General features: G+C 34.9%; 3 protein-coding genes across 3 annotated transcripts; all 3 read left to right on the forward strand.

Annotated features, from left to right (window-relative positions):
- The first annotated feature begins 23,772 nt into the window (after positions 1 to 23,772).
- Positions 23,773 to 36,179, forward strand: LOC131598370 (uncharacterized). The gene is made up of 5 exons (XM_058870982.1): positions 23,773 to 24,696; positions 24,768 to 24,882; positions 25,144 to 25,360; positions 34,526 to 34,854; positions 34,888 to 36,179. Exons 1-5 carry the CDS (start codon positions 23,773 to 23,775, stop codon positions 36,177 to 36,179), a joined length of 2,877 nt encoding a protein of 958 aa, XP_058726965.1.
- A 3,018-nt stretch (positions 36,180 to 39,197) lies between these two features.
- On the forward strand, positions 39,198 to 42,951 carry LOC131598371 (beta-glucosidase 24-like). Its single transcript, XM_058870983.1, has 3 exons — positions 39,198 to 39,370; positions 41,298 to 41,626; positions 41,660 to 42,951. Exons 1-3 carry the CDS (start codon positions 39,198 to 39,200, stop codon positions 42,949 to 42,951), a joined length of 1,794 nt encoding a protein of 597 aa, XP_058726966.1.
- A 7,184-nt stretch (positions 42,952 to 50,135) lies between these two features.
- Positions 50,136 to 50,576, forward strand: LOC131598372 (uncharacterized). The gene has a single exon (XM_058870984.1). The coding sequence runs from the start codon at positions 50,136 to 50,138 to the stop codon at positions 50,574 to 50,576; it is 441 nt and encodes a 146-aa protein (XP_058726967.1).
- Positions 50,577 to 72,089: the final 21,513 nt, after the last annotated feature.

Raw genomic sequence — 72,089 nt, forward strand, 5'->3', positions numbered from 1 at the left:
TTTAGTCGGGTCGAGGAGAGAATTAAATAAAAGTTATTTGGATTATTAATAAACAAATTAATTAAAATAAAAATTATTTCTCGTCTACTTGCGACTAATAGGTATAGTCGGTTCGAGGAGAAAATTAAATAAAGGATTAATTAATTTATTATTAACAAATAAATTAAATTAATCAAAATTATTCCTCGCCTAATGCGACTAATAGGTATAGTCGGTTCGGGGAGAAAATTAGTTTGAATCAATAAAAAATAAACAATTAAATAATTAAGGCTTTACAAAATTAACTAATTAAATTGTATTTTTTAATTGCAGGGGGGTACATTTTTGTATTTGGCAAGTAATTTGGAGGGTGTAATTAGAAAAGGGGGGAGCCCATTAAGAGTTTTGATCCGTTAGATCAAGTGTAACGAGGGTGTATGGTTACGGTGTGCATTTAGAAGCGTGTAAGGCTGAGATCCGCTCGAATCCCCATCAACGGCATGCATGCGTTAATGGCCGAAGGAGCATGCGAGGGAACGCGCACTGGATCATGTCCAGTTGCGCCGACAGATGGCCATAGCTTGGCCACGTGTCGAGCATCCAACGGCCAGGGAAGAATTAACCACCAAGATCCAATTTTCACTACTCATTTTTCTGGATCCTTTCTCTCTCTTCGTCTCCCACTCTCTCTCAACTCCCTCTTCTTTCTTTCCACCCTTAACCAAAACCCAGAGATTCACCACCCAACCGCCGTTGAAAACCCCCACAACCACCGTAAGCCCCCAGTTTTCCGATGAATGTTCATCGGAACATTCATCCCCAATCCAGATTTCCAGAAAAATACCGGAACCCAGATGAAGATCCTCTTGATCTTCATCTTCAACCTACCCCCAAACCCTAACCCTATGAATCCTAAACCTAACGATCATGAACCCTAACCCCAACAATGAACCCTAACCCCCAGTAAAAACCCAGATTCAAGATTTCCAGAAACAAAACAACATTCGAACACAAAATCGAGCACGCGTACTGATATTATAAGCTAAGCGTTCGTTTGGAATTACCTTATATCTTCTATTTCAGGAACGTGTGAGCTCCAAGTCGCTAATCCTCTTCCCTTTTCTCTTTTCTCAGGTACGATGAAGGTGAGGGTTTTTTCGTATTCGCGGCGGCCTTCAAGTTCTTCCCCCCAGCAATGTCCTCCCCCTTTTATCTAATTCCTCTTAGGTTATATAGTTAGGTTTTAGATCCGTTTTAGGCAAGATTAGATTGTTAGATTTAATTAGTGAAGATTGTATTTGATTCAGAGATTTGATTTTTTAATTGATTCTGTAAATTACGTTCTTTTTGATTCAATAAAAATACATTCAGATTTCATTTTATGTTTGTTAAGATTTGATTATCTGGATTCAATGCTGGGATTTGATTTAGTTTGAAGCTAGGGTTTGTGTCCATTTGCAGCGGCGCTAGGAAGCTGGAGACGAGGATGAACAGGACTCGGGTCAGATTGACCCGGTCCATACCCTGATCCATCAAGCCCAGAATCCAACCCATTGACCCAATAGCATTTGTTCGGTCCAACACCCATTACCTCAAGCTCACTATGCCAATAACCCCCTAGCCCAATGCGCCCCTTCTTGATCCTCATTTCAATTAGTTTAATTAAGAAAACAATTAATCAAATACCAACTAATTAACTGCTAATTAAATAATATAATAGGTAATAGTTTGATTAATAATAATCCTAATACTAATGATGTTCAAAATGAGCCTAATAATAATAAATAATCTAATTATAATTCATGGTAATAAAGTATAATGAAAATAAGAATGAGATAAATAGTAAAAACTAAATTAATTAAAAAATGATAAAAATAGTATATAGGAAATCTTAGAATGAGATAGATGGGCCCAAAATATTTGGGCTAATATATTTGCACATCCTTTTTTTTAGAGAGTTTTATAAGAGATCGAGTTTAATAATAGATATATTAAACCCTATGGCTCTTAATTTTTAACCCTCTTAATAAATTAAAAGACGTGAATTAAAACGGGTAAATTTTGGGGTATGACAGCTGCCCCTATTTAATTACCTTGGATTGAATGGCGTGAGAATACGCAGGTCTCACGCTTTTCGAATCGAAGAGTTATTAAATAATGGAAGACCCCTAAATTTACCTTGTACTAGAGTGGGGGAGAAAAGAAACGTCCTGCTAAAGCCTGAGTCTTACATAGCGAGGATTCGTAGTAGAGATCCATTGTTACAGCTTTAACAAGCTTACTTGTACCAATAGGATCGTTTGCTAGGGTGTTAGCAAACTCACCTGCACCATTTGGATTGCTCACCCTAGTTCGGGTAAGTTCACCTACGTAGAAGTTTATTTTGTAAATGCGTATGCATCATGCGTATGCATTATGCGCATGCATATGCCCTAGTTGTTTGTATGATATATGTGTATGAATGTTTATACGTGAAAATGTTGCGTGTATGCAAATGAGTATGTATGTCAGATAACTCCCACGCCTTATCTCCTTATCACCCATTGACTTTGTTTAACCTTTTTGAGATGCTTGTGAATCCTGGTCCGGATTGTATTTGAGGGGAGATGACATAATGTCTTACAGAAGACTACCTGGAGAGGTTCCTGAAAAGGGTAGATCACTGACCTAAAGAAGACTATGATTACTGATTTAAATGAGATTAGGCTTTAAACAAAGCTCGGGAAGAACTGTCTTAGAGAATACTGACTGAGAAGTTCCTTGAAAGAGCAAGATATGTCTTAGAAAAGATTGGATAAATATTTGAAGAATATTACTTAGAGAAGTTGAGATATGTCTTAAACAAGACTACCTAAAAAGGCTATGATATGTCTTGGACAAGACTAAACTGGAAAGGCTCTTAAAAAGATATGAACGTCTTAAACAAGATCACCTAGAAAGGCTTCTAAAAAGATATGGAACGTCTTAAACAAGATCACCTAGAAAGGTTTCTAAAAAGATATGGAACGTCTTAAACAAGATTACCTAAAGAGGCTTCTATAAAGATATGAAACGTCTTAAACAAGATTGACCTGGAAAGGCTTCTAAAAAGATATGGAACGTCTTAAACAAGATTACCTAGAAAGGCTTCTAAAAATATGTGAAACGTCTTAAACAAGATTTTCCTATAAAGGCTTCTAAAAAGATATGAAACATCTTAAACAAGACTGACCTGGAAAAGCTTCTAAAAAGATATGAAGCGTCTTAAACAAGATTTTCCTATAAAGGCTTCTAAAAAGATATGAAACATCTTAAACAAGATTGACCTGGAAAGGCCCTTAGACGGGAGATGATATGTCTTAAACAAGACTAACCTAGAGAGGTTCCTAGAAAGGATACGAAGTATTACAAGGTTAACCCAAATATGTCTTAAACAAGACTGACATAGGAAGAACCCTAGAGAGGATAAGAAAGGTTGATAAGCGTCTTGGAGAATACTACCTTGGAAAGTAAGAAAATCTTTGATTGTTTCTGAATTGCCTTTGAAGAAAGGCTCGGAATAAAGCATCGAAATTGTTAAGATTAAATCGTTGAAACGACCGTATTTGCACCGTATTTGGATGATGATATCCTTTTGACTCCGGAGTGACCTGAAAAGCTGAATGTTGAATTTATGCAATGTTATGATGCATGTGTTATGTAATGAGATTCTCAAAATAAATGAGAATTACGTATGTACGACGATCCCACTGTGGGTCGTAAATAATACAGGCGTAAGAAGGCCAATTACGCAGCAATGCTCCTTGTGCGATACAAGCGTGATTTCTTCAATATCAAAAATTTTGAGAGACGCATCATTTGACTTGAAGGAAATATCTTTAGAGGGAACTCGTGTCATGCCACAAACCTGATATGCACTGCCCTAGTATTCGAATTCTTGAAAGATATGCCCCAGTAAATAGGATCCTCGATTGTATGCCCCTATAATCCTCGCTATTTTGCCCCTATTTAGGAGAACCCCTATATGTGGTTCCCCCGGTTCAGGGATCTTTATTAGCAATGACCGCCTTTGATTAACTCAATCTCCCTGATGCTAGGTATTGATTCGGATGTGAAGCAGATGCTTTTCAGAATTAGTCATGCGTCTTGGTCGTGTCTGATGGACAAAAGTTCGCTGAATACTCAGAATGAGAGGATGTCTTATGTGAGATTACCTGAAGAGGTTCCTGGAAAGTATATGAGATTGTCTTGAACAAGATTGTGCTTTAAACAAAGCTCGGGGAGGCACGTTTGCAAAGAGGGTCAAAGAATCCCATAGAGGATAAAGACTATTTTAAGGAATGTGGTGTTTTAAACAAAACTCAGGAAAAGACATTTTGAAGAAGATTACCCTAGAAAGGATAGGAGACCGTCCTAAAGAAGAATGTACCTTAAACAAAGTTTGACACGGTTTATAGGAGAAATTTGAACATGTCTGAAAAGATTGACGGGTGTCTTTGAGAAGATTACCTAGAAAGGTTCCTGGAAAGGACACAGGATTTTTTTTAGAGAATATTGCCTGAAAAGGAATATCTTAAAGAAGACTGAAAAAGTTAAGAGATGTCTTACAGAAGACTACCTAGAAAAGGTTTTTAGAAAGGAATATGTCTTAGAGAAGACTATCTGAAAAGATTTCTGAAAATGACGAGAGACACCTGGAAAGGTTTGTGGGATGTGTCTTAAAGAAGACTATTTGAAAAGGGGCTCCTAGAAAGGATAATAGATATTTGAACATGTCTTAAAGAAGACCACATGGACAAATTGAGAGATGTTCTATAGAAGTTCCTGGAAAGGACGTGGGAGTGGTATTGACACCATTTGATACTGAGTGACCTTTTGCAATGTGCCCCCCTAGTAATGGACTTGCCCCATGGGCTATTCAGAGTCCTTGAGAGATTCCATGGATCTTGATTAGATTGCCCCAGATAAATAGGATAACAACGGGCTATGCCCTGTGTATACAACAGCCATCCGAGTCAGGCGTAAGAGATATTTCTTCTTTGATGTGCTTTTAAAGCTATTACGCCTGTTGGTAGGATTTTTTTTTATCCATTAGCCATGCCCCATGCAACTTCTCCCCGATGTTAAAACATTTGAATCTATATAGACCAGTGTGCTTTACGGTGAAATTCATAAGATGCGAATGCATATGTCTGTCTTGAAAGCTTAAAAACATTTTTTTGAGTAAAACAAAGTTTTTTTTTGTAAGAAAGTGATATCAACTCAAGAGTTATAGTAGACCTTAAGGAGTCGGGATACCTTTTGGTAACGGTACGCTTTTGAACTAACCATGTTTTTGTTAGGACTTTTAAGGGTTGTAACGTGGCCTGGTTCATGGTTTTAAGAAACAAAGGATAATGGCTCAAAGTTTTTTTGTACCCACCCCTTTCCTCGTGACGTTCTCCGGTCCTACGCTCAGTCAACTATGCATTTAGGCTCCAAAAGATGTTGAGTGTCTTTTGTTGTTTCTATTCGTATGTTTTTAAGGCACTTTTTAACCCCTTTTTCTATGTTTTTAGAAGAATAGCTTATGTAAATAAGTGATTTTTGTCATATGTAAATATTTGGTATTTTGATCTATTTTCTAGTGTTTCAGTTATTGGTGATAGCAAATGTTCAGAAAAATCGGGAAAAAAGTCGAAGAATCGAGGATTTTGGCAACTCTGAAGGTGTCAGTATTCCTCTTGTTTTCGCCCGGCGAATAGCTTGGAAGCGAAGCTCCGCCCGGAGAGGGGTAGGCGAGCCAGGGGCGAAGCAGCTCAATTTTTGGCCATCTTTCTGCTCTGGAGCGCCCGGCGGAGCATCTGTCTCGCCGGGCGGAAGAAGATATTTATTTTGGGGTTCTTTTGTGTACTTTTGAGGTCACGTGGCCTGTTTAGTGGGTTTCGCCCGGCGAAGCTGTTCTTCCGCCGGGCGAATCTGGGCTGATGTGCCATGCTATATAGTGCTTGTTAGATATTTTGAGAACCATTCCATCTTTAATTTCTCTCTCTTGAACCAAAATATACCATTTGGAGTGAGAAAACCCTAAAACTTCCATTGTTAGTAGAATTCAAGTTTTTACCCATCAATCTTGGAGACTTCCATCTTGATGTTCATAAAGCTTGATAGTTTGCTTGTTACTCAAGTTACCATGGAAATGGGTGGCTAAACCTTCTTGGTGTCAAGATTAGAGGTAGATGATTTGCTTTTAGTTTGTATTTCTTTTGATCTTTTGTATGTGAACAAGTGATGATATATATATGGTGAAAAACCTTGTGTTTATTTAGTTATGAGATTTGTATTCTATTTGAGAAAATGTTTTCAAGTCTTGACCTAGGTTTTTTATCTATCAACAAGTAAAGTTTAGAAATAGCTTTGTGAGTTGATATTTACCTATATTAAGCTTTGAGTGTTGTCATTTTGATAGTTAGGTTGAGAGATCATTTAAGGATCAAAATGGCAAATTTCACAATATGGTTTAGACATGAAACATATTGAGAGGATTGTGATTATATGTATCATTCATGAGTTCACGTATTTGATCAAGAAAATACGATAGAAGCAAATCATCAAAAACAAATCTAATCTTGACATTCTTTTACCATCTTTTAAAACCACATACCAAGTTTAGCATTTCTTGCTTGAGATTAAACAAATTATGTTACCAGAATCAAAACCAAACCCCATGATAACTTTAACTCACGACAAAATAAACTATAGAACGGCAGTGATATCGCAATAATCCCTGTGGAAACGATAAACGAAAAGTACCACAATACTAATTCAACAAAATGGCGCCGTTGCCGGGGATTGTTGTTTAGATATTGCAAGCATTGCAATAGTTTGTTTTGTATTGAGTCTTATAATTAATATCTTGTTTCTAAATTTATTTTCCTTGTGTTTGTTAATTTGCTTGGTTAGTTTTTCAGATTACAGTTTATGCGAGGACGTGTACCTGCAGATCAACTCCTTTTTGATCCTGAGATTGAGAGGACTGCTCGTAGAGAGAATAGCAAAACTCGTAGGAGGAGACAACTAGCTAGGGAAAGAAGACAACAACAAGAGGCATCTTCTTCTTCAACTCCGGTTGAAAACTTAGTTGAGGAAGAAATGGCAGGAGAGATCCCTAATGTTCCAGCTCGAGGGCCTTGTGTTAATAGCCCTCGAATCAATGCACAATTTGCTCGTGATCAGGCCAATGGAAGAAACTCCGAGATGAAGACGGGGTTACTTCAATTATTATACCAAAATCCGTTCACAGGGGCAGATCACGAGGATCCATTTACTCATCTAACAAAGTTCTACGAGATCGCCGGAACAATTGGTGCTCCGGAAGACCAAGAAGAACAGGTGTTCAGGAGACTCTTTCCTCATTCCTTAATTGGAAAAGCTAAGGAATGGTACCTTGATCAACCTAATAATGTCATGACAAATTGGAACGACTTAGAAGAGAAGTTCTTGGATCGGTTCTTTCCTCACAATAGGTTCATGGAAGCGAAAACTTCTATTGCGGTGTTCTCTCAAGGTTCGAATGAATCTCTCAATGAAGCATGGGAGAGGTTCAAGTCCATGGTTAGAAAATGCAAAGGTCATGGGTTTGATGAATTGTCTCAAATCCATATCTTTAGAAATGGACTCCAACCTCAACCAAAAACTCTTTTAGATGCTACCGCGGGTGGTTCGTTGATGTCAAAAACTGCTGCAGAAGCGATTGCTATCATTGATAGAATGGCTTTGAATGATCATCAAGGGCAACACAACCGTAGTGCATTGCAAAGAAAACCGGGAGTTCTTGAATTGAATACTAGTGATGCAATACTTGCTCAAAACAAGTTATTGACACAACAAGTAGAATTGCTCACTCAACAAATGTCAAAACTCCCTCAACAAATCAAAGAGATAAATGGGAGCCCTTCTAAAAATCAACATGTGTTGTGTTGTGAATTGTGTAGGGGTGACCATCAAACAGGTTTTTGTCCTCCACCGGGTGAAGAGGTGAATTATGTGTCTAATCCTAATCAAGGATATGGTGGGAGACAACAACAACAACCTTACAACAATAACCAAGGTTACCAACAAAGAGGTAATCAAGGTTATCAACAAGGATGGAGGCCGGAAGCGGGCCCATCGAATCGTCAAAATCCTTATCAAGGCGGTTACAATCAACAACCTCAACAAACAAAGCTTTCAATCGAGGACACTCTTAGCCAATTCATGCAATTGCAAATTGCAAGCCAAAAGAGTACGGATGCCGCAATAAAGAACCTTGAAACTCAAGTCGGGCAATTGTCAAAGCAACTTGCCGATCAAAACAAAGGTCCTTTTCCGGCTACTACACAAGAAAATCCTCGTGAGCATTGTAAGTCAATTCTAACTCGTAGCGGTAGAAATATTGATATGGGAGTAGGAGAGATAGTTGAGGAGGAAATTGTTGAGAGTGAAAAAGATAGGGTGATTGAAGTAGAAAAAAATGTTGAGGGTGATTTAGTTGAAAATGAGAAAGAGAAAGAATTAGTGGAAAAAGAAACTCTTGAGAAAGTTGTAGAAAAAGAGAGAAAAAAATTGAGTGTGAGTGAAAAGGGAAAGAAGAAGGTGGATGATTCTATACAAGTGAAGAAATTACCTTACCCTCCCGGTCCATCAAAGAAAGAAGATGCAAAGCACTATGCTCGGTTCTTGGACATTTTTAGCAAGTTGCAAATCAATGTTCCTTTTTCCGAGGCATTAGAGCAAATGCCGATGTATGCGAAATTCATCAAAGACATCATCACTAAGAAGAGAAGATTCTTGGATCAGGAGGTAGTAACGGTGAGCTCTTGTTGTAATGCGTTAATTCAACGCACTACTCCGATAAAATCAAATGATCCTGGGCGGGTAACCTTACCGGTGTCTATTGGAAATGTTCACATAGGCAAAGGTTTGGTAGATACCGGTTCTAGCATTAATTTGATCCCATTGTCTATGGTGAGAAGATTAGGAATCAACGATTTGAAGCCGACAAGAATGACGTTATCATTAGCGGATAAATCCACAGCTCATCCTCATGGAGTTGCGGAAGACTTGCTTGTCAAGGTTGACAAATTTTGGTATCCTGTTGATTTTATTGTCATAGACATGGAAGAAGATCCTGAGATTCCATTGATCTTAGGAAGGCCTTTTATGAAGACGGCCCGAATGATGATAGATATTGATGATGGCTTAATGAAATTAAGGTACCAAGATGAAGAATTATGTCTTGATCTCTTTGAAGCCATCAAGCATCCTAGTGATGACGATGATTGTTTTAGAATCGATGCCACAGAAAAAGCGATTATGAAAGTCGAGAATGAAATGCACTTGACTAATCCTCTTGAGAAAACTTTAATGGAAGCTCTTGAAGTGCTTACAAAAGATCAAGAGAAGGAAATTGAAGATTGCTTGAGAAATCTTGAGGCATGTGATGAGATGAATCCTTTTGAAGTTCAAATTGATGAGTTGAAAGATGAGCTTGAAGTTGAAGAACCAAAGGTGGAATTGAAAGTGTTACCTTCTCACTTGAAGTATGTGTTCCTTGAGAAGAATGCAAACAAGCCGGTTATCATTAGCAACGCCCTTTCTAAGGTTGAAGAAGAAAAATTGCTTGTGGTCCTAGAAAGAAACCAAGAAGCAATGGGATGGACACTTTCCGATCTCAAAGGCATTAGTCCCTCCTTTTGTATGCATAAGATTTTGATGGAGGACGACTTTAAACCGGTGGCTCAACCACAAAGACGTTTGAATCCGGTGATGAAAGAAGTAGTGCGAAAGGAAGTAGTGAAAATGTTAGAAGCCGGGATGATTTATCCGATCTCGGATAGTGCTTGGGTGAGTCCCGTCCATGTGGTGCCTAAGAAGGGTGGAATGACTGTGATTCGAAATGAGAAGAATGAGCTAATTCCTACTCGAACTGTGACTGGATGGAGGATGTGTATCGATTATCGTAAGCTTAACAAAGCTACGAGGAAAGATCATTTTCCCTTACCTTTTATGGATCAAATGCTCGAGAGATTATCCGGTCAACAATTTTATTGTTTCTTAGACGGGTATTCGGGATACAATCAAATTGTAGTCAATCCCGAGGATCATGAGAAGACCGCTTTCACATGCCCTTTCGGTATTTTTGCTTATCGGCGAATGCCTTTCGGGTTGTGTAATGCACCGGCAACATTTCAACGGTGTATGCAAGCTATCTTTTCTGACTTAATTGAGAAGTGCATCGAAGTTTTTATGGATGACTTCTCGGTTTTTGGGGCTTCATTTGATTTATGTTTGAAAAATCTTGATACCGTGCTAAGTCGTTGTGTGGAGTCAAATTTGGTCCTCAATTGGGAGAAGTGCAACTTCATGGTTACTGAAGGAATTGTGCTAGGCCACAAGGTTTCTTCAAGAGGCCTTGAGGTGGATAAATCAAAAATTGAAGTTATAGAGAAGTTGCCTCCTCCATTGAATGTGAAGGGTATCCGTAGTTTTCTAGGACATGCCGGGTTTTATCGAAGATTTATCAAAGATTTTTCCAAAGTGGCAAAGCCGTTGAGTAATCTACTCAACAAAGGTACTGAATTTCTTTTCGATGAATCCTGTTTAAATGCTTTCCTAGAGCTTAAAGAAAAGTTGGTAACCGCACCCATAATCGTCGCTCCTAATTGGTCGCTTGATTTTGAACTCATGTGTGATGCGAGTGATTATGCGGTGGGTGCCGTATTAGGACAAAGAAAGAACAAAATTTTTCATGCTATTCACTATGCAAGCAAAGTTTTAAATGAAGCGCAAGTCAATTACGCAACTACCGAAAAAGAGTTGCTTGCTGTTGTGTTTGCATTAGAGAAATTTCGTTCTTACTTGATTGGTTCCAAAATTGTGTGTTATACTGACCATGCAGCTATCAAATACTTGCTCACTAAGCCGGACTCAAAACAAAGGCTGATTAGGTGGATTCTCTTGCTTCAAGAGTTTGATCTTGAAGTAAGAGACAAAAAAGGGTCTGAAAATGTGGTAGCTGACCATTTATCTCGGTTGGTGAATACCGAGGTAACACAATTTGAAAGTGAGATCAAAGAGGAATTTCCTGATGAGAAACTGTTTATGGTCCAAGAGGTTAGACCCTGGTTTGCTGACATGGCTAACCATAAAGCTACCGGGTGGATACCGGAAGATCTTACTTGTAACCAAAAACGGAAGTTTTTATCCGATGCTAACTTTTACGTTTGGGATGAGCCTTATCTTTTCAAATTAAGTAGTGACAATCTCTTAAGGAGGTGTGTAACTAGTGAGGAATCTCAAAGTATTTTGTGGCATTGTCACAATTCACCATATGGTGGTCACTACAATGGATTACGTACGGCAACTAAAGCCCTTCAGGCAGGTTTTTGGTGGCCTACGTTGTTTAAAGATGCCTATCGTTATGTTTCGAGTTGTGACAGTTGTCAGCGGAGTGGTGGAATTGGTCGTCGAGATGAAATGCCTCTACAAAGCTTCCTAGAGGTGGAAGTGTTTGATTGTTGGGGAATTGATTTCGTCGGTCCATTTCCATCCTCATTTGCCAATGAATACATTCTGGTCGCTGTGGACTATGTGTCTAAATGGGTGGAAGCGATTGCTTCACCAAAAGCTGACGGTAAGACCGTAATCAAATTTTTGAAAAGGAATATTTTTTCGCGTTTCGGTACGCCAAGGGTGTTGGTGAGTGATGGTGGATCGCATTTTTGCAATGCTCCACTTGAAAAAGTGTTGAAGCAATATGGAGTTAGGCACAAGGTTGCTACTCCATACCATCCGCAAACCAACGGCCAAGCTGAGGTTTCAAACCGTGAGATTAAAAGGATCCTTGAAAAAACTGTGTCAAGTTCGCGAAAGGATTGGTCTCAAAAGCTTGACGACGCATTGTGGGCGTATCGTACCGCTTATAAGGCTCCAATTGGTTTAACTCCATTTCAAATGGTTTATGGTAAAACTTGCCATTTACCCGTTGAGATGGAGCACAAAGCTTTTTGGGCGTTAAAGCTTTTAAATTTTGATCCTAACTTGGCCGGTGAAAAAAGGAAAGTTCAAATCCATGAGTTGGATGAATTGAGACTTAATGCCTACAATTCCAACAAAATTTATAAGGAAAAGGTAAAATTTTATCATGATAGCAAACTTCGGCAAAAAGATTTCCAAGTTGGTCAAATGGTGCTTCTCTTCAATTCCCGTTTGAGACTTTTTCCGGGAAAATTGAAGTCAAAATGGTCTGGACCGTTTTTGGTCAAGGAGGTGAAGCATTTTGGAGCGATTGTGGTAGAAGACCCGAAATCCAAAGAAACGTGGACTGTTAACGGGCAAAGATTGAAAGTGTACCGTGGGTGCGAGTTTAATAGAGAAACAAAGGTGCTTGCTCTTAGTGATCCTTGATCACTTATAGCCGTCGAGCTGACCGACGTTAAACAAAGCGCTAGTCGGGAGGCACCCCGGCATTGTAAGTATTTACTGTGTTTTAGTTGTTTTATTAGCTTTAAAATCTTATTTGAATGTTGTGTAACCAAAGGCCTAGACCTGTAATCTTTTAAAAAAAAAAAATTTTGGTTCTGGTGTGGAGCGCCCGGCGGAGCAATTTGTCTCGCCGGGCGAAGGAGTATTTTCTGTGGCAGATTGTCACGTGCTTGGGCTGCAGAAAGGGGGCTAAATGAGTGAGGCCCACTCTTGACCTCATTCTTGCTGAAATTTCGTTCCCCCTCTTTCCTTGTGTTGCCCTAGCCGTTACTTTCTCCTTGCCTTGCTCTCATTCCTCTTCTCTTGCCCTTCTCTTCCTCAATTGAAAAGCTAAGGTAATTTCTTGTCTCTTTGTTCTCTTTTCTCTTTTGTGTTCTTGACCTAGACTAGAAAAATGAAATTAGTTAGGGTTTTGAAAACCTTTAGTTGAAATAGGATGAAATAGAGTTGTCTGATGTGCATAGGAGTTCCATAGAGTGTAGTAAGATTGGTGTTGGGAGAAGATGCTTGTTCTGCTGGTGTTGTTGCCCTGTTTCGCTCGATTCGCCCGGCGGAGCATTCTGGCTCGCCGGGCGAGTCACTCCAGACCTGCAATTTATCTTTAGTTCCAACAGTCGATGGTGTGTTTTGTGCTAACGATCTTTGGTGGCTTGTTTTGTGTGGTTCCTTCTTTTTGTGCAGATGTTTAGCAGGCAAAGGAAGCGATCCAAGTCTCAAAAGGATGCAACTGCGGCTGGTAGTTCAAATCCTCCGCCAAGAGCTTTTGATGCATTGCGTTTTCGTAGTGCAATCCACCAGGACCGTATGCCAATGCTGGAAAAGAAAAAGATTTTGGCGGAGAGGAAGTTTTTGATTGACACTGAGGGAAGCTACAAGGAGATTGCAAGCATTTTCAATGCAAAGAAGTGGGGAAGGTTGCTCACCCCGGTTGATTGCATAAACTATGAAATTGTCCGTGAGTTTTATGCTAATGCACTTCAACCAGAGGATGAGATGTGTTCTTACAAGTCTTTTGTTCGTGGTAAGGAGATCGATTTTTCGCGGAATGCAATCAGTGAGCTCCTTGGCAATCCTTGGAATCCATTTGATCCAAATATCCAGACTGATGAGTTTTCTGTTGCACGACGAACTCATCAGAACCAGGAAGTAATTTCTCGTGTGATCCTTAAACCGGGAAAGCAGGTGGAGTTGAACAATGTTCAGGAGCCGATTCGTTACAACAGGATTGATATGACTCCTTTGGCGCAGGCGGTGCTTCTTCTGATTGTGTTTAACATAAGGCCTAGGTTTCATAAGTCTTCGGCACCTCTTGATGTGGCTTTGCTTGTTTATCACATCTTGGAAAACAAGACGGTCGACGTTGCTAAAATAATTGCTAATGAGATGAAAATCTTCATCGAGAACACTCGTCGTCCTGGGGTACATTCTAGCGCACCTATCATTTTTCCTTGTTTGATTACTTCTTTGTGTCAAAAGCAGGGTGTTCGTTTTCCAAGTGTGGTGAACGAAAGGAAAAGAGATGTGGTTGATGATATCTACATCAACCGCTACTGTAATGCTAAGTTGGCTGCTAAGAAAAAGCAGAAGGAAGCTGGTGAGTCCTCTGCTGCAGGTGAGCATGGTGAGACTCTGGATTATGAAGATTGGGATCCGAGGTTGAGAGCATCTTTTAATTATACTTGGGATGCGCTTGAGGCTGGAAGGAGGTCCAGTGAATTCCTTATGGACTCCATGAGGCAGTTGTATCTGCATCAGTCTGCACCTTCTGGTGAGATCCCTCCTTTTCCTTCTCGCGAGGATTATTCTGCTTATGCAAATTGGCCTGAGGGCAGGCCTTTCTTTTCTGAGGGGGTGGATGATGCTGATGCAGAGGGTGATGAAATTGGTGATGACATCCTTGATTAGGAGTTTGCTAGTTATTTTGTCTTTGTCTTAGTTTTTTTTTATATGTTTTAAGTATTTGATAACTTTTGGTTGTTGGCGCTTGGCCATGTTTTGTTGGATAATGTTAGTTAATTTTAGTTGGATTTCTTTTTATATATTTTAGTTGTTTAAATTTTTAGCTTTGTACATATTAGTTTAATCTGATGCTTCTTAGTTTGATTGTTTAAGATTTTGGTTCCGCAAGGAGCAAGAAAAACAAAAATATATATGTCAACTCAAAAGTGTGGATGGTGATGATAAGATCCTCAAAAGTGTGCGTAGAAGGTATTACTTTAATCGCTTTGTAGAATGATAGCACGATAATTAAATTAACGCTTTATGCAAATTCGTGATATGCATCATCTAGTAAATATATGTTCAAGTGTGAATCATTAGGACTTAACCATAAATGTGAGTAGCTTCCATTGTTCACCAAAATATTGTGATGTCTAGTAATATTGTTTAACTCGTTCGATTCATGCCAAATCTTGTGTTCAATTGAAATTATGGAACTTTGAAGGGATCAAGGCATTGTTTGTATTATTGAGGAAAACCACCATTCCAAAAAGGCTTCATTTAACCGAATTAGTGTGTGCGCATTTGTAAACCTTTTTGAGCCGAAAGTTTGTGTGAATGAATCCATTGCATGCCAACAAATTATTAAGATTACCACTTAGTAGTTGTGTTGTTGATCAAGTAAATTTAGTCAATGATGATTCATTCTCATATTTTTCTTGTGTAAACACTTTCCCTTGAACCTTTATCTTACTTTGAAAAGCAATTCTCGTCTCTTGAGATAGAAAAGTGTGAAGTTGGGGAGAGTGGTTCCTATTTGTGAAGTTGCCATGGGAAAGAAAGTGTGGTGGGCAATGCATCTTTTAAATACATGATTATAAGAATATATGGATATATATATATATATATATATATATATATATATATATATATATATTGAAAAAAAAAATGAAAAAAAAAAAATAATAATAAAGAGAAGATGCATTGTAAGAAAAGGAAGTGAATTGTGAGAAGTTGTGAATTGAGCAAGAATGAATTTATCAGATTGAGAATTGTTTTCCTTGTTTCTTACCAATTTTCGTTTCAATGGCCTTATATATTATCCTTTCCTTTTTATCCTAAGCCAAGCTACAACCGAGAAAAGTCCTTTGTGATCTTTGTTCCATTTTTTTTGCGAAATGTCGAGATGAACGTATGAATTGTTCTGGATGTTAATATAGTTATTAGCGAGAGTGTTTTGTCCATTGTTTATATTGTGTATAATCCCTGTTTTGTGAGAAACTTAGGTGATTCATACATGAGCATGTTATGGCAAAGATTTGCATTTTGAAGTTTGTGTTTAGGGTTTAATTCGTTATAGTGCTATCTATCTATCTAAGTTATGAAGTTGCCTTGGGCGTGCACTTGTCGAGTTTGAACCATTCAAGTTTTGTTCGGTTGATTTTGTGCTTTGAATCGTTTTGGTTTAATTTTAAAAATTTTCCTTTGATTGAGGACATTCAAAGATGCAAGTTGGGGAGATTTTGTTGAGTGTCTTTTGTTGTTTCTATTCGTATGTTTTTAAGGCACTTTTTAACCCCTTTTTCTATGTTTTTAGAAGAATAGCTTATGTAAATAAGTGATTTTTGTCATATGTAAATATTTGGTATTTTGATCTATTTTCTAGGTTTCAGTTATTGGTGATAGCAAATGTTCAGAAAAATCGGGAAAAAAGTCGAAGAATCGAGGATTTTGGCAACTCTGAAGGTGTCAGTATTCCTCTTGTTTTCGCCCGGCGAATAGCTTGGAAGCGAAGCTCCGCCCGGCGAGGGGTAGGCGAGCCAGGGGCGAAGCAGCTCAATTTTTGGCCATCTTTCTGCTCTGGAGCTCCCGGCGGAGCATCTGTCTCGCCGGGCGGAAGAAGATATTTATTTTGGGGTTCTTTTGTGTACTTTTGAGGTCACGTGGCCTGTTTAGTGGGTTTCGCCCGGCGAAGCTGTTCTTCCGCCGGGCGAATCTGGGCTGATGTGCCATGCTATATAGTGCTTGTTAGATATTTTGAGAACCATTCCATCTTTAATTTCTCTCTCTTGAACCAAAATATACCATTTGGAGTGAGAAAACCCTAAAACTTCCATTGTTAGTAGAATTCAAGTTTTTACCCATCAATCTTGGAGACTTCCATCTTGATGTTCATAAAGCTTGATAGTTTGCTTGTTACTCAAGTCACCATGGAAATGGGTGGCTAAACCTTCTTGGTGTCAAGATTAGAGGTAGATGATTTGCTTTTAGTTTGTATTTCTTTTGATCTTTTGTATGTGAACAAGTGATGATATATATATGGTGAAAAACCTTGTGTTTATTTAGTTATGAGATTTGTATTCTATTTGAGAAAATGTTTTCAAGTCTTGACCTAGGTTTTTTATCTATCAACAAGTAAAGTTTAGAAATAGCTTTGTGAGTTGATATTTACCTATATTAAGCTTTGAGTGTTGTCATTTTGATAGTTAGGTTGAGAGATCATTTAAGGATCAAAATGGCAAATTTCACAATATGGTTTAGACATGAAACATATTGAGAGGATTGTGATTATATGTATCATTCATGAGTTCACGTATTTGATCAAGAAAATACGATAGAAGCAAATCATCAAAAACAAATCTAATCTTGACATTCTTTTACCATCTTTTAAAACCACATACCAAGTTTAGCATTTCTTGCTTGAGATTAAACAAATTATGTTACCAGAATCAAAACCAAACCCCATGATAACTTTAACTCACGACAAAATAAACTATAGAACGGCAGTGATATCGCAATAATCCCTGTGGAAACGATAAACGAAAAGTACCACAATACTAATTCAACAAAAGACTTTGGGAATTATAACATTGACATTTATGATGGTTCAAAAACCAAAGGTTTATCTGCAAAGGCAGTCATCCTCCTTTTGTAATATTTTCCTTTTGTCAAGGGTATATAGTGACCCCTTTTTTACTTTATTATCCCTAATTTTGCCTGAACTGTTTATTTAAAATTACAGTCAGCGGGATGCCCCAATTTTATCTAAGTCTCCCTTAATAGGTTTTGACTTGGCAGGCCTTGCGTTGTTTTTTCTTTTTCTTTACGGACATTGACTGCCAGGTTTAATTATGACGGAGAACCATCAGTGATTATGTTCAAAGGAACAATTTGGGATAATCGAGTTAACTGAACAGCTACCCTACCCCAGGTTATATTTTGAGGTTTTATTTTGTACGTGAAGGAAAACTCCTACTCCTTAGGCTCAAAGGGGTTGACGAGGGATTAACATCCTTATATCTCCACTGTATTGGAATTGAAACAATGCCTGTACATCGTCAACACGGTCTGTTCGAAAGCGTACTGTATGATATTGTGGTATCGTTTTCGTCATTCTCCCTCTAAAGGTACACATCTTTGAACAAAAGTTGAATATCACAAATAATAAAACCAAGTAAAAACACAGTTTTGAATATAGTGAAAACACTAGGAATAAACCAAGACAAACGTAAGCAATGCATTAATGATTATTGTAAAGTACATAGCGTATACTGCAAACCAATGTTTAAACAAACTGAAAGGAAATTGCAAATGAAAACAAAAACTAATGATCTAAGAAACCCTCCTTCTAGCCACTTATAGCATCAGACTTGCGAGGCTCTTCGAACTCAATGAGCCCTTCTTCAATTAGATCTTGGATCTTGTGCTTCAACGGCCCACAGTCCTCTGTATCATGACTAGGACTATCTGAATGATAAGCGCACCTAGCATGATGCTTGTACCCAGGAGCGGGGTTAGCTGGAGCTGAGTATGGAGGTAGCGGAGTTATCAAATTCTGACCGAGCAGGTGCTGCAAAGCTTGAGACAGTGGCATGTGCAATGGAGTAAATGATCGTTTTGGCTTGGACCTCCAGGGGCGTTGGCCACCCTGTTGCTTTTGCTGATCCCTCTGTTGAAATGTCGGGGTCTGATTAACCAGGATTGCCCCCATAGTGTTGGGTTCCTTTTTTCCATCATATGATTTCTTTGCTTGATAGGAACCTGAGGGTGCCCCTTGTATCTTCCCATTTTTTATCCCAGTTTCAATCCTTTCACCAATGACTACCAAGTCCGAGAACCCTGAAGATATGCTTCCGACCATCTTATCATAGTATGGTCCTTGCAAAGTACTCATAAATATGTCCACCAGTTCTTTTTCCATCAAGGGAGGTTGGACTCGAGAAGCCATTTCCCTCCACCTTTGGGCATACTCCTTGAATGATTCATCATTCTTCTGTGACATGTTTTGTAATTGCATCCGGTTGGGTGCCATGTCCATATTGTACTTATATTGCTTCAAGAATGTGTTAGCAAGATCATTCCAGCTTCGGATATAGGATTTCTCCAATTGCATGTACCAGTCAACAGATGCCCCGCTTAAGCTATCTTGGAAGAAATGTATCATCAGCTTTTGATCGTGGGCATAGGCAGCCATTTTTCGCACATACATGCGTAAGTGGTTTCTCGGACATGTGAGTCCTTTGTATTTCTCGAAGTCAGGAATCTTGAATTTGTGAGGGATAGTCAAGTCTGAGACCAAACTCATTTCGAAGGCATCCACATCGAAAGCATCGTATCCTTCTACCACCTTTAGTCTCTCCTCTAGTGCTTTGATCTGTTCACTGTCCTTGAAGTCTTCCCTAGAGTTGGGATTAGACTGCTGCGTCTGAGGTGCTTGGTCTGTGTTGTCCACCTCTTGTACTCCGTATTGTAGATCCAGGTAATCTTCATCTTTAGGGACATTGTTAGCAGGAATGCGAACTATGCGGGTTGCCCCTTTAGTCTGTGGAGTGGGGACAAATCCCTCTTGAGAGGCCTCTCCTTTCTCTTGGAATTGGATAGCTCTTCTAACAGATCGGACCTGGGGTCTTTCCTTAGCAGGGCCAAAGCCTGTCACAAATCCTAGCAGCGGGTTTTCGTCATTGGGAATCTCATCCTGAACCAGGGTATCCCCAGATTGAACCTCTTTTGCCTTTTCATGTTTATCTAGTAGGGCCTTCATGAGTCCTAGCATCTGATTCATACCTCCTTTAACCTCTTCCACACTGACCTTGAGTTGATCCACCTCCTCACGAAGGGCGGCTTGATTCTGTTCTAGCTGATCCATTGATTTCTTTTGCTGAAATCTTGTCTGATAAGACGGTCGGGATGTTAGATTATCCTTCCCAATGGTCTCTTGCTCTGAAGGGAAAAGAGAAATCTTCCTTCAATGCCATGAAAATGATATGCATGCCATGAATGATATGTTTTATGCGTGTTTATGTCTTATCTACATCCATTGATGTAATAACTCCTCTTTTTTTATCACCTTTTTTTTGGATAAGACTTGATGCAAGAATGCACATGATGCATGATGAATGCCGCAATTATATGAGATATATGAAAAATAGTGAAAGCGTACAGTTAAACACATAAGCATATAAGCCCTAGGTTCATAGGTTCGACGTAACGGCTCAGGAGCCTACCCTTCCCACGGGAATGTTCTAGAAGGTCTCATGGGATTGTTCGTAGCCGCCGAGACTTTTTGTCTCTTTGGATTTTGGAACAACTCATTGATCCATGAGGTTCGAATTTTAGGGGTTGGTTCCCAGAGAGATCATCTAAATACCCAGTCCAGCCCTCAACAAGGTCGAGCCTCGTATCAGACCTTTCCGAATATTCAACCCACTCTGAGTGGAATTATAATAAGACTCGTAGGCGATGTAATTCCCCTCTGGTCATTATTATAATTCCCACGCTTAGATTTAACAACAATCACATATAAAACCCAACAGTGCAGATTATAACAATTAAGCATTTTATACAGATATGACAAATAAACATTTAATGAGAACACTAAATAAATAAATAAATAATTAAATATTTATTATTAAAAAAATAAACCTTCCCCCAAACCTTAAAAATGGCAAAATGCCAAACCCTAATCGCTCGCCACAAACCTAAATAATTTGCCAAACCTAAACCCTCTCAAGCCTTAGGAGCATAATAATTCACCATTGATGATTTTCCCCAGCGGAGTCGCCAGCTGTAGCAACCTGCCCTAAAAGTTTTAGTTTTGGAGTCGCCACCTATTCTGAAGGGCGAATAGGAAACCCTACGCAGTTTAGAGATTCGGGGTAAGTTATTATAATCAGGTCGAGGGAAGGTGTTAGGCACCCTCAACCCTTTCCTATGGCTTTGAATCTAAGGTAACAGTTTATGGCTAAAATTATTAAGTTTAATAGCTAAGGAAGTGAATAGGGGAAAAAATGAGATTTTATGGAAGGGGACTCGCCTTGGTTATCCAAGTGCCTACGTATCTCCTTAGGGAGAATCAGAGTCGACGTAGTTCGGGCACAAGGTTGTACGCCTTTGAATTGATTATGGAGGTATTGAAGGCTTTTTGAATGGCCTATCGTAGTTTTGAATTTGATCTGAAAGGCATTTTGAATTGCCTAGGATAAAAATTCGTAGTGTCGTGGTTTAGTGTTTTAGAGGTTTTGGGCGTACAACCCTGATTTAATATGGCACTGTTAGATGCGGTGATCAATAGATTTGATCAGTATAGCTAACAAATTAATGGGCATTGCTGGTTACTCAGATCGATATATTGATCGTCGCGGGCAGCAAATTAAAATGTATTTTAATTTGTGTATTTTATCTCTCGTCTAATGCGACTAATAGTTTTAGTCGGGTCGAGAAGAGAATTAAATGACTTGAATCATTTGTTTTGCCAAGTGGCAGTGAGAATGGTTTTATATATTTTTATCTCTCGTCTAATACGACTAATGGATTTAGTCGGGTCGAGGAGAGAATTAAATAAAAGTTATTTGGATTATTAATAAACAAATTAATTAAAATAAAAATTATTTCTCGTCTACTTGCGACTAATAGGTATAGTCGGTTCGAGGAGAAAATTAAATAAAGGATTAATTAATTTATTATTAACAAATAAATTAAATTAATCAAAATTATTCCTCGCCTAATGCGACTAATAGGTATAGTCGGTTTGGGGAGAAAATTAGTTTGAATCAATAAAAAATAAACAATTAAATAATTAAGGCTTTACAAAATTAACTAATTAAATTGTATTTTTTAATTGCAGGGGGGTACATTTTTGTATTTGGCAAGTAATTTGGAGGGTGTAATTAGCAAAGGGGGGAGCCCATTAAGAGTTTTGATCCGTTAGATCAAGTGTAACGAGGGTGTATGGTTACGGTGTGCATTTAGAAGCGTGTAAGGCTGAGATCCGCTCGAATCCCCATCAACGACATGCATGCGTTAATGGCCGAAGGAGCATGCGAGGGAACGCGCACTGGATCATGTCCAGTTGCGCCGACAGATGGCCATAGCTTGGCCACGTGTCGAGCATCCAACGGCCAGGGAAGAATTAACCACCAAGATCCAATTTTCACTACTCATTTTTCTGGATCCTTTCTCTCTCTTCGTCTCCCACTCTCTCTCAACTCTCTCTTCTTTCTTTCCACCCTTAACCAAAACCCAGAGATTCACCACCCAACCGCCGTTGAAAACCACCACAACCACCGTAAGCCCCCAGTTTTCCGATGAATGTTCATCGGAACATTCATCCCCAATCCAGATTTCCAGAAAAATACCGGAACCCAGATGAAGATCCTCTTGATCTTCATCTTCAACCTACCCCCAAACCCTAACCCTATGAATCCTAAACCTAACGATCATGAACCCTAACCCCAACAATGAACCCTAACCCCCAGTAAAAACCCAGATTCAAGATTTCCAGAAACAAAACAACATTCGAACACAAAATCGAGCACGCGTACTGATATTATAAGCTAAGCGTTCGTTTGGAATTACCTTATATCTTCTATTTCAGGAACGTGTGAGCTCCAAGTTGCTAATCCTCTTCCCTTTTCTCTTTTCGCAGGTACGATGAAGGTGAGGGTTTTTTCGTATTCGCGGCGGCCTTCAAGTTCTTCCCCCCAGCAATGTCCTCCCCCTTTTATCTAATTCCTCTTAGGTTATATAGTTAGGTTTTAGATCCGTTTTAGGCAAGATTAGATTGTTAGATTTAATTAGTGAAGATTGTATTTGATTCAGAGATTTGATTTTGTAATTGATTCTGTAAATTACGTTCTTTTTGATTCAATAAAAATACATTCAGATTTCATTTTATGTTTGTTAAGATTTGATTATCTGGATTCAATGCTGGGATTTGATTTAGTTTGAAGCTAGGGTTTGTGTCCATTTGCAGCGGCGCTAGGAAGCTGGAGACGAGGATGAACAGGACTCGGGTCAGATTGACCCGGTCCATACCCTGATCCATCAAGCCCAGAATCCAACCCATTGACCCAATAGCATTTGTTCGGTACAACACCCATTACCTCAAGCTCACTATGCCAATAACCCCCTAGCCCAATGCGCCCCTTCTTGATCCTCATTTCAATTAGTTTAATTAAGAAAACAATTAATCAAATACCAACTAATTAACTGCTAATTAAATAATATAATAGGTAATAGTTTGATTAATAATAATCCTAATACTAATGATGTTCAAAATGAGCCTAATAATAATAAATAATCTAATTATAATTCATGGTAATAAAGTATAATGAAAATAAGAATGAGATAAATAGTAAAAACTAAATTAATTAAAAAATGATAAAAATAGTATATAGGAAATCTTAGAATGAGATAGATGGGCCCAAAATATTTGGGCTTATATATTTGCACATCCTTTTTTTTAGAGAGTTTTATAAGAGATCGAGTTTAATAATAGATATATTAAACCCTATGGCTCTTAATTTTTAACCCCCTTAATAAATTAAAAGACGTGAATTAAAACGGGTAAATTTTGGGGTATGACACTAAGCGATATAGATCTCGCTAAGCGAGCTTCTACTTATCCGTACACTATTCATAGATATTTTACACTAAACGACAAAAATGATCTCGCTAAGCGAGCTATATCTCACTAAGAGAGCTTACGAAGCTTCAGCTATTGCCAAAGAGAAATAGAATTAGGCCATAGCACGCTAGAATTTTCGCTTAGCGAGTTTGACAGAACTTTGGCACTTTATTTCCTCAAAATGCGCATTCGGAGCCGTGTCTTCGACACTTTATTACTCGAGTCTCCAAATATGCAAGAATACCTACAAAAAGACATTAAACTATCAAACGGTACATAAATACACTAAAATACAATTATTCGTAAAGTAAACGTATTTACAAACAAATCAACGTTTATTCAAACGCTATTGTCAAAAAGAATAGATAAGTGCAACAAAACTTACACACAAAAATAGATACAATTTGCACTTATCAGCAAACTTCAAAAAGAAGTTTGGTGGAGGAACTTTGTTCAGAGATCTCATGATGGTAGCTGCCAAGGCTACCTATTTTGAGGCACATGAAGCAAAGAAGCTCATGATCAAGGAGGCCAAATTGGAAGCTTATGAGTGGTTGGATGCAATTCCGAAAAACAAATGGTGTAAGTATGCTTTCCCTTTCTTCTTAAAGTGTGATGTGTTAATGAACAATTTGATTGAGTCTTTTAATGCAACAATCTTACTTCAAAGGGACAAGCTAGTAATTACTATGCTTGAGTGGATTAGGAATTATATAATGGGAAGGTTTGCAACCCTTAGAGAAAAGGTAGATGGATACAATGGTCAAATAATGTCTAAACCATTAAAAAGTCTAGATAGAGAGATTGAGAAGAGTGAAAGTTGGACAACAGCATATGCTGGTAGGTTTTCATTTCAGGTTACCAATGTACTTTTTACCGATAGCTTTGTACTGGACCTAGAAAAACATACATGTAGTTGCAACTTTTGGGAGCTAGTTGCCATACCATGTAGACATGCAGTGGCAGCCATTCATAGGAAGGTGGATGACTCAGTGAGCTATGTAAACAAATGTTATCATAAGAGTACATATGAAACATGCTACAATGAAATCATCACCCTTTTGAATGGACAAAATAAATGGCCCAGAACCTCTCAAACTGATATGTTTCCACCACTGTACAAACATGGTGCAGGGAGGCCCAAAAGGTTACGTAGGAGAGAACCTGATGAAGTTAATCAGAATAAATTGCAGAGAACTAATACTAGTCATAAGTGCAAGGTTTGTTTTGAACTAGGTCACAACAAAAGGACTTGCATGAAAAATGGGCAAATTGTTGCTATAGGTGTGCCAACAAACAATGTTCCAAGTGAAGAAGTTCCAACAAACAATGTGCCTACTGAAGATGTGCCAACACAGGCCAGTCAAACAGCCCAAGCAACTAAAGATAAGGTATTCAATTGACTTGTTATATGATATTTACTTACCTGAATTATTTTCTCATCCTGAATTATTTTTTGCAGCATATGCCTAAAGCCAAAGCTTCAAAGAATGTCAAATCTAGGAAAACTGATGGAGCTGTGATGGAGCTGGAACAAGTGGGACATCACAACCATCACAGTCTTCACCTGTTGATAAGTACTATGAATGAGATGCTGAAACACTAGAGGCCTTGCTGGATTGGGATGATATATTGGACATTCGGCCTTTGCATGTGGATACTTCACCCATGAATAAAGGAGTCTCAACCAACTGCTGCTACTACTGCTACCAAGCCCAGGGATGGACCCATAATTTTCTTTGGCCTGGTTCCAAAAAAGGCTAAGACCAAACGATTCAAACCACCTGCATCATCTTCAGCACAAGTGCATGCCTAACCACCTGCATCATCTTCAATAGAAGTGCAAACCAAGGCCAAAAAAAGTAAAAGTGATGTTCAAGTGGCAAAAAGGCAAAGTGACAGACTCAGGAGCCTTAAGACAAAGGTTGTTGCAGGTCCAGGAAAAAAACCAGATGACCCATTGGTTATCACTGAGGAGGATGAAGCCACAGAAGATTCAACTAGTGGTGTCATCAAGAAAAAGAAATGGGGTGACATCTATAAAGGCTTAACTCAGTGAACAAAGGATGCACTGATTATGTTGTTTTGTAACCTTTTTTGTAATCAAATGCTTAACTCTGCATGTTTGTTATGTTTACTTGTAATCTTTTGGAACCTTTTATGTTTAACTCAAGTCAGTAAACTATGCTGCAAAAAGTACTGATGATGAACCTTATTCAAGGTCACCTTATTATGTCGAATTAGAGTTATGTCTACTAATTATGGTGCCTTATATTATGGAAGATATCTGCTGATGTATTCAAATTATAAGTCAAATTATAGGTCACTAATTATGGAACATGTGCAAGTTATATATCACATATTATGGAAGATGCCAATTTATAGGTCACTTATAATGGAACATGTCAAATTATAGGTCACTAATTATGGAACATGTGAAATTATAGGTCTTATAACATTAACAAACACTTATTCTTATTAAACCCATACTGCAACATTGTCAAATTATAGGTCTTATAACAACAACAGGATTAACAAAGAATCATTAAAGCCATACTACAACATTGCATTCAATTTCAGAAACAAACAATTACACATTACAAGTTTTGGCAAAAACTACAATTTGCCCATAATCCTTCAACATTTACATTTCATTAGCAAATACAAATTGACCATGAACGAAATAGCAATGCAAATTGATTTCATCTTTCCACAAATCCATCTGACATCTGTTGGATATGCAATTCCACATTCTTCTTCATTGCTGACTCATATAAATCCTTCAAGGCTTCAACAGATTGCATCTCCCTTATCTTAGTTGAATCATTTGTCCATTCTTCATCTAAAGTCTTGATTACATCGTGCCCTGGTCCCATATCATCATCCCATTCGAAGAGATTGCACGTTTCATCGCTTTTCCAAAAGGGACATCTCCAGAAGAGTCTCCCTCGATTACGACCATTCTTGCAATAATACGAGATCATACAAAGATTGCAGGCCCACATTCTCCATCTACGATTGCTCACACCTGTTGACTGAACTACTAAAATCGATTTGCTTCTATTTGAATAAGACACCATAGCTTCACGCGACTGAGAATGATGAAGAAAGATGAAGAAGACTATGAACAATATTGAAGAATGAGAGGCACGCTTTTGGGGGAAGAGGGAAGAATGAGGAGCTGATTTAGGGTTTACTCATGGATCAAACACCATTATTATAAAGACTAACCAACGTGTCACATAATAACATACACCTGGCAAGCCACGCCATCCTCCGTTAGTGAAAACTAACGGGAGGGACCATAACAGGTGACGTCAAATTTTGCAGGGATCATTATTCGTAGAAAAATTTTACAGGGACTAAAAATGCAGGGTCGCATACTTATAGGGACCCTTGGCATAATTAACCCAAAATTAAAATCATCACATATAACAATCAAGTAAATCCGGTGTAGTGGGAAAAAGCAAGTGTTTGTAACCAATAGGCAAAGGATTCAATTCTCTTGTGAAGCAAATTTTTTTTTACAAAATTTTCTAAAAGAAATAATATATAGTAATATATAAATAAAATAAAATATATAATTAAAAAAAGAATATTAAAATTATAAATAAATAAATATAAAATAAAATAAAATTACACGTGAATTTAAAAAAATAATGAGGGGGTTTTAAATAAAATATGAGGGTGTTGTATATTTAACCCATAAATTAAATAGAGACGGATTTATTGAATGCTAAGTTCATCGCAAAAGATGAAAAGTATGAAAATTCATGACAAATGTTCATTAAAATCCATAATCTCTCACTAAAATCATTGCAAAAGATGAAGATTCAGGAAAATAACTCAGATTACAAAAGATAAAACTTCATAACATATCTCAGAATCTGTCACTAAAATATATAATCTTCAACTAAAATCTAAAATAAGTTTAAATTCAAAAAAAATTCCATTTTATTTATAATTATTTTCAATATTACAACATTAATCTTTTTTACATCTCGTGTTTGTGGAAATTTAAAATTTTTCCAAATTCATTAAGAAGCTTGTATTACTAAATTAGACATCCTACTTATTTTAAATTAAATTTTCCTAGATGAGACACTATGTAATGCTATTTTTTTTTTTGTTATAATTTTTTTGGTGTGCATCCATGGAAATAAAAATAAATAATTTTTTATGTTATAATATTGAAAATAATTATTTGGAAATTGAAAGTTTTTAATATTTATAATTTTAAACTATATTAAGTGAAGATTTTAAGGTTTAATTATGAATTTTCATTTTTACGACAGTTTTAGTAATACTTTTTTGATTTCTGCCATGAATTTTCATCTTTTGTTTAGACTAATTTATCCTCCAATATGTCTTCTTGGGAATAAAGGGAGTACTGGTTATTCCTCGTAGATTTGAGGGAGGTTTCCTCCTTTACTAGTGTGCTCAATCTGGCTTCTCCTTGACACCTCACATACCACGTATTTGTAAGATGGTTAAACGCTAGACACATGTTTGGGTCTGGCAACCCAAGTCACAGTCGGGCGACCTGAGGTTGCGTCTCCCTAGCTCTTCCACTAGGTATTTCACTACTTCTTTGGGTTGCTCAGATCCTAAGTTGCTTCTCTCCAAGACCAATAATGTTATCCAATTCATAGTCCCTCAAGCATAAGGCCTACTAGGGCGGAGTCATTAAATTAGGTACACAATTTTTAACTGAAGCCTATGACGAAACATTACTTGGGGCGAGTCCTTAAAGTGTTGCTTGAAACAAGTCCATCAAGTGTTTCTTTGGGCGATTCCCTCAAACGTTTCTTGGAGATAGTCCCTCAAACTTTTCTAGGGGTGAATCCTAGAGCGTTGCTTTTTAGGCATGATGAGTTTTGTCTAAGGAATGTTCCATCATCATGGACCATCGATTATTTTCATGTGTGTGATCTAGCCTGTAGGAATCTTATCATTTACTCGTAGGTGCAGAACTAGGATTGAAAATGATGCACACTATGCCCTAGCTCATAGAACTTTAAATAGATGAATGATAACCATTTTTTCTACACGTTTTCTCCATTTTCTGAGTTCAAACATCTCCTTTTGTTCTTCTTTTCCAAGTTTGACTTCATAATACAAAAGCAAAGTTCTAAGATTTGGACATACCCGTCTTTAGAAGTTTCACTTGAGGGGTTCTCCTTTACAAGTTTTCTTGAGGGACTCACCTTTACAAGTATCTCCTGAGAGACTCGCCTTTACATGTCTCGCATGAGGGGCTCTCTTTAGCAAGTATCTCCTAAGCGAGTCTCCTTCACTACAAAAAAGGCTCATTAGTGACGTGATTTTCACGCCACAACAAGCAAAATCACGTCACAAATTGATTTTTGCAACATGACTAATTATGTCGCAGGAGAGCATGTAGCAACTAAGTTGTGTTCATGTCACTAATTAGTGAAGTGAAAATCACGTCGCAAAAAGTTACACAGATATCCAAGAATAATTGAATGTTGTGACGTGATTTACATGTTACTAATTAGCGATATGGAAATCACGTCACTCATTTCTTTTTTCTAAAATAATTTCTGAAACCAATTAATAAATTATATATATATATATATATAAATTAATAAATTAAATTAATAAACAAAATATACTAAAAAATATAAATTAATAATCCAAAATATAATAAAATTAATAAACTAAAATTATAAATCTAATATTACTAAATATAATATAATTATAAATTAATAAATATCTTACACAAATTCAAAATCAAAATTAAAAACAAAATAAAAATAAAATTAAATCAACGATTAGTCTGGGTCGGGAAAGTTGCTAATGTCACCATCATTTTCGTTCTCCTGATTCAACGCACGACCACCCATGTTTTGATTTCTACCAAACGATTGCATAAATTGCCGCATTTGCGCCTCCATATCAGATTGCCTCTTTGCAATGACCTCTATTTCCCGCTGATGTTCACCCTGCATTGCCTCCATTTGAGCCTTCAATGTCGCCTCCATTTCGGCCTTTAATGCCACCTCACGTTGCACCGCCTCGCATCTCACCTCATTTCATGTGGCTAGAGAGCATATTTCTTATAGTGTTTTACAAGTCTTGCTTGAGAGAATATCCTTTACAAGTATTTCCTTATGGACCCGCCTTTAGGAATTTCACATGAGGGACTTGCCTTTATAGGTCTCACCTGAGGGTCTCGCCTTTACAAGTACCGCCTAGGGAACTAGTCTTTCCAAGTGTCTCTTGGAAATATATCACTGTCTACCTTGTTTAATCACATATCCCTACTCAGACCTCGTGCTTGAGGGACCATATACTGGAAAAAATCCTTATTCGGTCTTATTAGGGATCATCCCATAACTTAATAGGCCTAAAGATGGTATGAAAGGGCCATAAAACGGAACAGGCAAGCCATTGTTCACCAAACTTGAGAATGGTTTGCCCGACCCAAGCCCATGTCCATTATAAGTTAACTACCTCATGTCACAGCACAAAAAATACCCAAGCGTATCACACGCTCGAAATAAAACAAATTTGCCATTGAACTTTATTTATTCGAAAGGGAAGGGAAAATAACGATAAAACCCACTAATGAAAAGAAATGGTCGTCGCAACCAAATTAGGGTTCTAGACCCGATTATGCAAAAGGAAACCTGAAAAGGATCATCATGCAAGTTCAAAGCCAAATAAGTACAAGTATCAAAGCATGTCTTAAAGACAATCACAAATAAAACAAGATAGGTAAACCTATTCAAAACATCATAGTGAAAGAATATAATTCCAACAAGCATGTGGACAATGTAATTTGTTACCAAGACATAAACATCAATCAACCATGTATAAACAAGCATCAAGCAATCATGATAAATGATCATTCAAGAGCACATGAACAAGCATCAAAGCAAAGTATCTCAATAAATATCAAGCATTGAGATCATACAAGAGGTAAGGCATACAAGATCACGGTCAAAATGTGTCAAGCATATCATAAACTCGTGGGCAAGTATCAAACAAAAAAATCATGTCAAGACATCTCAATCATACAAGCATGGTAATCAAGACAAAATATTAATCATATGAAAATGGTAAGATCATAATGGAAACCCTAAAGGATAATCATGTATAAACTCAAAGATAAAAAAGTACAAGCATCAAGGCATGAAATCAAGTTCAAGTTGTAACACCCCGAAATTCATATATTAATTATTTTATTAGTTATTTATTTATTTAATTAACATATGATATATTAATTAATTAAATTGTGTGATTTTGTGAATATATGAATTATTTAAATTAATTTGTGATATACATGTTTTGGGTTAGTAAGTGTGAAAATGAAAAAAATAAGGCTTAAATGCACTTTTGGTCCCTGTAAGTTAGCGAGTTTTTGATTTTCGTCCCTATAAGTTTTTTTTTTTGAGTCCCTATATCTTACTTTTTGCTTGAGGTTTAGTCACTAAAGCCAAAATTCGCAGGAAAATCTGCAGGTTTCTTGCGATCTTCCTGCGAATTTTCCTGCAGATTTTGATTTAGGGACTAAAACGAACGCGAAAGTGAAATATAGGGACTGAAACAAAAAAAATAACTTACAGGGACGAAAATCTAAAACTCTCTAACTTACAGGGACCAAAAGTGCATTTAAGCCAAAAAATAATTAATTGGGCCTGTGTTGTGTTAGCATGAGAAATAGTGGGGAAATTTCTTTATGCACCCATATAGGGTGGAAAACACCCATAATATTCCCAAAATACCCTTCGGATATGCATATCCGAAGACAACCTTACCACATTTTTACTGATTTCGGAAATGCATATCCGAAATCACCCCTCTTTGAATTTTTTTCATTTAAATGCTGGATTTAAAATGTCAGGTGTTTTTTCAGATATGCATATCCGAAAAAACCCTTCCCAAAAGAAATTTGGGATATTGGTTAATTTTGATTTTCATATCCGAAGTATCCCAATATTCCATTTTTTTAATTTTATTTTAAAATAATATTTATTTATAATATAATTATAATATAATTAGAGTGAGTTATTATTAATAAAGAATAACTTAAATACAAATTGTTATAAATAAAGAATAAAAAGATTAAATAGAATTTTAATTTACATAGGGGCATTTTAATTTATAAGCATTATTAATTTTTAACTTATATTAATTTTGTTCTTTAATTAATTTTATATGAGAATAATGTGTTGATTTAAATATTTAATTAATTATAAATGGTATATATTTAATTATATATTTTGATTAATACAATTAATTATAATATTAATACAATTGATTCACCTTGATTTTAATTTTTTTAACAAATATTGAGTTTTTTCGGATATGCATATCTGAAAAATCCCAAGACAATAAATTGGGTTATTTCAGATGTGCATCTCCGAAGTCACCCCTTTCCCAAAAAACAAAGTGTCTTCGGATGTGAATATCCGAAATCACCCTTTTTTTATAGAAAAATGTGTTGTTGAAGATGCACATTCGAAATATAGGGGTATTTTGGAGATTTCACCGCGGGTCTGTAAGTAGACATGTGGGTGCATAAAGAAATTGCCAATAGTGGAGGTGTTGTTTCTTAAGCCCATTAGTGAGATAGAATTTAGTAAGGAGTTTAGTAAAAATAAGAGATAAAAGAGAAAGATAGTAAGAAAAGAATAAAAAGAGTAGAAGAGAAGAGAAAGAGAGAAGAAGAGAGATAGAGAGAAGAGGAGGCAACCCTAGAAGCTCAAATCCTAAAATAAGGGTGAGATTTCTCCATTATGATGGGTTTGTATAATGATGTATGCAATGAGTGACTACATGATTTAGGAATTTTGTTATTCAAATTTTAGGTTTTTGACATGTTACGTTTTGTTGAGAATCCATGAAATTGATGTTATAAAATTGAGGTTAGAAACATGTTTTGATGTTAGTAATTGATACATAGGTGAAATTGAGAGATGATTGAAAATCACAAATTGACACATGAAGATATGCTTCATCAATATACATATATGCTTAATATATTTGTTACTGTAATGTCAATCTCGTTATGCATATATTGTTTCCTTTAAACCATTGTTATTATAACACTTATAATGGAATTTTATTTATTTTTTAGTGTAAATACTATATTGTATCGCATTTGTATATCATGTTCATATGATAACGATAAAATTATGGTAACTTATAGTCAATATACTTGTACAAGGTTTCCTTTTTACCCTACTTGACCCCACTAACTATGGTCATGGTGGTTGGTTGTCTCTTCTTATCAGTGAAATAGGTGATGAAAGCCTCGCACAGGTCAGACCAAGTACTTATGCTTTCGTATGGGAGGGACATGTACCATGCTAGGGTTGTCTCGATTAAGTTTAATGTAAAGATCATGCATTCAACATATTTGTCATCTTGGTAGTAGTATAGAAGGTCATTCACATACTAGACGTGCTCATCTGGGTCTTTAGTTATGTTGTAAATCTGGACACATGTGAGTGGACACATGGTTGGTTTTTTGCAAAAAGTTGGGAACATCTTCTTCATACTGTTCTCTCTTCTCAGGATGGCGAATTTCGAGAGGAGTCTCTCTACATTTCATTCCTTTGGGATCACAGGAAAGAGTGCAGTATTTGTGCCATCGAGAGATTGAGATTTTTGGACCAGTTATGGATCCATCCTTGGCACAAGAATGTAAATTTTGTATTAAGTCGCATCTTGAACAATTTTGTTCTTCAGATTAAAGTTGTGTTTGCTTTCTTCAATCTGAGCTAGCCTTTCTTCCGAGGCCCAAGATTTTTGCTGTTGAACCATTTGATAGACGTTGTCCCCGTGCAAGCCAAGGTTATCCTAAAAGAGTTGGAATCCGCGGAGTGTTTCGCATCCAGACATTGTAGGCGGTAACAAAGGTCTAAATGAAGGTTTGCTTAGGTGGAATTGAAGTGTATATCCAGGGAATTTGATAGAGGGGATGTATTACATTTGGTAGATATTTCTTGTTTTTATGCAAGGTTTCTTATCCTTTAATTATCCAGAAATGAGTGATAGTTTTTATACTGAACTTAAATGTAAAGGACAAAAACTAAAAGCAAGAATATAAAAGACATACAAGAATTATACCCCTTATATACCAAGACAACATCTAGACCTAGTCCCTCTACTCCTTAGAGAATTTTCCACTATGTTTTGATTATTATAAGCGTATTCGATGAGAACTCCTTACAATATTATAATGCACAAACAAACCCTAAACCCTATGGTGGACTTTAAATCACCCAAATTCAAAGAATAGTTGTCACAATCACCAACCAGAATGTTGATCTTCACCAAACACTATGGTAAAACAACAATACACACAATTTGTAGACAATTTGAATAATATTTGTCTTTGGTTTGAATTCCAAGTTGAATGAATAAATATTCGCTTACATGTGGCATAAGAACATCATATAATATTTATAATTAATTATTATTTAATAATAAATTATTTTTAAATTTAATTTTTTTAAATATTAAATTCAAAATTTCTATATGTTTCTTATGTATGTATACACATATATAAACAATATTTTAAGTTATTTGTCAAGCAATTATTTATTTATTTATTTAAAAAATAGCTATTGATATTAAAATTTTCAAAAATAAATAAATATGTTTGCGGGACTAGACCTAAATCCTACGAAAGTCGGAAAATGATATCTACAAATAAATAATCATCACATATGTTAATTTTAAACATAATTTGGATTTTTTGTTACAGGGGCCAAAATATGATAAAATTTATTTTTTTGTAATATTTTTCTATACAAAGATGAATAACTATTTATGTGTAACATTTCAAATTCAAAACAAGAGTTATAATTGACAAAATTTTACTTTAGCCGTGCTTGTTTAATGTTGCAAAACTATTTTTTGTATGGGTTCTAAAATGTGGTGATGTGTTAATGCACGGGGTGCGACATTATTATTAATGAAAATAGCACATCAGCATGGGTACTTACAAAAAATTTATTACAATGAAAATTGCATGACGATCATGACATTAGGGACAACTTTATCTAGTTGGAAAGTCTATAAATAACTCTAAAAAGAATACAATTATGTGTTTTATCTGTAACATTTTTAACTGCTTTTGAAAAATAGTAATTATCATCTTACAAGTTGTCATACACATAGAAATATAGTATAAATTTGTTTTTCTCTTCCTTCTGAATAAGTGTGATTTATTATCAACCTCAGTAATTATCTTTTGATACAAATAATATATATAATGTCATCTTTAAGAATTTCTAAAAATGTTCTTGCAATCTTGTCGTTTGTTTGGATTTCCAACATTTTCACCCATGCACAAGTTCTATTTCCCTTGGAGAACAAATTTGAACTTAGCTACTCACTTTCTTCCCAGAATGGAGAACGGACTACAACTAATACATATCATGCTATATTGAAATTCATAAATTCATCGAGTTTTCCGGGTCGAGGATCATTTCCAACTGGCTTTTTGTTTGGTGCTGGATCTTCTGCCCTTCAGATTGAAGGAGCTTCTAATGAAGGAGGAAGAGGACTTGGTATATGGGATGATATAATTGAACATAAAAAAGGTGTGTATTTAGATGTAGATAAGTTTTCCAAAAAGATTGAATATTATAAGCGCTATAAGGAGGACGTACAACTTTTAAAGAAGCTCGGAGTAAATTCTTATAGAATGTCCATATCTTGGAATAGAATAATGCCAAATGGAACCTTGAAAGGAGGTATAAACAAAGAAGGTATCAACTTCTACAACAATTTGATCAATGAGTTGCTAAAAAATGGTATTGAACCTTTTGTGACTATCATGCACTTTGACTATCCGCTAGCTCTTCAACAAAAACTTGGCGGCTTCTTAAATCGCTCCATTGTGAGACATTTCAAGGATTTTAGTGAACTCTTATTCAAAACATATGGAGATCGGGTGAAATATTGGACTACAATCAACGAGGGAGAGGTCACAGCTATATTTCAATACATGCACAATATTGATAATATGTCTGTTGAGGCATGTCCAACTACGGGTAAAATATGCACAGAAGCATATATTATACTTCATAATTTCCTAATTGCCCATGCTACAACATCAAATTTATACAAAACAAAATTTCAAGCACTTCAAGGGGGAGAAATTGGAATTGCTCTTTCATCAGGAAGTTATTATCCCTACAGCTCTAAACCAGAGGATGTGGCTGCTGCTAAAAGACTAATGGATTTCTATTGGGGATGGGTTTTAAAGCCAATTTTCCATGGAGATTATCCAAAAATAATGAGAAAGCTAGTGGGGAATAGGCTACCCAAATTTACAAAAAAAGATAAACAAATGTTAAAAGGAAGCACAGACTTTATTGGGCTCAATTATTATACTTCTCACTTTGCTAGACATGAATCAAATAAAACCAAGGTTTTTGGTGACAATTTTGATGCCTTAGCTATGTCAGAAGTTTATAACGTGGAAGGAAAAACTCTTGGCTACATGGATCAATACGGTTTGAACTTTGTCTATCCTGAAGGATTATATGACTTCTTACTCTATATTAAGAAAAAGTACCAAAACCCCAAAATCTACATCACTGAAAATGGTATTGCTTCTTTCAAAACACCAAATCCATTGAAGGATGAACATCGAGTTGCTTACATTGCTGCACATATTAACGCGACCAAAGCAGCCATTGATGCTGGTGTAAATGTTTGTGGTTACTTTTCCTGGGCAGCTTTTGATACATTTGAATTTCAAGCGGGCTATTCTAGAAATTGGGGGCTTTATCATGTCGATTTTAATGATAGTCTCAAGCGTATACCAACTGACTCAGCTAATTGGTATAGGAAATATTTGACAGATGATTTGATTGGACTAAACTAAAAAATAAATTAAATCAATACAAATGGATAAAAGGGAAACCAGTACCCCTTGAAAAATTATTGTTTACAATATGACGATTATTTAATTTTTTTAGAAATTCATTTAAAGATTCACATTTGTAATTTATATTAGTGTATATACTAATACAATCTGATTATTATTTAACTTGACTTTGTTTCAATATCTTTCTTTTTTTAAGAATAAAGATTACATTACGTAAAACGTAAATTAGGAATTGAAGCTTAAAACATCATACATAAAAAAACATTCAACAAAGAAAAAGGAGGATTAACACTATAAGCACTAAAAGGAACATAGTTTCTTTATTGAGTAATTATGCGAACACGTCGATTTATTTCCTAAGACGAGTAGCAAAATGAGTTTTTATAATCATTATGATGGAGAAAGGATTTGATTTCTTTTTAAAGCATGTAAATTTGGTATTATTTCTCTTAACCATAATAAAAAACACAAAGAAGTCAGTTAATTCAAACACTACATCCTTAAGACTAAGGTTGTGAGAAAGATTAATGATGTTTCTTAGTGTGTCCAAATTTTTGCAAATATTAAGCCACTAGAAGTTACTTTGTTGAAAAAACTTTTAATGAAGGCAACATTATGGTCTCTTAATATATCTTCATATGCTAGAAGGTCCATTATTAAAGTTATAGAAAACATACATATTCATTTCAAGCATACCTAGAAGGGGTTTTATTCAATAAAGATTATTTGTATCTTGAATGTCATACTCCAAAGGTTTTGATGTTCAAATAAAAATCGGTCTGACAAGTAACATAGTATCGAAGTTTTTTTATGTTATTCATCTATATAGATTTAATTATGTACCTTTCTAACAAAGCTCGTCGTTCTAATTTTGAAAGTCCATCGTTTGATGGTTACTTTATCAATCATACGAGTGGGCGCTAATTCTCACATATATGCATTTAAATACTTTAAAAACATTTTAAAAATCAACAGATTAATAAAATAAGAACTCGTATAAATAGAGATATTTTAATTTCAAAATATTTTTAAAATGAATATTATGCGATATAAATTCTTAGAAAAAATTATATTATTATTGGACAGTTTCTTAATCATCATGAAATTACTATTACTTATTTTGAACATTTGGAAATAAAAAAAATGTATGTTTTTAAAATACTTGAATATTTAATTTTATTTAAATATATTATTATATATGTTTATCTGATTATTTAAAAAATGTTAATTAAAACAACAAATCTATGTTTTTTAATATTTTAAATTATTCTATATTTCTTTCTAATGTAACATTTGAATACATTTTTATAGTTTATGTCACAATTAACGTATACTGCCTTTATAGTATTTTTAACATGTCCGATAAGGGTCGAATCCCTTCCCATGTCCCAGGTGAAAATTTGATTCGAGGTCGACGTATTGGCAGACCCACCACCTCCTCTATAGTTCCTAGATATTAAGAGAGGATGAGTCAATTATTTTATATTTTATAGGCTTTATTTCTTTGTATGTATGTTGGCATCATGAGATTTTGAATACTTTGGTCATACGCCTATGGCGCTTGTAACAACACCTATGAGTATTTTTATGAGACTTTGATCTCTCTGGTCATCCCCCGCACTCATTGTTTCCTTTCATAATCACAAAGGAATGAAACCATTTAGAGAAAATATTTTTTTTTAATAAACTAATTATAATAAATAATGATCATTTTTATTTACAAAAAAAATGAACTTGAATTTAACTTAACCTATTGGCCACGCCATTGCTTATTGGACATAACAGTTGTGACTTTTGTTCTCGACTTGAACTTGATTAGCCACTTTTACTCGTTCAGTCAGAGCAATGTATTTTAGTAGAAGGAGGTCAAATAGACATATCCCTCAGCTGGTTGATCATGGAGGCCATGTTGATTTCCATAACTTTATCCTTGTCTCCCTTCTAGTCCTATGGTAGATGCTCCTGCGCTGGACTACCATGAATAAGGTGTAATTGGTCTTGGTATCTCTCCCTTTTCCTAAGGCAACCATTAGTTCATTGTACCCCCAAAGACGAGGCACTAAGTCGTTAACGGAATGTAGATCATACCCTTCATGGTGTCACACCTTCTTTTTCTTCAGCCCCATCTTCTTGAAGAGATATGGGTACTTGATGTCACATGAGTTTCCGCCATCAGTTCGAATCCTAGAAACCTTAAATTTGAAAACAATAGCAGTTGTCACCAAGGAAAAAATTATGTTCGGGATTCCCGACTTTTAGTTATCGCAAAATCTAAGAATCGACCTTTTTAGACTTGTGGTAGAAATTCTTCATTGTTACTTGTTGAGGTTCATCCGCTTAACAATCTTTCTCTTCATTGTAAATTTGAAAGGGTTTAAAACCCTAGGAGTGTCTGTTGTTATGGAAGCGATATGTTAGTGCTTCCCCATTTTCCATTCACCTTCTCCAGTACTCACATCTTTGCCTTTGTCCCCAGCCATGGCTTCAAAAATATTCTTAGGTGGTTGTTTATTCTTTGGAGAGTCCTCTTGGCACCTCTTGTCATCCATGGTGTTCTCGAAAAAATAACCCTTTTTATTAGCCCTTTGATTGCCTCCTTTAGATAGATACAATCATTGGTGTTGTGGTCACGACTCTTGTAAAAATAGAAGTATTTAGACTCATCACTCCGTGTAACCTTTAAGAACAGATATGGGTTCCTTATCTAGGCCACTTTGTACTCCATATTAGCGCACTCCTTCAAGATCCTCTCTTGTGAAGTGTTCAAAGACGTGTATGTGCCAAACCTTGAACGGGGTCTATGTTCATTTTCCAATTTGGATCGCCCAAAGCCTTTGTCTAATGGTCGGCTAGATCCAACATTTCTTGGTACCAGCTACCTTCTTCAAATAAAACATTTTCTTCATATTTTATGTACGGTTGCTCCCTACTCAACAAATACTTTGGAATATGGGCATCTCTACGCCCTAACATCTCCCCAGGAATACACAATTTGGTATGAGGCCCTTCTACAAAATGCAGCATTTGAGGCTTTCATCCGAGCCTCTAACAGTTGTTATAACCTTGGCAAAATGGTCAATATACTTGTCCGAGGTTTCCTTTTTACCCTACATAACCCCACTAAATATGGCCATGATGGTTGGTTGTCTCTTCTTGTCGGTGAAATGGGTTATGAAAGCCTCACACAGGTCAGACCAAGTACTTATGCTTTCGTATGAGAGGGACATGTACCATGCTAGGGTTGTCTCGATTAAGTTTAATGTAAGGATCATGCATTGAACATATTTTTCATCATGGTAGTAGTATAGAAGGTCATTCACATACTCGACGTGCTCATCTGGATCTCTAGTTATATTGTAAATCTGGACACATGTGAGTGGACACATGGTTTGTTTTTTGCATAAAGTTTGGAACATCTTCTTCATACTTTTCTCTCCTCTCAAGATGGTGAATTTAGGAGGAGTCTGTCTACATCTCATTCCTTTGGGATCACGGGAAAGAGTGCGGTATTTATGCCATCGAGAGATTGAGATTTTTGGACCAGTTATGGACCCATCCTTGGCACAAGGATGTAAATTTTGTATTAAATCTCATATTGAACAATTTTGTTCTTCAGATTGACATTGTGTTTGCTTTCTTCAATCTGAGCTAGCCTTTCTTCCAAGGCCCAAGATTTCTGCTATTGAACCATTTGATAGACGTTGTCCCCATGCAAGCCAAGGTTATCCTAAAATAGTTGGAATCCGCGGAATGTTTCGCATCCGGACATTGAATGCGGTAACAAAGGTCTAAATGAAGGTTTGCCTAGGTGGAATTGATATGTATATCCAGGGAATTTGATAGACGGGATGTATTACATTTGGTAGATATTTCTTGTTTTTATGCAAGGTTTCTTAGCCTTTAATTATCCAGAAATGAGTGATAGTTTTTATACTGAACTTAAATGTAAAGCACAAAAACTAAAAGCAAGAATATAAAAGACATACAAGAATTATACCCCTTATATACCAAGAGAACATCTAGACCTAGTCCCTCTACTCCTTAGAGAATTTTTCACTATGTTTAGATTATTATAAGCGTATTCGATGAGAACTCCTTATAATATTATAATGCACAAACAAACCCTAAACTATATGGTGGACTTTAAATCACCCCAATTCAAAGAATAGTTGTCACAATCACCAACCAGAATGTTGATCTTCACCAAACACTATGGTAAAACAACAATACACACAATTTGTAGACAATTTGAATAATATTTGTCTTGGTTTGAATTCCAAGTTGAATGAATAAATATTCACTTACATGTGGCATAAGAACATCATATAATATTTATAATTAATTATTATTTAATAATAAATTATTTTTAAATTTAATTTTTTTAAATATTAAATTCAAAATTTCTATATGTTTCTTATGTATGTATACACATATATAAACAATATTTTAAGTTATTTGTCAAGCAATTATTTATTTATTTATTTAAAAAATAGCTATTGATATTAAAATTTTCAAAAATAAATAAATATGTTTGCGGGACTAGACCTAAATCCTACGAAAGTCGGAAAATGATATCTACAAATAAATAATCATCACATATGTTAATTTTAAACATAATTTGGATTTTTTGTTACAGGGGCCAAAATATGATAAAATTTATTTTTTTGTAATATTTTTCTATACAAAGATGAATAACTATTTATGTGTAACATTTCAAATTCAAAACAAGAGTTATAATTGACAAAATTTTACTTTAGCCGTGCTTGTTTAATGTTGCAAAACTATTTTTTGTATGGGTTCTAAAATGTGGTGATGTGTTAATGCACGGGGTGCGACATTATTATTAATGAAAATAGCACATCAGCATGGGTACTTACAAAAAATTTATTACAATGAAAATTGCATGACGATCATGACATTAGGGACAACTTTATCTAGTTGGAAAGTCTATAAATAACTCTAAAAAGAATACAATTATGTGTTTTATCTGTAACATTTTTAACTGCTTTTGAAAAATAGTAATTATCATCTTACAAGTTGTCATACACATAGAAATATAGTATAAATTTGTTTTTCTCTTCCTTCTGAATAAGTGTGATTTATTATCAACCTCAGTAATTATCTTTTGATACAAATAATATATATAATGTCATCTTTAAGAATTTCTAAAAATGTTCTTGCAATCTTGTCGTTTGTTTGGATTTCCAACATTTTCACCCATGCACAAGTTCTATTTCCCTTGGAGAACAAATTTGAACTTAGCTACTCACTTTCTTCCCAGAATGGAGAACGGACTACAACTAATACATATCATGCTATATTGAAATTCATAAATTCATCGAGTTTTCCGGGTCGAGGATCATTTCCAACTGGCTTTTTGTTTGGTGCTGGATCTTCTGCCCTTCAGATTGAAGGAGCTTCTAATGAAGGAGGAAGAGGACTTGGTATATGGGATGATATAATTGAACATAAAAAAGGTGTGTATTTAGATGTAGATAAGTTTTCCAAAAAGATTGAACATTATAAGCGCTATAAGGAGGACGTACAACTTTTAAAGAAGCTCGGAGTAAATTCTTATAGAATGTCCATATCTTGGAATAGAATAATGCCAAATGGAACCTTGAAAGGAGGTATAAACAAAGAAGGTATCAACTTCTACAACAATTTGATCAATGAGTTGCTAAAAAATGGTATTGAACCTTTTGTGACTATCATGCACTTTGACTATCCGCTAGCTCTTCAACAAAAACTTGGCGGCTTCTTAAATCGCTCCATTGTGAGACATTTCAAGGATTTTAGTGAACTCTTATTCAAAACATATGGAGATCGGGTGAAATATTGGACTACAATCAACGAGGGAGAGGTCACAGCTATATTTCAATACATGCACAATATTGATAATATGTCTGTTGAGGCATGTCCAACTACGGGTAAAATATGCACAGAAGCATATATTATACTTCATAATTTCCTAATTGCCCATGCTACAACATCAAATTTATACAAAACAAAATTTCAAGCACTTCAAGGGGGAGAAATTGGAATTGCTCTTTCATCAGGAAGTTATTATCCCTACAGCTCTAAACCAGAGGATGTGGCTGCTGCTAAAAGACTAATGGATTTCTATTGGGGATGGGTTTTAAAGCCAATTTTCCATGGAGATTATCCAAAAATAATGAGAAAGCTAGTGGGGAATAGGCTACCCAAATTTACAAAAAAAGATAAACAAATGTTAAAAGGAAGCACAGACTTTATTGGGCTCAATTATTATACTTCTCACTTTGCTAGACATGAATCAAATAAAACCAAGGTTTTTGGTGACAATTTTGATGCCTTAGCTATGTCAGAAGTTTATAACGTGGAAGGAAAAACTCTTGGCTACATGGATCAATACGGTTTGAACTTTGTCTATCCTGAAGGATTATATGACTTCTTACTCTATATTAAGAAAAAGTACCAAAACCCCAAAATCTACATCACTGAAAATGGTATTGCTTCTTTCAAAACACCAAATCCATTGAAGGATGAACATCGAGTTGCTTACATTGCTGCACATATTAACGCGACCAAAGCAGCCATTGATGCTGGTGTAAATGTTTGTGGTTACTTTTCCTGGGCAGCTTTTGATACATTTGAATTTCAAGCGGGCTATTCTAGAAATTGGGGGCTTTATCATGTCGATTTTAATGATAGTCTCAAGCGTATACCAACTGACTCAGCTAATTGGTATAGGAAATATTTGACAGATGATTTGATTGGACTAGACTAAAAAATAAATTAAATCAATACAAATGGATAAAAGGGAAACCAGTACCCCTTGAAAAATTATTGTTTACAATATGACGATTATTTAATTTTTTTAGAAATTCATTTAAAGATTCACATTTGTAATTTATATTAGTGTATATACTAATACAATCTGATTATTATTTAACTTGACTTTGTTTCAATATCTTTCTTTTTTTAAGAATAAAGATTACATTACGTAAAACGTAAATTAGGAATTGAAGCTTAAAACATCATACATAAAAAAACATTCAACAAAGAAAAAGGAGGATTAACACTATAAGCACTAAAAGGAACATAGTTTCTTTATTGAGTAATTATGCGAACACGTCGATTTATTTCCTAAGACGAGTAGCAAAATGAGTTTTTATAATCATTATGATGGAGAAAGGATTTGATTTCTTTTTAAAGCATGTAAATTTGGTATTATTTCTCTTAACCATAATAAAAAACACAAAGAAGTCAGTTAATTCAAACACTACATCCTTAAGACTAAGGTTGTGAGAAAGATTAATGATGTTTCTTAGTGTGTCCAAATTTTTGCAAATATTAAGCCACTAGAAGTTACTTTGTTGAAAAAACTTTTAATGAAGGCAACATTATGGTCTCTTAATATATCTTCATATGCTAGAAGGTCCATTACTAAAGTTATAGAAAACATACATATTCATTTCAAGCATACCTAGAAGGGGTTTTATTCAATAAAGATTATTTGTATCTTGAATGTCATACTCCAAAGGTTTTGATGTTCAAATAAAAATCGGTCTGACAAGTAACATAGTATCGAAGTTTTTTTATGTTATTCATCTATATAGATTTAATTATGTACCTTTCTAACAAAGCTCGTCGTTCTAATTTTGAAAGTCCATCGTTTGATGGTTACTTTATCAATCATACGAGTGGGCGCCGATTCTCACATATATGCATTTAAATATTTTAAAAACAGTTTAAAAATCAACAGATTAATAAAATAAGAACTCGTATAAATAGAGATATTTTAATTTCGAAATATTTTTAAAATGAATATTATGCGATATAAATTCTTATAAAAAAATTATATTATTATTGGACAGTTTCTTAATCATCATGAAATTATTATTACTTATTTTGAAAATTTGGAAATAAAAAAAAAACAAATGTATATTTTTAAAATACTTGAATATTTAAATTTATTTAAATATATTATTACATATGTTTATTTGATTATTTAAAAAATGTTAATTAAAACAACAAATCTATGTTTTTTAATATTTTAAACTATTCTATATTTCTTTCTAATGTAACTTTTGAATACATTTTTTATTACATTTTTATAGTTTATGTCACAATTAACGTATACTACCTTTATAGTATTTTTAACATGTCCGATAAGGGTCGAATCCCTTCCCATGTCCCCAGGTGAAAATCTGATTCGAGGTCGACGTATTGGCAGACCCACCACCTCCTCTATAGTTCCTAGATATTAAGAGAGGATGACAATTATTTTATATTTTATAGGTTTTATTTCTTTGTATGTATGTTGGCATCATGAGATTTTGATTACTTTGGTCATACGCCTATGGCGCTTGTAACAACACCTATGAGTATTTTTATGGAATATGGATCCTTTACTGCCCTTTTGACACTGTCATCTCTCCTTTTTCAATCTAATGGTTGGTAGGCCATCATTGAAAAAAATAAAAATACAAAAAGAAACAACATATAATAAATGAATGGTTGAGATGAGATCTGAATGGAAACATGAGACAAAGAGCAGGAGAGGATCCTGATCCATTTTTATGAGACTTTGATCTCTCTGGTCATCCCCCACACTCATTGTTTCCTTTCATAATCACAAAGGAAAGAAACCATTTAGAGAAAATAATTTTTTTAATAAACTAATTATAATAAATAATGATCATTTTTATTTACAAAAAAAAAAATGAACTTGAATTTAACTTAACCTATTGGCCACACCATCGCTAATTGGCCACAACAGTTGTGACTTTTGTTCTCGACTTGAACTTGATTAGCCACTTTTACTCGTTCATTCGGAGCAATGTATTTTAGTATAAGGAGGTCAAATAGACATATCCGTCAGTTGGTTGATCATGGAGGCCATGTTGATTTCCATAACTTTATCCTTGTCTCCCTTCTAGTCCTATGGTAGATGCTCCTGCACTGGACTACCATGAATAGGGTGTAATTGGTCTTGGTATATCTCCCTTATCCTAAGGCAACCATTAGTTCATTGTAACCCCAAAGACGAGGCACTAAGTCGTTAAAGGAATGTAGATCATACCCTTCATGGTGTCACACCTTCTTTTTCTTCAGCCCCATCTTCTTGAAGAGATATGGGTACTTGATGTCATAGGAGTTTCCGCCATCAGTTCGAATCCTAGAAACCTTAAATTTGGAAACAATAGCAGTTGTCACCAAGGAAAAAATTATGTTCGGGATTCCCGACTTTTAGTTATCGCAAAATCTAAGAATCGACCTTTTTAGACTTGTGGTAGAAATTCTTCATTGCTACTTGTTGAGGTTCATCCGCTTAACAATCTTTCTCTTCATTGTAATTTTGAAAGGGTTGAAAACCCTAGGAGTGTCTGTTGTTATGGAAGCGATATGTTAGTGCTTCCCCATTTTCCTTTCACCTTCTTCAGTACTCACATCTTTGCCTTTGTCCCCAGCCATGGCTTCAAAAATCTTCTAATTAGGTGGTTGTTTATTCTTTGGAGAGTCCTCTTGGCACCTCTTGTCATCCATGGTGTTCTTGAAATAATAACCCTTTTTATTAGCCCTTTGATTGCCTCCTTTAGATAGATACAATCATTGGTGTTGTGGTCACGACTCTTGTAAAAATAGAAGTATTTAGACTCATCACTCTGTGTAACCTTTAAGAACAGATATGGGTTCCTTATCTAGGCCACTTTGTACTCCATATTAGCGCACTCCTTCAAGATCCTCTCTCGTGAAGTGTTCAAAGACGTGCCAAACCTTGAACGGGGTCTATGTTCATTTTCCAATTTGGATCGCTCAAAGTCTTTGTCTAATGGTCGACTAGATCCAACATTTCTTGGTACCAGCTACCTTCTTCAGCTAAAAAATTTTCTTCATATTTTATGTACGGTTGCTCCCTACTCAACAAATACTTTGGAATATGGGCATCCCTGCACCCTAACATCTCCCCCGGAATACACAATTTGGTATGAGGCCCTTCTTCAAAATGCAGCATTTGAGGCTTTCATCCGAGCCTCTAACAGTTTCTATAACCTTGGCAAAATGGTCAATATACTTGTCCGAGGTTTCCTTATTACCCTACTTAACCCCACTAACTATGGCCATGATGGTTGGTTGTCTCTTCTTTTCAGTGAAATGGGTTATGAAAACCTCGCACATGTCAGACGAAGAACTTATGCTTTCGTATGAGAGGGACATGTACCATGCTAGGGTTGTCTCGATTAAGTTTAATGTAAAGATCATGCATTTAGCATATTTTTCATCATGGTAGTAGTATAGAAGGTCACTCACATACTCGACGTGCTCATCTGGATCTCTAGTTATATTGTAAATCTGGACACATGGTTTATTTTTTACATAAAGTTGGGAACATCTTCTCCATACTTTTCTCTCCCCTCAGGATGGTGAATTTAAGGAGGAGTCTGTCTATATCTCATTCCTTTGGTATCACGGGAAAGAGTGCAGTATTTGTGCCATTGAGAGATTGAGATTTTTGGACCAGTTATGGATCCATCCTTGGCATAAGAATGTAAATTTTGTATTAAGTCACCTCTTGAACAATGTTGTTTTTCAGATTAACATTGTGTTTGCTTTCTTCAATCTGAGCTAGCCTTTCTTCCAAGGCCCAAGATTTCTGCTATTGAACCATTTGATAGACGTTGTCCCCATGCAAGCCAAGGTTATCCTAAAATAGTTGGAATCCGCGGAATGTTTCGCATCCGGACATTGAATGCGGTAACAAAGGTCTAAATGAAGGTTTGCCTAGGTGGAATTGATATGTATATCCAGGGAATTTGATAGACGGGATGTATTACATTTGGTAGATATTTCTTGTTTTTATGCAAGGTTTCTTAGCCTTTAATTATCCAGAAATGAGTGATAGTTTTTATACTGAACTTAAATGTAAAGCACAAAAACTAAAAGCAAGAATATAAAAGACATACAAGAATTATACCCCTTATATACCAAGAGAACATCTAGACCTAGTCCCTCTACTCCTTAGAGAATTTTTCACTATGTTTAGATTATTATAAGCGTATTCGATGAGAACTCCTTATAATATTATAATGCACAAACAAACCCTAAACCATATGGTGGACTTTAAATCACCCCAATTCAAAGAATAGTTGTCACAATCACCAACCAGAATGTTGATCTTCACCAAACACTATGGTAAAACAACAATACACACAATTTGTAGACAATTTGAATAATATTTGTCTTGGTTTGAATTTCAAGTTGAATGAATAAATATTCACTTACATGTGGCATAAGAACATCATATAATATTTATAATTAATTATTATCTAATAATAAATTATTTTTAAATTTAATTTTTTTAAATATTAAATTCAAAATTTCTATATGTTTCTTATGTATGTATACACATTTATAAACAATATTTTAAGTTATTTGTCAAGCAATTATTTATTTATTTAAATAATAGCTATTGATATTAAAATTTTCAAAATTAAACAAATAATTTTTGGGGACTAGACCTAAATCCTAAGAAAGTAGGAAAATGATATCTACAAATAAATAATCATCACATATGTTAATTTTAAACATAATTTGGATTTTTGCTACAGGGGCCAAAATATGATAAAATTTATTTTTTTGTAATATTTTTCTATACAAAGATGAATAACTATTTATGTGTAACATTTCAAATTCAAAACAAGAGTTATAATTGACAAAATTTTACTTTAGCCGTGCTTGTTTAATGTTTCAAAACTATTTTTTGTATGGGTTCTAAAATGTGGTAATGTGTTAATGCACGGGGTGCGACATTATTACTAATGAAAATAGCACATCAGCATGGGTACTTACAAAAAATTTATTACAATGAAAATTTCATGAGGATCATGACAACTTTATCTAAGAATCGGGATTCCCGACTTTTAGTTATCGCAAAATCTAAGAATTGACCTTTTTAGACTTGTGGTAGTAATTCTTCATTGCTACTTGTTGAGGTTCATCAGCTTAACAATCTATCTCTTCAATGTAATTTTTAAAGGGTTGAAAACCCTAGGAGTGTCTGCTGTTATGGAAGCGATATGTTAGCGCTTCCCCATTTTCCATTCACCTTCTCCAGTACTCACATCTTTGCCTTTGTTCCCAGCCATGACTTCAAAAATCTTCTTAGGTGGTTGTTTATTCTTTGGAGAGTCCTCTCGGAACCTCTTGTAATTCATGGTGTTCTCGAAAAAATAACCCTTTTTATCAGCCCTTTGATTGCCTCCTTTAGATAGATACAATCATTGGTGTTGTGGTCACGACTCTTGTAAAAATAGAAGTATTTAGACTCATCACTCCGTGTAACCTTCAAGAACAGATATGGGTTCCTTATCTAGGCCACTTTGTACTCCGTATTAGCGCACTCCTTCAAGATCCTCTCTCGTGAAGTGTTCAAAGAGGTGTGTGTGCCAAACCTTGAATGGGGTCTATGTTCATTTTCTAGTTTGGATCGCTCAAAGTCTTTGTCTAATGGTCGGCTAGGTGCAACATTTCTCGGTACCTACTACCTTCTTCAGCTAAAAAATTTCTTCATAATTTATGTACGGTTTCTCCCTACTTAACAAATACTTTGGAATATGGGCATCCCCGCTCCCTAACATCTCCCCGGGAATACAAAATTTGGTATGAGGCCCTTCTACAAAATGCAGCATTTGAGGCTTTCATCCGAGCCTCTAACATTGCTATAACCTTGGCAAAATGGTCAATATACTTGTCTGAGGTTTCCGTTTTACCCTACTTGACCCCACTAGCTATATCATGAATTGATTAATGACTGAAAATTGTGTAGCTTGTCTTAAATTGGGATAAGTGATTGATTCAAAGTCTTTTGTATATCCATTCACATAAATATATTTATGACAAAAAACTTTCTATATATCTTTATCATTTGAGTAGTTTACTTGACATGCTTGATCTGAATTATTTAAGCAAATTTGTACTGATTTTGTGTTATCTCTTAAGCACCTATAAAAGATTTTTTTTCATTTTATTTTATTTACACAGATTAAATCTTTAGTGTGAGTCCTAAAAATATACTTCTTATGAATACAGATTTGTTAATATTTGTGAGTGTGTGATATTGTTTTGTGAGGAAACCAATTAGATTACTAATGTGTTTTGAAGTTTGTTGTTTCTAGATTTAGGATACGTTTGTGGAATTTGTGAATTGATGTTTCTTTAAGGAAAAGAGCAAACTTCTATAACATAAACATACATTATTAAGACCAAAACTTAGTCAAAATCTCAATTTTTCCAAAAAGTTGTATTTCAAAAATGATTTTTATGAAAATCTATTTTAAATAGCTTCAAAATTAAGTGATTTTTTGAAATTTTGATATCCAAATTTTTTCTCCATAAATAGATGAAATACCTAAAATCAAATTTTAAGAATAACTATTCAAACCAAATTTTCATTTGAAGCTTTTATAAAAAGTTTCTTTGTAAAAATTTTTTATACAAAATTTTGTAACACTCTAAAAGTCATTTAAAAAAAACCAAAACAAACGGGAAATTCGATTCTTATCTAGCGCTTTGGCGGATGATATTTACCAAACTAAACATTAACACATTTTAACAATTAAAAAACCTAAAATATAAAAATTCAACAACTTTTACATATTGTATCAACACATTTTAACAATTAAAAAACCTAAAATATAAAAATTCAACAGCTTTTACATATTGTATCATATAAACAAGTTGGATTGGAAGCACCATGTGCCGTGTACTCCAACCTGTCAGCTTTGTGGTAATAACTATGAGGACGATTGGCATGTTTTCTTTGGATGTTCAAAAACTTTCTTTTGTTGGCAGTCGGCAGGTCTTTCTGATATTATATATCCTCGTCTTCATATTTTTCAGGATATCAGATCTCTTATCCTTGATATTTTTTTGAAGGAGGATAGGAAAATCGCAGGAAGAGTTGTAGTTATGTTGGAAGGTTTGTGGAAGAATAGGAACGACTTTGTATGGCATAATGAGAAGGAAGATGCTTCTAAACTTGGTTTGCTAGCATTCTATAAGTGGCAAGATTGGTTTCTGGCCCAAAATCTTTGGGAAACGCAGTTAGATAATAGAGAGTTGGTTCATTGGAATCCGCCTCCTTTTGGTTGTTTTAAATGTAACGTTGATGTCGCCTTTAATCAGCGTGTCGGATCTACGAATCGAGGTTGGTGTATTCGTAACGATCATGGTAACTTTATTGTTGCAGGTACTGTGTGGGATAGTTGTACTTTCTCTGTGCTAGAGGCGGAGGCCTTAGCCCACAAGGAAGCAATCCAAGCTATTTCTAGGTTTCATAATGCCCCAATGATTTTTGAGAGTGATTCCCAACATGTGGTCAAAGCTCTTAGTTTCCAGTTCGAAGGGTAGTTTGGAGTTTATCTCTATTATTAATTCTATTAAGTCGTTACTTCTAGATTTTCCCAACTTTGAGCTTAAGTTTATAAAGCGTCAAGCGAATATGGTTGCCCATACCTTAGCCAAGGCGGCCAATTCTTGATCTCGTCGCTGTATGTTTGATGTAATTCCTCCTTGTATGAATTCGTGCCAAAAAATGCAGCTAGAGTTAATGCTTGGGTCGTCGAAAATAGCAAGATAGTTGTCCAAGTTTTCCCTATTTATTCGGATTTACCATCCCTTCCTCTAGCACTTGTCCGTGTTCAATTCTTTGGAATACTTTTAATAAAGATGCATAGCTGGTTTTTGAAGTATCAAATGTTCATGTTTAGTGGCTGATCTGATTTTAAAATTACAGTGCTTTTTAAAGATTAATCAAACAGGTTCGTAGTTTGAGATGTTTAGAATTTTGTTTTAATGGGAGTTATGAGCCCTTTCTAACACTTAAATAATCACTTATGACACAAGATAAGCCTAAATAAGTTCTTCCAATCACCACATGGTCCAATGGTGCATTAATTTGTTCCCTTGTCATGATCTCACTATATTCTAAGAAAAGAGAATAATGCAATAGTTTTATTGAATTGAAAAAAAATCCAAGAAATTAATTGGAGATATTATATTAGGATGTTCAAAATCGAATCGGCCCAACAGAAATTTTTTAATCAAACCGAACCGAACCAAAATAAAAACTACAAAAAACCGCGTTTGGTTCGAATGTTTTAGGCCATTTTTAATTGAAACGTGTGGTCCGGTTTGGTTCGTTCTTTGTATTTAATCAAACCAAATCAAATTGCATTATGTTACAGCCCAAGCTTTCCTTAACTCATATTCAACCCAAATCCAAACCCATTATGCGTTAGTGTTAAGATTATGAACGATTTTCTCTTCCCGACACTTCGGGTTTCAATTCCAGTCTTCTCTAGTCTATCCTAGTAGTATCTCGTCTTATTCTCATCTTCATCGCAAGATACATATCACATCTTCTTCTCTAATCTTTCCTTTCTTATGTTCTTTCTTTTTCATCTTCTCATTTTTATATTGTCCTCTCTTCCAATTTTGTTTTTATCGCACCTCTTCTTTTCTAATCTCTCATCTTTTTTATTCTTTTTTGTCATCTTCTCTAATCTCTCATCTCCTTTGTTTTTTTGTTTCATTATAAGGTTTTTGATATTGTTTTATACCATTGTTTTATTTTTTATTTCACTTTTGTCTAATATGATTTTTGTATATTAAATGAGAAATTGTTGTCTAAATATAACTCGTTTTATTGATGTGTTATGAATTGTGAAGAAGGTATGTCCATCATTCTTAGCTTGATTTTAATGACGATAAAAAACTTATCAAAGAAGAAAAACTTTGGAATCAAGAATCAAGAATGTATAAGCATATGGATATTTTGGAAGTAAATGAAATTGATCTTGATGCAAAGGTACTCAATTGTTATTTATTATGTATAAGCTTTAGATGCTCATAAAATAATAGTCATCTTCATATCTAAAGTTCTCAAATTATCTTGCATAAATATCTATGAAGCAAAGACAAAAAATACTGATTTTCAAAAAGTTGTATTCACTTTTTATGTCAGTTCCATTGCACTTTTTAAGTCAGGTATGGCTAATTGATTTCACAAAATTTGTTACTGCTTGAAATTTAAAAAAATGTTTGAAATTTGAAAATTGTTCTGCATATTTTAAATCATGTATCCGTTAACCGATTTTAGAAGTCCTATACAAAATGTAGAATTGTGTCGTTTCATGAACCATTGTCATTCTAAACTATTACAAATATTCATGAAAATGTCTCAAACTTTTGCATCAATTCATATAGAGGTTTCATAAAATCAATTTATCCTCTTTCATACAAATTTTAATACAATTAAAATCAATTTTATAAGTGTTCATTCATTTTCAAAAAATGTCGTAACTTTGTACATAACTTTAAAATTATTCAAAACGTTTCATTGTATATGTTCTGAGCACTTAAGGTTTATATATATTGTTAAATTATGTATTGAAAGGAAAGAAGAATTATTTATTCTTAGAAATTATCCAAAAATGATCTTTTATTCAAAAGTATAATTTTTTTTAACTTGATCACAAATGTGAGGTGACAATTATTTGTAAATAGAAAGTAATATGCTCTCTAATTGTTGTAAGCATAAAGTGGTGTGCTTTCTAGTTTATGTGAGAATTATCATAGTGGTTAATGATTTTGGTAAAGGTTCTTTGAATTGGTTTGATTTAAAATCCACCATAATTGTTCGTGTTTTTGTGAAATCAAGGAAGTGGTGTGCTTCTCTGTTGTTGTTAGAAGATTCTAGGAGAAGTTGTGTCTTTTATTCTTTACCGCACTTTAATGTTGTTGTGACTGAGTTTCCTAGTAATAGGAGGTGTTTTGTTGTTGTCTATGGAGAAGATATATTGTGTTGTTATTCTAGTAAAAGATTGAAGTATTTCTCTATTGTGTTGTTATTCTAGTAAAAGATTGAAGTATTTCTCTGTTGTGTTGGGTAGCCTAGTTTTGGTCTAGGTGATATTTTTGTGCTGCTACCATAGTGTTGTAACGTAATGTACTATTGTCTAGAACTTCAGTATCTATTTTGTAATACACATTTTTATTTTGTCATTTGGTGTAGAAATAATATTGTAACTTGTATTGATTGACATCGTTATTGGTTATTTGAGAATGTATGAATGACTAAACACGAAGTTATAGTTCAATAAGAATCTTGTAAAAAATCGAATCAACCAAACCAACCAAAATCATATTGGTTTGGTTTTATTTCTAAAAGTCAACCAAACCAAACCACGCCACATGTTTTTCTGTTGCAGTTTGGATGATTTTTAGTGTCAAAATCACTCAAATCACATCCCAAACACCCCTATACTATACTACTAAGGGATCAATATTACAATACATTGTAATATATCGTGGGAAGGAGTCTAAACTTCACATGAGATAAAAATGAGTACAAGAAATTGAGACAAATATAAAATCTCAAAAAAATCTCAAATGTGTTTTGTTTTTATTTTTGTTCTGCATTTCAAATCCAAACTTGTCAATAACACCCATCACAATGATATGCTATCGTATTATTGTCCCGAGATCCAATTTCCTATCCGTCTATTCAGTTATCTTGGATTTAATGAAGCAGATGGAGAACACATGGAAAATTTAGAAAATCTCTTTTAATGACCAATTTTTGTGTCGTAAATCGGTCACAAAAATTTAAAGTTATCGTCATTTGTAACATCAACAAAAATTGACAGTGTTATTAACATTTGGATAAAAAGAATTAACGTGAATCGTTTTAAAAAGTTGAAAAATTAAAATAATTTTTTTAAAAGTTAACAAATCACACTGGACCTCAAATATTAAAATAAATTAATCTAAAATTTTAAATGTTTTATTAAGTCAGTTCAATTTTAATTGCAAAGAGACTTTGGGTTGTGATATACAAGATATTTATTTTTAAAAAGTTAAATATCTAATCATTAAATTATTACAAGAAAAAATGTAATATAAAAACTGCAATTTTTTTAATAATTTTATGTATATTCTATGGATCTATCTACTTGTCTCTTCTGCTTATTTTAAAGTCAAATTGCCTTAAATATACTGGATGTCGGCAATTGGTAGTTGATGACTTTCTATTTATAGCAAAATGATTAGTTAAAAATAAAATAAAATATAGTGTACTAAGGATAGGGTAATGATGTTTTTTTATTAAAGGCAAAAAATAATATATGTATTTATAAGCACTACCCAAAGTAATGATGTTTAGCCACCCCAAACCAAGACGGTTAGGTTAAGTTATTTAAAAAATCGAAGGTACACGATAATTTTAGGATTTAATTCATAAATAATATTACTGTAAATAGTTTTTATATTATATAATTGTTTAAAATTAAAACTACTTAACTTTTATCATGACTTTTTGAAATATTATACTTAGTGATTGTAATATGCTGATAATATAATTTTTCATATTAACAAAGTAAAATAGTTAAACTTTAAATTTATCTTTAAAAAACACGTGGCAAAGTTCTTTCACAATTGACATGTCATTAATTAATTAATTAATACAGAAATAAATGATTTGGTCGTGTTTGAAATATATCAAGCTGAAGTTTTGCATGAATAATAAATAAAAGCTGAAATATTGCAATTGTCTACTGATAAAAAAAAATATGTTCGTTCAGATATTCGTGTTTATTTCTAGGTTAACAAGTTTTTTTTTTTAAAGCAAGGGGTGTATAAAAGGGTTAACTAATAAATTTAGCTAAATTGTTGGAGTTACGTTATTTAAATATGGTAATGCTTGTCATTTAACTCTAGATCTTGAACATAAAAGCATATTGGGCTATTAAGTTCCTAAATTTTAATCCAACTACATCAGGTAAAAATCATTCACTTAAGCTAAATGAACTAGAAGAAATGTAATTTAGTTAAGATGAAAACCAAATAAATACCATGATAAAGAATTTAGTTAAGAAATAATTTTATGTTGGGTAAGAGGTATTGTTATTTAACTCAAGTTGAGACTTTTTCCAAGTAAACACAAGTCTTAATGGTCAAGTAAATATGTGGTAATAGTTGTTCTACCACATGGAGAGCTTGAATGATAAGAACCATGATCAACTATCACTTTCAAGGTAGATGGGAAGAGGATAAAACTCTATTATGGAGGAGACCATTAAGGGTCATTCACATGTCAAGCTAATGACATAAAATGGGTGTTGGATATATAAGAGGAAACCCATCAAAACTAGGTTTTTATTTGTAGTTTCAGTTTTTATCAAGTTTTTAGTTGTAGTTTTAAATAAAACAAAATTTGTGAGAGATTTAAATTAATGAGTAAGGTTAGCGTAGATTTTGAAAGAATCTACAATTAAAAAAAACTTATTACTAGAAAAGTCGTGTTGCTTTACTTTGTCAATGTTGTGCGATATGGTTGTTGTGTGAGAAAATGTGGCGCTCTGATGCTAACAAGTAGCACATTGTAAACGTTAAGAGTCGTTGTATATGACTATGGCCAAAAGTGTAGGTCAGTTCCTTACCCGTCCATCTTTGAAAGTTTTTACCTTTATCTTAAAGGACAAAGTTTGAGGAGATTAGAAGAACATTTAAGCATAAATACAATATTAGAAAGAGAGCCTTTATTTGCTTCCATCATGATACAAATATCACTCTTGAGATTTGTTGCGATTCAGCCATTTTGCATGGATATTCCTCATTTTCTCCAGTTTTCCTTATTGTTTGTTTGAGCCCTAACCTTCCTTAGTTATTTCTTTTTTAATTATCTTATCGCTTATGTGAAAGATGAAGAAGATAAAAGATATGCAACTTCAATTTGCTTACTTGCCACCTAAGCAACAATTGTTATAACTATTTTTCTGTTATCAGTTAGTTAGTTGGTTAACACATTACTCTATGTTCATGATGTATATATAAGTTGATTCTACACTTTGTAATGAGTAGATTTGTGAGCAATAAACTCATTGCATGATTGTGAATTCTTCTTCTCCAAGCTTTGTATACAACAATAGTGAATCACCATTAGTTTTCACATGGTATTAGGAGCAAATCTGGTATCCATCGCTTTCTTCCGCTCATTGTTTTTGCCTCATAATTCTCCAATTTTCTTCCCAAAGATCAACACTTCGTTGAAACTTTTTTAATCTTCCTTCAAGATGCATTATTCTTCATGTCTGAAGTAAGCTCAACCAATAATGTCAATGGCGCTCCTCCAGCAACGAAAGGTTACCAAACCGATATTCTCAATTCAAACTTCATGCATCCAAATGAGAATCCTGATAACGTTCTTAGTACTCCTTTTGTTATCCATTCCAAACTACCATTCTTGGTCACGAGTTATGAAAGTTGCTTTTCTTTCCAAGCATAAAATACACGTCATTAAAGGTGCAATACCATGTCCTCCTGATGATGATAGAGACTTCATTGCTTGGGATCAATGCAACACCATGATTATGTCATTCATCACCAATTTAATATAACCGTAAATTTCGCAAAGCATATTATGGATGGACACTGCTACAGAAATTTGGACAGAACTCAATGATAGATTTCATCAAGGTGATATATTTCGTATTTCTGACCTACAAGAAGATATTTACACCTTGAAGCAGGGTAATTTCATCGTATCTACTTATTATACCAAGATGAAGAAGTTATGGCAAGAGCTCGATAACTTTCGTCCAATTCTCAACAACAATTGTCAGTCACCACTCCTAGTGGTGACTACATTGTTTTCTTTAGGGCAAGTCACCACTAGGAGTGACGACTTGCCTTAAAAAAAACAATGTAGTCGCCACCTATATTGGCGACTTGCCCTAAATTTAAGTGTAGTCGCCACCTAGGATGGCGACAATGTGTAAAAAGAGTAGAAAATTGACCATTTATAAAATTAATTTAAAACTTTAATTATTTGCATAATTTTTTTTTGAAAAACTTAGTTAATTTTTTAAAAAAATGGCAATGGCTTACCATATCAATTTCACACTAAATCCGAATTATTTGCGGTCACTAACATAGGACACTACTAGAGTCTACCTTTGATCTAATTTTTAAATTTTAATATTAATTATAAAAGACTAAGGGTCTGTTTGGATGCGAGGAGAAGTATAGAAGAGAGAAAGAGGTGAGAAAGAGTGTGGAAAGAGAGAAAGAGATGAGAAATAGAGTGAATTTGATATAATGTTTGGTATAAGAGAGAAAGAAGAGAAATAGGAAAGAGAGAATGATAATGATTTAAGAAATTGACAATATAGTCCTTATCTTAAAAAAGTCATTCTCATCACATTTTTTTCAAAAAATATTAATCATATAATTTGTTTATTATAATTTATTTGTTAAATTAATTAAATTAGAGAGTTGAAAAAAACAAGTAAAATGGCTTGAGACATTAAAATAGAAAAAAGAAGCTTTGCATTCAAGAAATATGGCATAAATAATTCATTGTGCTGGAATAATTGGCATAAATTGAATGCATAATAATAACAAGGGTAAAATAGAAAACTCACAAGTAAAAAGCCTCGCCTTTCTCTTTCTCTTCAGTTTTGGGAAGAAATGAAAAAATGGTGGGGCCCTGTTACCCTAGGTTTTCGACTTACCAACAAATAGGCAACTGAGGCTCAAAATTGGTAATTGGGCCTCAATTTGGTAAAAAGGCCCTAAATTGGTAATTGGGCCTCAATTAAATAATTACATTGCCATTTGGGTCGAAGTGGTTCGACTAAGTAATGCTTAATAGTCGAAGCTGTTCGACTAGAAAGATGATCAGAGGCTTCAGCGTTCGATCAGAAGTATGCGAAGACTTAAGAATTTTGCTGCAGAAACTGAAGTGGAAGTCGAGAGGTATTAGAAGTTAAGAGGCAGTTTCAAGCAGTTTTCTGGCAGTTCTTACAGGACGCGTGGAGGTCTCACAATTGAAGATATTGCATGTCGAAGACACGTGTTGACTGATAACCAGTCGACCGTTAGTAGTAGTTATTTTATTTTTACTATTTAAGCAAGTTCCATAGGAATAGTTAGGGGTCCGCATTTTCTACATAAACACAAGTAAACTCAAATCTCTGTGCAAAAATGAGTAACGAGTGCAACTTTGGAATGTACGTATGCGTACCAGTTTAATTAATGCAATCATTTTACGTTATATCTCATCTTTCAGTGCACATTTACTGCTTTTTTATTGCTTTGATTTACTTTAAAGCCTTTAATTTCAGTGTTTACTTTTATTTTAAAGTTACTGTTGCATTTAATACAAACCAGATACACATAATATAACAAAATAAAGCAATTAGTCCTGGAGTATTCTAGTTGATTCCGCAAAAGTAACCTTTAAAAAGGAAACTAGCGCTTGTTTACCATTTTTCTGGGTAAACAAATTGGCACGCCCAGTGGGACCCGTCAATTGCTGTTTGTTTTATATTTGTTAGTACAATAGTTATGTATGATATTAAGAAGTGGTCGGAAATTAACTAACATGGCTGAAGTTAATACAAATAATTCTGATCTTTCTGGAAATCAAGGAGGTGTTCTAACCGGAGCAACACCGCAAAATGTCGCAGATTCATCCCCAGTGGGAACAACAAATACTGGTGGATCGACGGCAGCAATAATGGTATCATCACCAACGAATGTACGGTCACCGTGGAATCCATTACGACCGCCGTTTCATGGAATGATGCCTCCACCAGGTTTTAACCCTCAGTTTGGAATGCCCACGTCTATGATGCAAGGTTTGCATACAAATCCTTCATTATATTCTGACAGCATGATGGCTACAAGCACATCAAACCCAGGGGGTCGACCTATAGGCATAGGATATAATCACCAGGTTTTGCCATCTTTAAGTACTACGTCAATGTTGTCAATTCGACAACAAATGGACGAAAGTAATCATGAAATGGTGAATGCCCTTACTCAACAAATGGGAACTGTTTTTACTCCCATGATAAATAACACGAATCAAAGTTATGAAATATTGGCGGGACAAATGGCCAGAATTGCAGATTTCTTTGGAGCGCCCCCACAACCAAACCTTTCGACTACTCAAGGGTCGAATGTGAGAGGGGTCGAACCTATAGGACAAGGAGATCAAATTGAGCCAGAGATCCCTAGAATAGTACAAAGGCATCAAGATGCTGACCAGGTTCTTAGGAACATCCAGCAAGATGTCAATATTGGACACAATAATATCTCTAATGTAGTTGAACAAATTTTAGTTCAGAATAGAATAAATGTAGGTTTGCATAGACCAAATTTCGTTTCCCCGTTGTCAGAATATGTAAGGCAAACAGAATTGCCTAGGGGGTGGAAAGTCCCAAAATTCACCAAATTTGCTGGTGAGACTGGCGAGTCGACGGTCAAACATATTGCTAGGTTCCAGACAGAGGCTGGAGAAATAGCAAACAATGAAAATCTAAAGATGAAGTATTTTCCAAGTTCTTTAACGAAAAATGCATTTACTTGGTTCACGACCTTATCTCCCCAATCTTTGTTCTCATGGAACCAATTAGAACGATTGTTTCATGAACAATTTTATATGGGACAGTCGAAAATCAGCTTGAAAGAATTAGCTGGAGTTAGACGAAAGGGTACAGAACCAGTCGATGACTATCTAAACCGTTTTAGGTTACTGAAAGCTAGATGTTTTACACAAATTCCTGAACATGAGTTAGTCGAAATGGCTGCAGGTGGGTTAGATTATTCCATAAGGAAGAAATTAGACACCCAACATTTGAGAGATATGGCACAACTGGCAGATAGAGTACGCCAGGTCGAAAGGCTAAAAGCTAAAAAAGCCAGAGCTAGTAAATATCATAAGAAAGAAAAAATAGCTTATGTTACTACAAGTGAGTTCGACTCTAATAGCGACAGTGAATACGAAGAGGGAGAGGTCAACGTGGCTGAATTAAAGCCAGGGCCACCATATATCTGTAAATTGCTTAAACCTTCAAAAGATAAAAATCTGGTTGAAAGTAAGAATGAAAAATTTTCTAGTAAAACGTATTCATTTGATATAACAAAATGTGATGAAATATTTGATTTGTTGGTTTCTGATGGGCAAATCATAGTACCCCCGGGACTTAAAAATCCTCCTCTTGAACAAAAGAAAAAAAGAGGATTTTGTAAATTTCATAATTTCTTGGGTCATAAAACTTCTCAATGTGTCCTTTTCAGGGATTTAGTGCAAAAAGCTTTGAAAGAAGGAAGGTTACAGTTTGGAGAAAAGCCAAAGTCATCAATGCAAGTTGATACTGATCCTTTGCAAGTCGAAGAGGCTCACTATACTGAGCTTGCTGATGTGATGATGGTCGAGACTACTGATGGTTTCGTTAGAAAGCAAAACGGCGCTACTGATGGCAAAGTTTTGAACTTGGTTTATCCTGAACCAAAAGAAAGTCTTTTGAAATTCCTTGAGAGATGCCACAATAACAACTCCCAAGTTGGATTATGCCCAAGGTGTGATGCTGTTTTCAATGTCGATGCTGCAAACAAAGTGAGGTTCGACCCTCATCGAGGCAAGAATCGTCAATTCATGTATACAGGAGAAAACAGTGGTCGAAGGGCTGGAGAATACAGGAAGATGTTTGAAAAACCAAGGACTTTCCGTCCCAAGACGGATGTCCCTGAAGACAAATGGGTGAAACCCATTAACTTCAGAGGTAAACATCCAGAATGGCAGATTCAAGGCGATGGAACCAATGTTGAAGGTTCTTGGACTGATAGTGGATCTAAAAGAAAAGATTACATATCTCCAAACTACAAAGGAAAGAACCCCATGACTCGAACGCAGTGGAGACGTTACCAAAGAAGCCACAAGAATGGACAAGAAGGTTCGAAAATGGTGCAGGCAGGATTTTCTCACTATCAGTCAAAAACCTTTTCACAGGAAGTTGACTGAAGAACAGGCTAAAATAGCAAATGAAAGATTAGCTGCTGGGATGATCCTAGGAAAGAAACTCATCAAAGAACTAGTTGATGATGATGCTCCGGCTCTCAATACGGGGAAAGAGCCTGAATATTCTCCACTGTCGGACGAAGAGGTCGACGACAACTTTGACATAGAGTCAGATGAGTTGCTAATCGACTGTGGAATTGTCTCTGTACTTCCAGCAGAGTTCGACAGAGTATCTGAGGTATCTGAGAACGAAGATGATTTTCTTCCTGACGAGAATGTGGAAGAAACACCTGTCTGTTACTATGTAATGGGAAAAGGGGTGGTAGAAGAGCAAAAGGCTGTGTTCGAGAGGCCAGGTCGAGGAATGATGTATCATTTGAAGCCTTTATTCATAAGGGCGAAAGTGGATGGTGTTCCAATAAACAAAGTGTTTGTCGATGGTGGGGCTGCTGTAAACTTAATGCCCTATTCTTCACTTCAGAAAGTGGGAAAGTCTGATAAAGACTTAAGACCCCATAATATGGTACTGTCAAATTATGAGGGCAAGACAAGTGGAATACTTGGAGTAATTCAAGTAAAACTAGCTGTTGGTTCGTCTGTCAGGTCAACCGTCTTCATGGTGATTGCATCGCAGGCAAATTTTAAACTGCTGTTGGGTCGAGAATGGATCCATGGTATTGGGGCAGTTCCTTCCACCTTACATCAGCGTGTGGCCATTTGGAGGTCAGATGGTATAGTGGAGAATATTGAAGCCGACCAAAGTTATTACAAAACTGAAAATGGTCGCAGACACTTCGACCAGCATTTGGCAAATGTAGCTCCTTGCTACAAAGCAGAAGATGTATATCCTTCTGATGAAAATGTGTCTAAGTATCTGAACTTAGACCCAAATTATGGTTTCATTTGGAATAAAGAAGATCCTAATGAACCATTGAACCATGAAAGTCCTCCAGAGCAGAGGACAACAATCAAAGACGATGACCATTGAGTCAGAATACCTGGCTCGAATAACGGCCTATTTGGCCGAAAACAAAGAAAAAGCGGCTTTAGAAGCCGAACTAGAGAAAAATATGACGATTGAGGCCATGATAGTAAAAAATGAAAACGATCAAGAAGTCGATCACCAAGTCGAACGACTTGACGGGATATACGATGACGAACCTTTAGGTTTCGAAATGGATCCATCAGGATCGATAAAAAGGATGCAAGCTCAAGATCCTCTTGAGGAAATTGACTTAGGTGATGGAGTCATTAAAAGGCCTACTTATGTAAGTACAAGGCTTACAAATGACCTAAAGACCAAGTTGATTTGACTTTTGAAAGAATACAAAGATTGTTTTGCATGGGATTACAATGAAATGCCTGGTTTAAGTCGACATGTGGTGGAACATCGACTACCACTAAACCCAGGGAAGAAACCTATCAAGCAGCTTCCTAGAAGATTTGCGCCAGAGGTTATGGAAAAAATCAAAATAGAAATTGAAAGATTGCTGAAAAGCAAGTTTATTCGAACTGCGAGGTATGTCGAATGGTTAGCTAATATAGTGCCTGTCATAAAGAAAAATGGTAGCCTTCGTGTATGCATAGATTTCAGAGATTTAAATAAGGCTACTCCTAAAGATGAATATCCCATGCCAGTTGCTGAAATGTTAGTCGACTCTGCAGCCGGATTTGAATATCTCAGTTTATTGGATGGATATTCAGGTTATAACCAAATTTTTATAGCTGACGAAGATGTACATAAGACGGCGTTTCGATGCCCAGGTGCTTTAGGAACTTATGAATGGGTGGTAATGCCTTTTGGTTTAAAAAATGCTGGAGCTACATACCAACGAGCCATGAATTCCATGTTTCATGATTTTATTGACAAGTTTATGCAGGTTTATATTGATGATATTGTAATAAAATCTAACTCTGAAAATGGTCACTTAGACCATCTTCGACAATCTTTTGAACGTATGAGGAAATGTGGACTCAAAATGAACCCTTTAAAATGTGCTTTTGGTGTACATGCAGGGGATTTCCTAGGCTTCGTGGTTCACAAGAAAGGCATTGAGATAAACCAAAATAAGACGAAAGCAATCTTGGAGCTAAAGGCGCCAGAAACAAAGAAACAACTCCAGTCATTGTTGGGGAAGATTAATTTCTTGAGGAGATTCATCTCAAATCTAAGTGGCAAAACGAAGATATTTTCACCACTTGTGAAACTCAAGAACCAAGATCAATTCAAATGGGAACAAGAACATCAACAGGCATTCGACCAAATAAAAGCTTATTTAACTAAGCCTTCTATTTTGTTACCTCCCAATAGGACAAAAAGTATGAAGTTATACATAGCTGCATCAGGCTCGACAATTGGGAGTATGTTGGCCCAAGAAGATGATAATAGCGTCGAAAGAGCCATATATTATCTAAGTCGAACCCTAGTAGATGCTGAAACTAGGTATAATGATATTGAAAAATTATGCTTATGCTTGTATTTCTCATGTAACAAACTTAAGCAATATATAAAGCCTGTTGATGTGTATGTGTCTTCTCATTTTGATATTATTAAACATATGTTGTCTAAACCAATTTTGCATAGTCGAATTGGTAAGTGGGCCTTAGCGCTAACTGAATTTTCCTTGACATATGTCCCTTTAAAAGCTATGAAAGGACAAGTTGTGGCTGATTTTATAGTCGACCATGGGTTAGTCGAAATGTCTGTAAATCAAGTCGAACGAACTAACTGGAAACTGTTTTTTGACGGTTCTAGTCACAAAAATGGATCAGGCATTGGAGTCTTGATTATTTCTCCCAAAGGACTTCCAACAAAGTTCCATTATAAAATGAAAGAAGTATGCTCTAACAATGAGGTCGAATATGAAGCCTTGATAACTGGTTTGAAGGCCCTAATAGATTTAGGGGCAAAACGAGTTGAGATTCGAGGTGATTCTGAGCTAATAATTCGACAAATAAAAAAAGAGTATAAATGCATCAAAGAAAAATCTAATAATGTATTATGCAATTGTGATACGCTTATTAGAAAAATTCGAACATGTTGAGATCTTGCATGTACCAAGATCTAACAATTGCATTGCCAATGAATTGGCACAAATTGCTTCTGGGTATAGAGTTTCTAAAGACAAGTTAGAAGATATGGTCGAGATCAAGAATAAAGAAACCCATGAAGTATTAGACCAGTTAGGTCAATTGTCGACGTCAAAATTTGAGGGGGTAGGTGATAATGTTGAAAGTAAAGTTGAAAGTAAAGATTTGTATGCCTTGGAAATTTTTGCCATCGACAATATGACTGATGCTGATTGGAGAAACCCATTGGTCCAATACCTAAATAATCCAGTCGGAGGAACTGATCGAAAGATTAAATATAGAGCTCTAAACTATGTGATATTAGGAAATGATTTATACAAGAAAACAGCCGAGGGTGTATTGTTGAAATGCTTAAGTGAAGCTGAAGCATATTTGGCTGTGTCAGAAGTTCATAGTGGTGTTTGTGGAGCTCATCAATCAGGCCATAAGATGAAGTGGTTGTTGTTTAGACAAGGTTTATATTGGCCAACAATGTTAAAAGATTGTATTGAATATGCAAGAGGATGCCAAGAGTGCCAGAAATTTTCAGGCATTCAACATGTTCCAGCCAGTGGATTGCATGCCATTGTCAAACCTTGGCCTTTTAGAGGATGGGCTTTGGATTTAATAGGAGAAATCAAACCTGCATCTTCTAAGCAACAAAGATTCATTTTAGTAGGAATAGATTATTTTACTAAATGGATAGAGGCAATCCCACTAATTAATGCTGATCAAGAAGCAGTGATTAGTTTCATACAAAAACACATTATCTATAGATATGGGATTCCAGAAACTATTACTACTGATCAAGGATCAGTTTTTGTTGGTCGAAAGATGCAAGCTTTTGCAGCAGAGACAGGATTTAAATTGCTAACATCCACTCCGTATTATGCTCAGGCTAATGGTCAAGTCGAGGCTGCTAATAAAGTTATTATAAATTTGATAAAGAAGCATGTGGGGAAAAAGCCAAGAAATTGGCATCAAACGCTCGACCGAATCCTTTGGGCTTGTCGGACGTCACCAAAGGAAGCAATAAATACTACCCCATTTCGTTTGACTTTTGGGCATGATGCTGTATTGCCTGCAGAGATTCATCTACAGTCGACAAGAATTCAACGACAAAATAGTCTCTCGTCTGACGAATACTGGAATATGATGTTAGATGAATTAGTAGAATTAGACGAAGAAAGGCTAATAGCGTTGGATAGGTTATTAAGACAAAAAGAAAAAGTGGCGAAGGCTTACAACAAGAAAGTCAAAGAGAAGACATTCATGGTAGGTAATTATGTATGGAAAGTTATTCTGCCCATGGATCAAAGGAATAAGTTATTGGGTAAATGGTCCCCAAGTTGGGAAGGACCGTTTAAAATTTTGCAAGTGTTTTCAAACAATGCATATGAAATTGAAGAACTAAATTCAGATGGTCGAATCTTGAGGATAAATGGTAAATATTTGAAAAAATATAAACCTATGCTTCAAGAAATTCACATAAGAGAGTAAAAACTAAGAGATTATATTAAATGGCCAAAACTTGGCCAGTCATTACAAAAAGTTCCTTCATAAAATGCGCAGTCATTACAAAAAAAAAAAACCAAAGCCACTAAAATATCCAATATTAGTTAACTCTTCGGTCGATGTCTTCCAAGGATAATAGAGGCAGACTTTCGGCTTCGAACATATCCATGCGTCCAGTCTTGCGCATTTTCCTCACCACACCTTGCTTGAGAAATAGGTAGGATAAAAATCTTCCATAAGGAAGATGAGTCACCATTCCTTGACGGGAGGCAGTCAAAGAGACAGCCTCCACAAGTTGCTTAAAGATCAATAGAGGAAAGTTGATTTTCTTCCCCTGAAGGGCACAGGAAATGAATTCCAAGTCTTCCACCATGATGTTATTTTCATCATGGTTGCGTGGACGAAAGTTGCCCACCAAAAGTTGGTGCCAAATTTTGATTACTTTGGCACAAAAGGGATCATTGTCCATGAGGTCCCTTAACATATTAGAAGTGTTCATGTCGAAAATATTGTCATCAAAAGTTTCACCGGTATTGCTGCATTTCAACAAATCAGAGATTGTTGAGAGAGTGATGATGACATGAGCCCCTCGAATGTTAGAGGTTATAGTAGTCCTCCCTTCTGGATCTATGCGCAAAGATGCAAATCTCCAGAATTCAATCAGCATGCAGGGATAGATGTTACCATCTAAAATTTCAGGATAAAATTCAAGTCCCTGACTAGCATAAAGAGCACGAACATTGATGTGGTTCGCATCAAACTCTTCTTCAGAAAGTTTAAATTCTTTCTTGATGCAGGATCTTATGTTGGCATTTGTTAAAGGTTGTGCCATGGTGTGAAGACAAAGATTGAAGGATGAAAATGTTTAAGATGTTGTGCGTAGGGAAATGCAAAAGGAAATGGAAGGAATGAGGCTATATATATATAGAGAATATGTAGTTACTTCAACAAGACAAACGTGGGAAAGGAAGTTAGAAAATCAAAGGTCGTATTAAATATCTTGGAAACTGACACAAGCAAGCTGGGAGCAGTTATAGCCCACTAACCTAGTGTTTAGGTAATAATTAGTGCCTGGGAAAATGAAATGTAATCATGGCGTAATGGGAATTAACAAAAGTCGAAACCCAAGAAAGAACTGAAACGCCATCTTTTCTCTTTCCTAAAGTCAGTCGAAAGAAGTCGCTTGGGGGGCAATTTGTTACCCTAGGTTTTCGACTTACCAACAAATAGGCAACTGGGGCTCAAAATTGGTAATTGGGCCTCAATTTGGTAAAAAGGCCCTAAATTGGTAATTTGGCCTCAATTAAATAATTACATTGCCATTTGGCTCGAAGTGGTTCGACTAAGTAATGCTTAATAGTCGAAGCTGTTCGACTAGAAAGATGATCAGAGGCTTCAGCGTTCGATCAGAAGTATGCGAAGACTTAAGAATTTTGCTGCAGAAACTGAAGTGGAAGTCGAGAGGTATTAGAAGTTAAGAGGCAGTTTCAAGCAGTTTTCTGGCAGTTCTTACAGGACGCGTGGAGGTCTCACAATTGAAGATATTGCATGTCGAAGACACGTGTTGACTGATAACCAGTCGACCGTTAGTAGTAGTTATTTTATTTTTACTATTTAAGCAAGTTCCATAGGAATAGTTAGGGGTCCGCATTTTCTACATAAACACAAGTAAACTCAAATCTCTGTGCAAAAATGAGTAACGAGTGCAACTTTGGAATGTACGTATGCGTACCAGTTTAATTAATGCAATCATTTTACGTTATATCTCATCTTTCAGTGCACATTTACTGCTTTTTTATTGTTTTGATTTACTTTAAAGCCTTTAATTTCAGTGTTTACTTTTATTTTAAAGTTACTGTTGCATTTAATACAAACCAGATACACATAATATAACAAAATAAAGCAATTAGTCCTGGAGTATTCTAGTTGATTCCGCAAAAGTAACCTTTAAAAAGAAAACTAGCGCTTGTTTACCATTTTTCTGGGTAAACAGGCCCACATTAAATTAGCCTCTCTCTTCAAGTTCTTTCCAAACCAAACAAGAGAAGTGTTAATCTCTCTTCAACTTCTCTCTCACCAACTTCTCTCTCCTATTTCTTCTAAAACAAACACACCCTAAAGTTCAAGGTTAAAACCTTTTCTAATCTTAATAAAATGGTTTACTGTGTGAAGTGAAACCATACCCATCTAAACATGGAGGCTATTTAGTAGAAATTGTATTGTACTTCTGTACGTAGCCTACTTAGTAGACTTAGCTGTTTCGGTTTAGTCAAATCATCACTAATAATAATTGGACAGCATTCCAAAAATGGCAATAAACTCAACTTTCGTAAGTTGGAGATGCAATTTTTTTTCAATTTGATGACTATTAAATTAATCACATGTACTGTATACACTTATCAGGTAATCCAACAACCATGTCATTGTCTTCGCTAAAAAACAACTTTGTCTTTGTCCACTAATAATACGAGTGTGTGTGTATATATATATATATATATATATATATATATATATATCAAAGTATACTCAAAGAGTTATACTACGAGTTACACTTGTTATACCTATAAAATTTGAGATTAATTTATAATGATTTACTATGTCAATGAATTTCATCAAAATTAACATATGAAATTTATCTTTGGATATCTTGATGGTATAGTAAATCATTAAGAAACTTCAAAAAAAAAATGTGGAATATGTGATCTTATCGGAAATATTTGCAAAAATTATTCAAACGTTGTAACCAATTCTAATTAAATGAGTATTTTTAATCATTTTTCATATTATAATAAAATTACTTATTAGTCTTGTTGGAGAATTCGAGAAGCGTCAGAACTGTCAATGTACTAAACATTCAGAATACAATATTTTGATACCACATATTCTTTCGAAACATTAAGACAATGAAAGTATGTGGGTTTTATTTTTGTTTTGGGCTTTGCCTTAGGGAGAAAGCAGCCTAAAACTATAAATAAAAGGAGTAACCCCTATTTTGTATACACTTACATTCATAGAATTTTGCAGTTGCAAAGTGAATAAGATTTTCCACATAGTTTGGGGACAAAGAAAAACTCTATAAAAAATATCATCTTTTTCCCTTTTATTTTCGTAAATCCTAATCATTTGTTTCCCAAATTTTCTTTCTTGTTTCCTTCATTGCCATTGTGTAGAGATAAGGAGTTACTCAGAGGTTTGAGTTCAAATCATTGCTACCTAAAATTCTGATTAGGCTATGTGTTGTTTTTACTAAGGTTAATTTCAAATTGAAAATGTATTAATATATTTGTTCCCCTTTTTCTGAAATTGATCTTGTCATTATTAGAAAAAGTGGATGATTTCTGTAATTAATAATAATTAATCACCATGGGTGTTTCAAAATGATAAGAAAATATGCAAGTCAATGTTATTTTTGAATTCAGAAATAGGAAACACTTCTGAAGTGTTGCAGTAGATAATTTGTATTTTAAATTCAAAAATAAACAACACTTTGCAAAGTGTTGCAGTAGGCTGTTTGTATTTTGAATTCGAAAATAAGCAACGTTTCGTGAAGTGTCGCAAAATGCGGTTATATTAGGCAACACTTCTGAAGTGTTGGAGTAGGTGAAAAGTTGTAACATTTAGCCAAAAGTGTTGCTGAAACTGTGTGTTTCATCAATGGTCACAACCTTGAGAAATAACACTACTTAGCCTATAAATTGAAGTGTGTTTAATCATTTGCTTCAAAAATTTTCTTTCTCGTTTCCTTCATTGTCATTGTGTGGCGATAAGAAATTACTCAAAGGTTTGAGTTCAAATCATTGCTACCTAAAATCTTAATTAGGCTTTGTGTTGTTTTTACTAAGGTTAAGTTCAAATCGAAAAATGTATTAACATTTTTGTTTCCGTTTTTCTGGAATTGATCTTGTCATTATTAGAATAAGTGGAGGATTTTTGTAATTAATAATAATTAATCATCATGGGTGTTTTTCAAAATGATAAGAAAATATGCAAGTGAATGTTGTTTTTGAATTCAGAAATAGGCAGCACTTCTAAAGTGTTGTAGTAGGCAGTTTGTATTTTGAATTCAAAAATAAGAAACGCTTTGCAAAGTGTTGCAGTAGGCAGTTTGTATTTTGAATTCGAAAATAAGCAATGTTTCTTGAAGTGTCGCCAAATGCGGTTAGAATAGGCAACACTTCTGAAGTGTTGGAGTACACGAAAAATTGTAACATTTAAACAAAAGTATTGCTGAAAGGGTGTGTTTTATCAATGGTCACAACTTTTATAAATTGAGCATTTCGAATTCAGAAAAATATATTAAAAAAAACCTATCTTCTTCCACAAAATTCCTGATTTCATTTTCCTTACATTCGAGTTTTCATCGATCATGTGCAAATTCGAGTATAGGCTGAATTTTTCTGAGTATTTCTATGCACAAAAGCTAAGACAATTTAAGAGTACTTGAAATACTATAAGGAAAGCTATTCTTTCACGATTATATCCTTGATCCATTTGATTTACAATTAATTTTCTGGCAATAGAAACCAAGTTACGATCCCAGTAGGATACTAATGAAAACATGCGTCAAATTAAAGTTAGTAAATATGTTGATGATAAGTTGATGAAATCTACCTTATACAAGCATATAATCAGTTTACTAAATGTGTGTTTGGAAACGTGGCCCACCACCGCTACCGCACGTTTAAAGCCTCTCCATCGTGATTTTCAAAAGCTACTATTGGTAGCTTTTACCAACTGTGAGTTTCTACAGTGGTTTTTCATAAATTTCAAACATAGGCTAAGATACTTGTGAAACACGAGATCTGACCTATGTCATAGTGCCAATTTGGTGCGTAGAGTCATGGAGCTACCAAAAACATCTTCCCTAGCAACTCTCGAGAGAATTTTGAGATATTTGAAGGGTATCATGAGTCATGTATTTTAAAACCTTACCAGAAAAACAATAAGAAGAATGCAATGACATTTAAATATTTAGTTGGTATTTTTTTATGATTGACGAAGCTTCAGTTTCATGGTGCTCATCAAAGAAGTAAAAGATGGTTTCACAAGTTTCTTTTGCAACTTGTCAAACATTATATTTTGATATGTGATTGGCAGAAATGATTAATGGAGTTGGCAGAGTCGTCTTTGAGACGTGCAAGGCGGACTTTTTTACATGACCTCAAAATTTTCACTATTAAACTATAACTAAATAGGACTTTATAAATCTTTGTCACTATTAAAATGTGATTAAATATGACATTTAATTCTTTTGTCATGGTTGAACCATGACTAACCTACACAAAACCTCCAAAATTTGAGACGATTCTAAGAGTTAGAAACATGACATTGTTTAGTAGATAATAAACCAGAATTTCATATTGCAAAATCCTTGTGTCAAGGAAAAAATAAGCACGAAAAATCCCATTTTATATATGATCAATTGGTTGGATAAAAGAAAATTGCAGTTGGACTATTGTAAAGCTAGTGATAACATATTGACATATTTATAAAATTATTGAAAAAAGATAAGACTGAAGAGTTGAAGATAAAAAAAATTTTAAAAAAAATGTCGTCTTTAACTAATATAAGTTATAAATAGTTTATAATTTTATAAAATAATTTATAATTTTTCTTTTCATATAAAATTAATTAATTTTTTTCAACCAATCGTTAATTGGTCTAGTGGTAATTGGCGTTAAATTTAGTAGGCTGAAATCACTTAATGCCAGAACTGACTCCCGAATTGATCGTGAAAAACTAAAAAAAAATCAATTACATTTTTTTAATTTATATCAAATTTTTAAAGTGGATTATAAATTTAAAAATAGGAAATCTATCATTTCGTATAATAAAGGTGAAGAGCTAAAAAAAATATTTATAGTTAAAAAAATTGTTAGGAAACCAGAGAATATAAACTTATATGAATATTGTGTTTAAAAGAAGAACAAAATTATAAAAGAAAAATTAAATACACGATTTTTAAAGAGATTTGTTAACAACATTTTATAATTAAAGTTTGAGTAACTCTTACCATACTCTTTAGAGTTTTTAGGCAATCTTGTGTGCTTCCGATAATATTTCTCTGTTTCTATAGATATATTTTTCGAAGCATTTTTTTTATATTTGTGTAAAAATTTTCCGTAGATGTATATAGGGAACATTTTCGTATGTCTATCTACGGAATATACCATATTCAGAAAAATAACATTTGCAACGATAAAAACAACATTTATAGATTAAAATCGGAATTACACTTGCCTTATATTTGATATGTTGTCGGGTTCCTTCCGTTTCAATGTGACAAATATATTTTTTAGTTGGATAAGATTCAAGGAAATGTCACTAATACATGCCTTCTCTTCCGGTTTGAGCCGACATACACTAGGATGACCTTGTAACTATGAGCACAAATCATGGTTATACAAACCACAAATAACACTAAATTTCCACTTCTTGCTAACCAACATATAACCACGGATTTTAAATGGACA

This window comes from Vicia villosa, linkage group LG4, assembly GCF_029867415.1.
Source record: "Vicia villosa cultivar HV-30 ecotype Madison, WI linkage group LG4, Vvil1.0, whole genome shotgun sequence".
In the NCBI taxonomy this organism is placed as follows: domain Eukaryota; kingdom Viridiplantae; phylum Streptophyta; class Magnoliopsida; order Fabales; family Fabaceae; genus Vicia; species Vicia villosa.

Coding starts and splice junctions, on each gene's coding strand:
- LOC131598372 (XM_058870984.1), top strand. CDS start 50,136: ATGTTGGAAGGTTTGTGGAAGAATAGGAACGACTTTGTATGGCATAAT.
- LOC131598371 (XM_058870983.1), top strand. CDS start 39,198: ATGCAGCATTTGAGGCTTTCATCCGAGCCTCTAACAGTTGTTATAACC. Junction 39,371..41,297: donor GTTATGAAAGCCTCACACAG/GTCAGACCAAGT, acceptor TATCAACCTCAG/TAATTATCTTTTGATACAAA. Junction 41,627..41,659: donor TGAAGGAGGAAGAGGACTTG/GTATATGGGATG, acceptor AACATAAAAAAG/GTGTGTATTTAGATGTAGAT.
- LOC131598370 (XM_058870982.1), top strand. CDS start 23,773: ATGGTAGCTGCCAAGGCTACCTATTTTGAGGCACATGAAGCAAAGAAG. Junction 25,361..34,525: donor ATCTATAAAGGCTTAACTCA/GTGAACAAAGGA, acceptor TATCAACCTCAG/TAATTATCTTTTGATACAAA. Junction 34,855..34,887: donor TGAAGGAGGAAGAGGACTTG/GTATATGGGATG, acceptor AACATAAAAAAG/GTGTGTATTTAGATGTAGAT.